General features: G+C 37.0%; 12 protein-coding genes across 17 annotated transcripts; 7 read left to right on the top strand and 5 right to left on the bottom strand.

Annotated features, from left to right (window-relative positions):
• Positions 1-320: 320 nt before the first annotated feature.
• LOC104823005 (MLP-like protein 34) lies at positions 321-3,671 on the top strand. The gene is made up of 4 exons (XM_010554403.1): positions 321-534; positions 637-908; positions 2,809-3,013; positions 3,118-3,671. The coding sequence occupies exons 1-4, from the start codon at positions 336-338 to the stop codon at positions 3,393-3,395; spliced, it is 954 nt and encodes a 317-aa protein (XP_010552705.1). The 5' UTR covers positions 321-335; the 3' UTR covers positions 3,396-3,671.
• Positions 3,672-5,069: 1,398 nt separating this feature from the next.
• Positions 5,070-6,237, bottom strand: LOC104823004 (protein C2-DOMAIN ABA-RELATED 7). The gene is made up of 4 exons (XM_010554401.1): positions 5,968-6,237; positions 5,801-5,896; positions 5,544-5,716; positions 5,070-5,462 (listed from the first exon to the last, which is right to left on the bottom strand). The coding sequence occupies exons 1-4, from the start codon at positions 6,076-6,078 to the stop codon at positions 5,258-5,260; spliced, it is 585 nt and encodes a 194-aa protein (XP_010552703.1). The 5' UTR covers positions 6,079-6,237; the 3' UTR covers positions 5,070-5,257.
• Positions 6,238-6,440: 203 nt separating this feature from the next.
• On the bottom strand, positions 6,441-8,198 carry LOC104823003 (protein C2-DOMAIN ABA-RELATED 9). 2 transcript variants are annotated; one of them, XM_010554400.1, is made up of 4 exons: positions 7,887-8,198; positions 7,427-7,522; positions 6,907-7,210; positions 6,441-6,826 (listed from the first exon to the last, which is right to left on the bottom strand). In XM_010554400.1, exons 1-4 carry the CDS (start codon positions 7,998-8,000, stop codon positions 6,783-6,785), a joined length of 558 nt encoding a protein of 185 aa, XP_010552702.1. In that variant the 5' UTR covers positions 8,001-8,198; the 3' UTR covers positions 6,441-6,782. The 2 variants fall into 2 exon arrangements, with proteins under 2 accessions (XP_010552702.1, XP_019059140.1); XM_019203595.1 differs by lacking the exon at positions 7,887-8,198 and adding an exon at positions 7,603-7,841.
• Positions 8,199-9,587: 1,389 nt separating this feature from the next.
• Positions 9,588-10,584, top strand: LOC104823002 (uncharacterized protein At4g22758). The gene is made up of 2 exons (XM_010554399.2): positions 9,588-10,100; positions 10,218-10,584. Exons 1-2 carry the CDS (start codon positions 9,866-9,868, stop codon positions 10,409-10,411), a joined length of 429 nt encoding a protein of 142 aa, XP_010552701.1. The 5' UTR covers positions 9,588-9,865; the 3' UTR covers positions 10,412-10,584.
• A 7,183-nt stretch (positions 10,585-17,767) lies between these two features.
• Positions 17,768-21,302, top strand: LOC104823001. Its single transcript, XM_010554398.2, has 10 exons — positions 17,768-18,392; positions 18,495-18,632; positions 19,095-19,283; positions 19,515-19,652; positions 19,765-19,883; positions 19,959-20,091; positions 20,170-20,299; positions 20,370-20,449; positions 20,550-20,684; positions 20,765-21,302. The coding sequence occupies exons 1-10, from the start codon at positions 17,904-17,906 to the stop codon at positions 21,026-21,028; spliced, it is 1,815 nt and encodes a 604-aa protein (XP_010552700.1). The 5' UTR covers positions 17,768-17,903; the 3' UTR covers positions 21,029-21,302.
• Positions 21,303-21,384: 82 nt separating this feature from the next.
• LOC104823000 (NAD(P)H-quinone oxidoreductase subunit L, chloroplastic) lies at positions 21,385-22,508 on the bottom strand. 2 transcript variants are annotated; one of them, XM_010554396.2, is made up of 5 exons: positions 22,289-22,502; positions 22,106-22,198; positions 21,886-21,993; positions 21,701-21,795; positions 21,385-21,626 (listed from the first exon to the last, which is right to left on the bottom strand). In XM_010554396.2, the coding sequence occupies exons 1-5, from the start codon at positions 22,418-22,420 to the stop codon at positions 21,479-21,481; spliced, it is 576 nt and encodes a 191-aa protein (XP_010552698.1). In that variant the 5' UTR covers positions 22,421-22,502; the 3' UTR covers positions 21,385-21,478. The 2 variants fall into 2 exon arrangements, with proteins under 2 accessions (XP_010552698.1, XP_010552699.1); XM_010554397.2 differs by lacking the exon at positions 22,106-22,198 and having other exon boundaries at positions 22,289-22,508.
• A 2,103-nt stretch (positions 22,509-24,611) lies between these two features.
• Positions 24,612-28,531, top strand: LOC104822999 (myosin-binding protein 2). Of its 2 annotated transcripts, none has more exons than XM_010554395.2 (4): positions 24,612-25,818; positions 25,917-26,063; positions 26,374-27,640; positions 27,750-28,531. In XM_010554395.2, exons 1-3 carry the CDS (start codon positions 24,723-24,725, stop codon positions 27,612-27,614), a joined length of 2,484 nt encoding a protein of 827 aa, XP_010552697.1. In that variant the 5' UTR covers positions 24,612-24,722; the 3' UTR covers positions 27,615-27,640; positions 27,750-28,531. The 2 variants fall into 2 exon arrangements, with proteins under 2 accessions (XP_010552697.1, XP_010552696.1); XM_010554394.2 differs by having other exon boundaries at positions 24,613-25,818; positions 27,745-28,531.
• Positions 28,532-29,008: 477 nt separating this feature from the next.
• Positions 29,009-32,453, top strand: LOC104822998 (putative receptor-like protein kinase At4g00960). Of its 3 annotated transcripts, none has more exons than XM_010554392.2 (6): positions 29,009-29,391; positions 29,480-29,619; positions 29,812-30,022; positions 31,061-31,295; positions 31,619-31,769; positions 31,859-32,453. In XM_010554392.2, the coding sequence occupies exons 1-6, from the start codon at positions 29,340-29,342 to the stop codon at positions 32,153-32,155; spliced, it is 1,086 nt and encodes a 361-aa protein (XP_010552694.1). In that variant the 5' UTR covers positions 29,009-29,339; the 3' UTR covers positions 32,156-32,453. The 3 variants fall into 3 exon arrangements, with proteins under 3 accessions (XP_010552694.1, XP_010552692.1, XP_010552693.1); XM_010554390.2 differs by having other exon boundaries at positions 29,015-29,391; positions 31,851-32,453; XM_010554391.2 differs by having other exon boundaries at positions 29,016-29,391; positions 29,483-29,619; positions 31,851-32,453.
• Positions 32,454-32,701: 248 nt separating this feature from the next.
• LOC104822997 (probable phosphoglucomutase, cytoplasmic 1) lies at positions 32,702-38,226 on the top strand. The gene is made up of 18 exons (XM_010554389.1): positions 32,702-32,927; positions 33,985-34,066; positions 34,191-34,246; positions 34,780-34,893; positions 35,026-35,088; positions 35,234-35,353; positions 35,449-35,549; positions 35,694-35,753; positions 35,857-35,956; positions 36,035-36,192; positions 36,282-36,377; positions 36,503-36,566; positions 36,651-36,732; positions 36,814-36,992; positions 37,080-37,156; positions 37,252-37,384; positions 37,604-37,720; positions 37,838-38,226. Exons 1-18 carry the CDS (start codon positions 32,847-32,849, stop codon positions 37,907-37,909), a joined length of 1,755 nt encoding a protein of 584 aa, XP_010552691.1. The 5' UTR covers positions 32,702-32,846; the 3' UTR covers positions 37,910-38,226.
• Positions 38,227-39,981: 1,755 nt separating this feature from the next.
• Positions 39,982-42,018, top strand: LOC104822996 (probable pectinesterase/pectinesterase inhibitor 6). Its single transcript, XM_010554388.2, has 2 exons — positions 39,982-41,046; positions 41,144-42,018. Exons 1-2 carry the CDS (start codon positions 40,092-40,094, stop codon positions 41,818-41,820), a joined length of 1,632 nt encoding a protein of 543 aa, XP_010552690.1. The 5' UTR covers positions 39,982-40,091; the 3' UTR covers positions 41,821-42,018.
• A 3,235-nt stretch (positions 42,019-45,253) lies between these two features.
• Positions 45,254-46,045, bottom strand: LOC104822995 (21 kDa protein). Its single transcript, XM_010554387.2, has one exon. The coding sequence runs from the start codon at positions 45,998-46,000 to the stop codon at positions 45,398-45,400; it is 603 nt and encodes a 200-aa protein (XP_010552689.1). The 5' UTR covers positions 46,001-46,045; the 3' UTR covers positions 45,254-45,397.
• A 910-nt stretch (positions 46,046-46,955) lies between these two features.
• On the bottom strand, positions 46,956-47,558 carry LOC104823089. The gene has a single exon (XM_010554513.1). It carries the CDS (start codon positions 47,556-47,558, stop codon positions 46,956-46,958), a length of 603 nt encoding a protein of 200 aa, XP_010552815.1.
• Between the last annotated feature and the right edge of the window lie 19,420 nt (positions 47,559-66,978).

Below are 66,978 nucleotides of genomic sequence, written 5' to 3'. Positions count from 1 at the left end.
GCTGGTCTTATATAAAGGGGGGACGCACTCATCATCATCATCATTATTAACTTTTGATAAAAACATCAAAAGCCATTGAAATGAAAGATACTTGGAGAGGAAAATAAGATAAAGAATCACAATATGGAGAGGAAGAAGAAGAGATGTTGAAGAAAGGATAAACGTTTTCTATTGTGTTCATTGATCCAAATAACATAATGCTCCTTAAATACAATAGGAGAAGACACCCTTAAAAACCCTAACCAAACTAAACCAAAATAAACCAAACCATCAAACCAAACCATTCTAATAATCATCATCAACACACAAGCAATATAGCAATAGTAGAGAAAGAGATGGGGTTGCCATTGCCAATGAGATGGAAGGTGGAGACAGAGGTAGAGATCAAAGCTTCGGCGGAGAAGTTCCACCACATGTTCGCAGGGAGGCCGCATCATGTGTCCAACGCCACTCCTCACAACATTCAGAGCTGTGACCTTCATGAGGGCGAGTGGGGCAAAGTCGGCTCTATCATCTTCTGGAAATATGTTCATGGTATCATTCCTTTTCTTCCCTTTTTTTTTGTGTGTATATATATATATACACACTTGATGAAGCCATTGGGGTGTGTGTGTGTATATATATCATGAACTGCAGATGGGCAGGAGAGAGTGGCGAAAGATGTGATAGAGGCCGTGGACCCAGACAAAAACATGATAAGATTCAGGGTTATAGATGGAGATGTACTGAAAGAGTACAAGACATTCCTAATGACAATCCATGTGACCCCAAAGGAGGGAGGGGAGGGGAGTGTGGTGCATTGGCTCTTGGAATACGAGAAACTCGACGACAAAGTGGCTCACCCCGAGACTCTTGTTCAGTTATGTGCTGAAATCTCCAAGGATATCGACAAACATCTCTTGTCCGAGGCCTAGATGCCTTCCTTATACATATAATTAAGCTTCCTACCCATTACATAAGTTGTGATCAACCAATAAGAGCTAGCTGCTAATTCACCAAAAAAAAAAGCTGCTATACATATGTGGTAGCTATGTGTGTATCGTCTTCTGCGCTGTTTGTTATGTAATTGTACCTGTGATGGAACCAAGACTTTCATGTGCTACCTTCGTTTGAGTATTTCATTTTTAAATATTTACGTAATCCATAGAAATCACATTTCATTTCATCGTACGGTTTTTGTTGATGGATGGCGGCATGGTGCTGTACCATATATTACAAAAAGTCACATCTAAGGCTCCATACCCAAGTCCAACATGTAAGAAATAAATCATTATTTTTTTTATTTAAAAACAAATTAAATTGATAAATTTTATATTTAAGTTTTTTATTTAATTATTTTATAAATTTAGTTAATATTTTTTTATCAAATCAAATAACAATAAAATTTTTATTACAACTATTTTAAAAATATATATATTAAAATCATACCATCTTTGGTAATTTAAATCAAACCACAACTATAATCAACTATTCATTTCTACTCGCAATTATCCGCAATCGTTACCAACAAAAACTTATCAACCAATCATTACCAATCGTCCACAATCGCCAAGAAACGCATTGAAAACGTCGTCACTCGCAACCGCAACAGTATGTTTAATCGTTTATTTGGGTTAATTTGGTTAAGTCATTACACACATGGTTTAATGAATTAAAACCTATTTAACCGATAAAATGATCATAACCCAAAAAACAATCCAAATACAATAATAATTGGGTTGGATTGGTTTAACCCATCTAACACAATCCAATTTGATATTCATAAGTGAATCTCACCAAAGATATTGAGTCTAATATTAGAAACAAAGTATTCCATCTTTCATCAGACCAGTTGCTGTTTATTACTGAATCTGCTTCCTATAACAACGCCATGTGCTAAATTAGTTAATTATATGAATAAAATCTTGAATGAATTTTTCCTCTTTAATTGAAGTTCTTATATGGTAAAATGAGCAAAAGCAACCCAAATCAACTCATCTGGTAAAATGTCATGAGTAATGAAAAATGGGGCGGCAAATAGTGTCATGTATGCATATAATTGTGTCCAACCACCAAATTCAACTTGGCGGAAATGTTATAAATCATATCATGTGGGGACAACACATTGATTATAGGGGTTTCTATTGAATGTAAGACTAAACACGCTATTTTTAGTTTTTCTTCATTTCTTGTTATAAAAAAAAATGAAATAAGGGGTTCTCTTTTACGGACGAAGTGCAATCAATCCTTGGATATAAATTATTAGATGATATATGCCATAATGAATGTTAGGTGAGGGTGTGGAAATTGTAGGTGTAATGATAACTCAATGTCGTTGGATATAATAAATTTGTGATATATATGGGCGGTGTCGACCCATACCAGCTAACTTCACGCATATATACGTAAATAAATCAATCAAGGTGGGGGACGTCAACGTCGTCAGGGGATCCGTTAAACTACCAACTAAAGTTGTAAAATGTCTTCCATTTACGAAAATGTGTGATATAAAAATGTATTATTGTGTACAAAATGACAAAAAACACATACGATATCGATTATAGTTTTTGGTCGCTGATGATGAACCTAAACCACTAACAAGAAAATGCATTTTGAGTCGATAAGTTTACAAAGAAGAAGGAAAGGCGTGAAATGCGTGATTGAAGAGAGAAGAGATATTGAATCAGAGGGGCATGGCAATTAGGGACACGTCTGACAATGACATGCATGAACAGAGAGCTTCTTCACTACCTCTCTTGTCTATAAAAGGGGGGTCGATGGGCTCGTCATCATCATAATAAACACACAAGCAATATAGCAGCAGTGGAGAAAGAGAAAGAGATGGGGTTGCCAATGAGATGGAAGGTGGAGACGGAGGTGGAGATCAAAGCTTCGGCGGAGAAGTTCCACCACATGTTCGTAGGGAGGCCGCACCATGTGTCCAACGCCACTCCTCACAACGTCCAGGGCTGTGAGCTTCATGAGGGCGAGTGGGGCAAAGTCGGCTCTATCGTCTTCTGGAAATATGTTCATGGTCTCGTTCCTTTTCCTCCCTCTTTTTTTTTTTGTGTGTGTATATATACGCAGTAACAAAGTTGATGAAGCCAATCGTGTGTGTGTGTATATTATGAACTGCAGATGGGGAGCAGAAAGTGGCGAAAGAGGTGATAGAGGCGGTGGACCCAGACAAAAACATGATATCGTTCAGGGTTATAGATGGAGATATAATGAAAGAGTACAAGACGTTCCTCATCACGATCTACGTGACCCCAAAGGAGGGAGGGGAGGGGAGCGTGGCGCATTGGCACTTGGAGTACGAGAAACTGGACGACAAAGTGGCTCACCCCGAGACTCTTGTCCAGTTCTGCGCCGATGTCTCCAAGGATATCGACCAGCACCTCCTGTCCGGGGCCTAGATCGATGCATATGCCTCAGTTCCCTCCCGTCCATTACATATAAGTCGTGATGAAACTATTCAATAAGAGCTACTATACAGATGTGGTAGCCCTCTCTCTTTATGATATAGACATATATGTGTGTATATGTAATTTCTCCGTGGTTTGTTACGCAAGTGTGGCTGTTGTTATGTAATTGTGCCTGCGATGGGAACCGAGGCTTTTATGTGCTACCGTTTCATCTTTACTTATTTATGTAAAATATCCATAGAAATATCACATTTCATATTACAAATCCTCCCAAGAGTATAGAGATGGTCGCAATGGGCGAGTTTACGTGGTTTTACCCTAAACCCAACGAGTATGTTTGGATTGTTTTTATGGGACATTTTAATTCAATCAGTATCTACTAATTAAATGGAGAAGCTCACTCATTTTATTAAAACCCGATATGATTATACTTCGGTTCCATTCATAACTAAATAACACAACATTACCGAATTTGTACGATTTTTTTTTTAAATTGCAAGAAAAAAAATCAAACCCAAAAGGAATATAAAAATAATCACAAAAACAAATTTTTTTTTTTTAAAACATGAACGGTTTGTCAATAAAAACCGAATTACATTAATAGTTGCATTGACTCTTATTTTGGATTAGAAACTGAATTGAAGTGAATTTTTTATTATAAAAAATCGGGCGGATATAGTTTTTCTAAAATTAAAATAACCGAATCCAAACATAGTCGATTCGAATTTAAACTTTATTCAATGTAAAAAATCGAATTGGTGTCATTTCATTAAAATAAAAAATCTCAGTCCAAACCAAACATAAAAATGATCGAAAAAAAACCAAAAATTTCTTTCGAAAATAAATAGTTATCAGTAACAATCGAACCCAAATAAAAATTGAACTAAACACGATCCAATATAAAAGCTAAATAAGTATAGTTTTTATACAGTCAAAATAATCGAATAAAAACATGAGTGAATGGATATTGATTTATATATTTTTTGTAATATAGTTTTGATTTAACTGAATTATATATTGTAAAATATCACTAATAGATGAAATGTTGGTCTAATTGGGTTAAATAGACGTGACTGAATTTTATGGGTTTCAACCCCTATAGTTTTTAACTTATAATCCAAATGGAATGGCCTACTTGAATAAATTGGGTTAACCATTTTGACCTATCTACCCTTGACATGCGGTCCACGAATTTTGAATTGTTTCTCCAGAAGGCTTCATCAAACAATCAAGAATCGGGCATCTTATCTTTTCTCGTATCTTACACAAAGAAGTTGAATTTCTTCCACCACCAGTGCTGAAATTTATGCATTTCAAGGGTATTCGAAATTTTAGGATTATCGAACCCGAATTCGAATTTTTCGCAAAATAATATATCTAAAATAGAATTCGTTGTCTCTAGATACACCCAAAAATTGAGTATCCGAACGCAAAATTTTAAAACAAATTTTAACAAAAATATGAACTATAACTAAGATATATAAAAATTATGATATGTTTACAAATATAAAATTTAAAATATGATAAATAAAAACACATGAAAAAGATATAAAAAAATTATAGATGGAGAGGTTTGATCACCTTAGATTTAGATTTTTATATAATACAATTAAAATATAGGGATAAATTTGTAGAGATGCAACAACAAAAGAAAATACATCAAGAGACGAATAAAGTCAAGCATGAATTGATGGGGAACATAACATTCCCCTTATATTCCAAGAAACGTTTCGGGGAATATGAAGCTCTACCCTTATTTGGAGAAAAGTGTCACACTGAAGCTAATTAAGTAGTGAAAGCAACATTATTTTATCTGTTGTTGGTATTATTGTTACGGAGACAATTAGAGGATGTCAGGCATAACCATCTTTGGAATGAAGAGAAAGGAGCTGAGAAGACCTGGCCGCCGTGTGAAAGCCGCTGGCGAACCTGCCGCGGCAGAAGCCCTTGCAGCCCCCCGCGTTCACCCATTCCAGCTTCAACTCCACTTCCCCGCTCTCCACGTTCCTCAACCTCACCTTCATTTCTTGTGTTATCTTCCCGCTCCCCGACACCATTCTGCTCGAATGTTTTCTCCATCATTCTCATCTTATCACGCATATTTTACTAGAAGGAAAGGAAAAGGAAACGGGTGCTTACATGACGCTGGGCTTAGACAAGCAGTTGTGTGGGTTAGGAGGGAGAGACATGACGTGAGATCCAACCGGGGGTTCAGGAGGAGCAGTTCTCACAGCTTCTAGGAATGGCTTTATGTCTACCACCGCTTCGCCCATCTCATCATCCCCCGTGAATGCGTCCTTATCATACACTTTCTACACCCACAAACCATGACCCAACAGTCTACACTTTTTAATTGAAAAAAGTGTTTGGTTTACGTATATCAAATACCGACTCACCAGGAACACTGGCGTGTTAGGATCTGTGACAGACAGCAGTAAATCCTGGTTCCACTCGGGGTAGCGATTTTGAAGGATGGTTCGAGTCTTGAGGCTCTGAAAGCATGCAGTTTGTGTCACTGGACACAGACAGACAAGAAACACAAATGAGAGAGAAGAAGAGAAACCTGTTGACCCATCTTGACAACCGCATAAGGATCGCTTGAGAAGAGATCTCGACGTGCCAGATTTATCCCTCTCTTCACACTTATCTTCAGATACCCCAACACCTCCTCCATTTCTTCACCTTCCCTTTGTTTTTTTTTTCAAAGAGTAGACTGAAGCGCGGGAGAGTAGTTGTTACTTGTTTAGGGCGGTCTACAACTCATACCCCCCAAAAACAACAAAACTTGTCATGGAGGGGGACACAGAACAAAAAGATTCTTTCAGACCGCTTTACTTGGTGTCTTTACGTCGTTGGGTTCTCTCTGCGTAAATCCCACGAACCCCCTTTTCCATCTGATCTTATTCGATCCTGTGAAAACGACCCCCTTCTTATCCCATTCTTCATCTCTTACTTTTCTCTCTTCTTCCTTTGAAAATCAAAAGGGCTCCTAAAGATTGCAACTTTCTGTTGGATTATGAAAGCGCTCATCCAAAAGATTGCAACTTCCGGTTTTACTGAAAAAGGATCCTTTTTGGGGCCATTAGCATGATCACATGACATAATTCGCATTCCAAGCCTCTTTTTTGGTCCGTTATATTGTATTAAGGGTTACAGAGATGAGGTACATGTAGATTACAGGGTTTGGCTATATTCCAGAGTTACATCTGAGGCCAAAGCAAGGGCCGCCTATTAGTCAATCTTAAAGACAACTTCTCCTCGTATGACGTCGGATGATGAAGCAGCAAAGGGAATAGCGTAAAGAACCACACTCCAGTCAGCCATAGAGTAGAAAGGACAGGGCATGTGATTATCGTCACGGCCCCTGGAAGCGTCCTTCTAGTCCAGCCGTTTCGTCGGCATCCATGGGGTCTTCTTGGAACCTAGTTCACAGAGGAGAAGAATAAAAATGATTTGTGTTTTGAACAACTCAAGGTCTAACAAGTAAAAAACCCATTAGTACCTTCGCGAGCAAGACCCTTGCATCCAGGGCCGTCAATCCACTCGAGCATGATCTCTACCTCGCCACACTCCACATTCTTGAGTCGTAGAATCATGTCCTGTGTTATCTTACCATTGTTCCACAAGATGCTGCTCTCTTCAGCCAAGCAGTTAGCCCTGCTCGGGCGAACCCTCTTGATCGCACATCCGTTGGGGAGCTTCTGGAAATCAATTCCCATCTGCATGGCCTCAAGGTACGGCTGGATGTCTATGTCTGCATCCCCCATTTTGTCATCCCCCGAGAATCTGTCTTTATCATACACTGTCTGCGTACACACACAAGTTTCGATTTAGTGAACCTCCTGTACTATTTGTTTCTTCATATCCAACAACCAGCTGCAGACAATAACATTCTGTGACAACATAAACCACCAATTCCTAAACAATACAACAGCAAGATTCCAACATCGATCTTGTCATCCAGATTCAAGCCATTTAAGTTTCAATAACACAATATAAAACAAACCTGTGATCAAACTTACCAGATGGATAGGATCGTTCATATCCTTGACAGAAAGCGTCAAATGTTCATTCCACACCGGATTACAGTCATTGTTGACCACACGCGTCTTCAGTTTCTGAAAGGACAATATGTATAACACGACGTCAGAAGATAAGAAAATTCAAAAACAGAAAACTACTGAATACAAGATACAACCACCACCACACCACCGGGGATGGAAACCCATAGATAAAAAAAGAAGAAACTAGTATATATAATATATTCATTTTTTATATTGGTAATTTCAGGCAATGCGGATAGGTAATCTTCCAAGTGGGAACAAGAACAAAAGAGAGAAAGTTGGAAGTCTCTCTGCTGCATGGTGGTCCTGAGAGGGCAGGGCATGATCAGAATCGTCACGTGGGTAAAATCCCAGAAGCCCTTGTCGGTTATGGATCCGATTTACTCTCGTAAATAGTAAAAGAAGAGAGAGAGGAGACCTGTTGGCGCAATGTGAGAACAACGTAAGGGTCGCTGGTGGTGGCATCGCGTATCGCCAGATTAATCCCTCTTTTGAGGTGTACCCTCATAATCCCTAGCGGCTTATCCTCCATCTCTTGTTAATCCCCAACGCTACCAACAAATCTCTTCTTTTTCTTTTAATTAAACGATGCCCCAGAAGAAAATCTGACAACAATCACAGGACCCCCTCTGCCCGAATTTACCCTGTTTTACAGAACGAACGCCCGATTTCATCGCCACTCCCCTTCCTCTAAATAGGGTTCGTCTCCCTTTTTAAACTTCTGTTAACACCCATTTGTAGTAAATGAAAGCCTTAGTACACGTGGACACTTTTAAACTTAGATGAAGGGAGTTTTTAGGGGAGCGTGTTCATTCCGTGTCCTAAACAAAGCCGTAACTCTTCTTCTTTTTACATTCCCCTCGTATTGAGTATATATCATCAAAATTTTAATTTAAAAACGTATTTATCCATAACAACATAAAAAGATATCATAAAATTGTCACATTTTACCCATTTACAAAAGATTATCAATAGTATTCATGAAAAACATCACAAATCACCATATTTCAATTGTTTATAATTTCGGCATTTTTTTTTCTCTAAAATCTAAACCCATCTCATGCCAATAAACAGTCAGATATTTGAGTTTTGAATATCCGAACTGTTGGTTAAAATTAAACGAAGTATCGAAAATTTGGGTATTCAGATAAACTCGGAATATGCCGCTCTTCTCGGGGTGAGCTGTCACGCATCTTGGCTTGGTTGCTGTTGCTGTTGTTGTTTCGATCTCACAGAATCCTAGATTGATTTGGTTACGAGATTAGCGCTGCGTTTAACCCTACCTTTTTGTCTTTATGGAAGATTATATTCAGATTTGGTCGTTCTATACACTGAATCAACGGGATGTGTGTAAAGGCATACCTGCATCCAATTAAAAAAACGTGCAATCTTATGCAGAATATCGAATTTTAAAAATGTATTATATTATTATTAACCATTGTTAATCTGAGATGGTTTGGTATTTTATTGGAAAACTATTAAAATTGGACCACGAGCTTGCATTCTTATTTAGAATGTAGCTGCCGATGTTGTCAATAAAAAGGAAGTTAGTTAATATATTCAGAGGAGAGAATCTCGTAATTCAACTGTCACAAAACTTTCAAATTTAAATACTGAATTTTTCTTTCTTATTTTAACTTTTATTTCTATTTATTTAAATATAATATATAGTCTAACTTGGTATGCCACGTCACCATGTATGTCATTGATCCACTGTGTAGAATTTGTTAAAATATTAATAGTTCATGAAAGTTTGGTCATATTTTATATTTTTATAAATAGTAAAACTTAGTATTTAATCTGGAAGTTTTAATATGATTAGATTTTTTTTTTAATGAGATTCTTCTGCATTCATTGTGATGGGCAAAATAGGAATATGCGAAGAGAGGAAAGCCGCTGTCAACATGTGCCAATTAAAGAATTTTAGATGCATACGTCTTATTATGCAATGTTTTTGCCAGCCCTTCCCTTCCTTCTTCTGCTTCATCTTAAAAAAGGGGAAAAAAATACGCACAGAAGGAAACAAAACATAGACGAAATTCCCAAAAAGCCCTAACCCTAACCCTAACAAAGCGTCGGCCTTTAGATTTTCTTTTAAATAACCGTCACCCCCATCCCCTCCCTATTCACATCGCTATTCTCCTCTTGCTCTCTCTCTCTCTCTCTCTTTTGCCGGTAACGGTTCGTCGGAATTGATCTCCGGTGGCGTTTGTGAATGGTGGAAGCAATCTCGAGCGGCGGTAATCATACGCTCTCCCTTTCGACCACAAGGGCGAGCTTCTTCATCCCTGCGTCCTCTTCCTCTGTTTTCGCCTTCGGATCTTGCAAGGAAGGCTGGTACTTCCGCTGCCTCGGCCTCGACCCCTGAATCCCCTTTCCCTTTTGATTCTCTGAAAGATGTTGCTGTACAACAAGCATAAGAAGAACCACACCTCCAAGGGGAACCGCATCCTCATCAGCGTCACCGTTCTCGGCAGTGCTGGTCCGATCCGGTTCGTTGCCTACGAGGGCGATCTCGTCGCCTCCATCATCGACACCGCTCTCAAATGCTATGCTCGCGAGGGTCGCCTCCCCATTCTCGGCTCCGATTTCAACGATTTCCTTCTCTATTGCCCCGTCGCTGGTCCCGAAGGTATTCCCATAATCAAATACCCTACTTTGCTTACCTATTTCTTTTCTTCCCCGATAATGCCCAAATCCTGATTTGAATTATCTCTGATCCGGGTTCGCGTTTGTCTTTGTGTGGCAGCTCTTAGACCATGGAACACAATTGGGTCGCTGGGGGCACGCAATTTCATGCTGTGTAGGAAGCCAGAGGAGAAGAAGCTTGGCGATGGCGGTGATAGAAGGCCGAATTCCACCATTAACGGAGGCAGAAAGGGAGGTGGGAGCTGGAAGACGTGGATCAACAAGTCTTTCAGCTTGAAAATCCCCAGCCATTAGATTCATGGAATACCCGAGATGGGCTGTGTTTGAAATTTGCTTGTTTCGTTTGTTTCTCCATTTAAGCTGTCGATTGTTTTGGTCAGGCTGCGGACTGTGCAGGCGCTGAGGCCTTTTTTCTTTCATGAATTTCTCAATCTTCGGAATAAAAGTCGTATTCATCGTTGGTTTTACTGTTGGTCAATTGAAGAATCAAGTGATATTCATTCAATGTAGACTAGAATGCGATGGAAAGAATGCAACTTTTGGATGGGGGGCATGAGAAGTGTTTTGTAAGATATTTTTCAAGTACAAGTTGTATACGTTTTCAGAAGAAAGTTGTTCGAGTGGATGTCATCATGGCTTTTGCCCCAATCCAAAGCAAATATTATCCCCGAAATTAATATCAAGAATGGCCGAAGCTGGGGGCAACATGATGTGTGTTCGGTGAGGTTGTAGAAGGGAATTCCGAATTGAAAACATTGCATTCACATGCAGGTGGCGTTGATTTCAAGCGTCATACCGTATGTGGATACAAACTCACTGATTAGGGCCCATCCCATTGGAAAACGAACCCCCAGTTGATGCGTGATGTGATGTCCCTCGCGCGCGGCTCTTCCAACCCCCGGGGGGTCATTCAAGTGGGAAGTTATAACACAAGGTACGCTTAGAAAGATGATGCCGTACCAACTCTGTACTGATGCCGTGCGTTGCTTCTCCTCCTCCCCGATATTTCTTCCATGAAACGACAGAATCATTTTCTGGACTGCTCGATCCTTCTCCACTCAGCATTTGGCCGCTTCTTCAGGATCTCACTGTTGAATCATATCTTTTCCTATATCATATTATATGATCCCTTCACACCCACACGGCCCTTAGCCTTTTTACTCCAACTTCACTTTGATGGGCTTTCCTCTCCCTACTTTAGGCCTCGCCCAACTCCTGGGCTTTTCATTTGGAACCATAATTATATATATATATATATATGGAACATAATATTCAATTTCGATATTTTTATATGATTGTTGGACTTAACGTTGTAATCATCTTGCCTTGTGTGAAGCATGCATAGGGTCACTTGGCCATCTTCCATATGATTTCTTATATATATATATATATATATATATATATATATATAAATATATATATCTATATCATATCAAGTAGCCATGACCCATGAGAATCTTTATTCTTATTATAACCGAACACATAATATCTCGAAGTTGTTTTAGGGTTTACTCAAAAGTCATCATGCGGAGGATTTCATGTGAATTGGGATTGAATGGAAGCTACTGATATCTATGGTTTCATAAAATAAATCGAAATTATAATCCCAAACTTATTTTTGTCTAAATAGTATCTCTTCTATAAAAGTCAAGATGATAAACCTAAATTAAGAAATTAGAATGAGCAGCGGGTCTTCTTTTTGGAAATACAACGAAATCCAGATCTGAACAAGGATTGTTGGATAATAGTGAAGATTTTGATGGAGAGATTTGATATTGATCAGAGAAGCAAAGTCCAAACCTTATTCCTACAGGTTTGAACCAGACACGATAGAATTAGGGGAGAGTTTGATTTAGACAAAAAACTCTTTGTTCCCTTGATTTTCTGTACATCACGTTCTCTTACATATATGCAGCATATTAACTTGAAGTTAAGGTAAGTAAATAAATCAACAACTGTGAATAAGCAGATTTCCTAAATACAGAGGAAAGTTTCCTGATCTGATAGGATTCGATCTTGTATCTTGGAATGTCTTGGTTTGTTTCCTTTTCTTCATATTCGGATGTGGTCCTTGATAGATGCAGAACACGTCATGGTTCTCGTATCTGGAAGTTCTTGTTCTGTCTTTGTGTCTTCAACAGGTTCTTGGTCACTCTTCATGTCTTCAACATTCCCCCTCAAGATTGGCCGGGGATAGTCGACGAGGCCAATCTTGGAGAGACACTTGCTTAGGACATATGAGCTAGTTGCCTTGGTTAACACGTCAGCTAGTTGATCTTGGCTCCGAGTGTATTTTGGTGATATTAGTCCTTGAGTTATTTTCTCCCGGATGAAGTGACAATCCACTTCTATATGCTTCGTCCTCTCGTGGAATACTGAATTCGCCGCTATGTGCAGTGCTGCTTGATTGTCGCAATGCAAAGTTGTTGGAGCGTCCAGCTTGATTCCGAGGTCATCGAGCAGTTGACGCAGCCACATGATTTCGCTTGTAGTATTCGCCATTGCACGGTATTCGGCTTCCGCGCTTGATCGAGCTACCACGGTTTGCTTCTTGCTTTTCCATGTGACTAAGTTTCCTCCGACGAATGTGCAATATCCAGTGGTTGATTTCCGATCCGTTCTGTCGCCTGCCCAGTCTGCATCACAGTAAGCTACGATCTCGGTGTGTTGATTCTTTGTCATCCAGACTCCTTTGTTTGGTGTGCCCTTAATGTATTTAAGTATCCGAGTCACCATTAACCAGTGTGTAGTTGTAGGCGCATGCATCCATTGACTGACCTGATGCACAGCAAAACTTAAGTCAGGACGTGTAATTGTTAAGTAGATTAACTTACCGACAACGCGACGATATTGTTCTGCATCTTCCAGTGATTCCCCCTCGCGTTGATCCTTAAAATGTTCTTCAAGAGGTGTTCTGACTGGTTTGGAAGCAAGCATTCCCGTGTCCTGCAATAAATCCAGAGTATACTTCCTTTGGGATAAGAATAAAGAGTTAGTATTGGTTGTTACTTCGATGCCAAGAAAGTATTTTAAGGGGCCTAAGTCTTTGATGTCGAACACTGTCGTCAAGTATGTCTTTGTATCACGAATACCGGTAGAGTCATTTCCTGCAATTATAATGTCATCAACGTAGACAAGCAGAAGAACAATGCCAGCGGAAGTACGAAGAATGAAAAGTGAGTGATCAGAGTTACTCCGGATGAAGCCACGAGCCGTGATGGCAAGAGAGAGCTTATGATACCAAGCTCGGGGTGATTGCTTGAGGCCATAAATGGATTTGAGCAATCGACATACTTGACCCGATTGAAGGTTACGATGATATCCCGGTGGTGGTGCCATATAAATTTCTTCTTCAAGATCACCTTGAAGAAAAACATTCTTCACATCCATCTGCCATAACTCCCAATTTAAGTTAATAGCTAAAGAGAGAATGACACGAATAGAAGATAACTTAGCTACGGGGGCAAAAGTTTCTGTATAATCCTCGCCGTAAGTCTGAGTGTAGCCCTTGGCCACGAGGCGAGCTTTATATTGTTCAATTTCGCCGGTGCTTAGATATTTTATTTTATAGATCCACTTGCACCCCACCACTCGTTTGTCTGGTGGTAATGTTGTAATAGTCCAGGTACCATTCCGTTCGAGAGCATCGATCTCGTCTTGCATGGCTTGCTGCCAGACCGGAATATCCTTGGCCTGCAGAAAAGATCGAGGCTCCGATTCCTGCATGAGAGTGCTCAGAAAATTCTGATCAGTGGTCGAAAAACATGAAAGATCAGAAAAATATTCAATCGGATGCATCACTGTGTGATGACTTTTTGGATTTTGACCACCAAGGACCCAAGTGGCGGGGCTCAGCCGAACCGAGGGTTGTCGAGGGCGAGAACTTCTCCGGATAATCTCGGTCAAGGCAGGGGAGGAATCTGAGATGTGAGGCAAGTTTACTGGTTGTACAGATTCAGTGTGAGGAATCATGATGGCTGGGCTGTCGTCTTCATTAGCAGGTTCCCCCTCGGTTGGTATGCTAGAAGAGACAGAGGGAGAATCCTCATCAACCAGAGCAGCAGGATGTAGGGAGTTGTTCGGCAAGGCGTCCTCATCAGCAGCATTCGGCAGAGCGGCAACCTGCAAGGGAGAATCACGAGAACCAGAGGAGGGCGAACGAACCTGTGTTGGCTGAGAATCAGCAGGTCGAACAATCAGTACAGGGGTCGATTGATCCCCATGAGAGTTCCGATTCGAAGCCTGCAGGTTACTTATATTTTGTATAGATGTGAGATATTGTAAAAGATATTCATTGGAGTCTATACCTCTGTGAATCATGTTTTCCAAGGCAGACCAATCCTGTTTATCGAAGTAGCTTACTTCTTCGACAAATTTCACATCGCGGGAGGTATGAACACGATTACGTTGTGGATCATAACAAATATAACCTTTTGTGTCGGTAGGGTAGCCCAAGAACACGCAACGAATACTCCTAGGATCGAGCTTATCCCTGTCTGTTTCGTGAACACGGACAAAGGAAACGCAACCAAAAACTTTTAAGTGATCGAGTGTGGGTTTGCGCTGAAATAGTACCTCATAGGGTGACTGATCGTTGAGCACTTGGGTAGGCAGCCGATTGATTAAGTAACAGGCGGTTTTAACGGCATCGCACCAGTATCGCTTCGGGACATGGCGGTGAAACAACAACGTGCGGGCAACTTCCATGAGGTGTCGGTTTTTCCGCTCGGCAACCCCATTTTGTTGCGGTGTTTTCGGACAAGAGCGTTGATGTATAATCCCGTTTTGTAGAAGGTATTGGCGGAAGGCACCACTGAGATATTCTCCGCCATTATCTGTACGGATGGACTTAATCGTAGTGCCGAATTGATTAGTAACATAGGCAACAAAGTTTTGGAAAGCCTGAAAAACGTCACTCTTCTTCTGCAAAGGTGTTAGCCAAGTAAACTTCGACTTTTCATCAATAAACGTAACAAAATATTTGAAATTATCCCGGGAAAAACACAGGGCAGTCCATACATCGGAGTGGACCAGATCAAAGACATTGTCATAAATTGTGGAAGAAACGGGGAAAACAGATCGAACATGTTTACCAAGCGTACAAGCCTCACAAATTGAACGAACAGGTTTATAACTTGGAACAAGTAAATGGAGCACTTTCGAATGGGGATGACCCAAGCGATCATGCCAAATATCCGAAGTAGTAGAATGAAAACTAGAAACAGGGTCTTCAAGATAAAACAGATTGCCTTTTTGGTGTCCTTTGCCAATGATCTCAAGCGTGCTAATATCCTGAAATTCAACGATGTTAGGACGGAAAATAACACAGCAGGAGATCTGATCAAGAAGTTTCGAAATGGAGAGTAAGTTTGCTTTAAACTCAGGAACGTAAAGGCCGAACAGCTGGCGACCAAATAAAGTAAATGACCCATGTCCCGTTAATGGGAACAGTGTGGCCGTTAGCAACTGAAACCACTCCACTACATGGTTTAACAGAATCAAACCATTGAGCATCTGCAAACATGTGAGTGGAGGCTCCAGAATCAATAAGAACAGGGGAAAGAGCAGAAAGTTTACCACTTTCTTTGGTGTTCATTGCCAGCAAGAATTGCTTAAATCCCTTCAGTTCGTCCGGAGTGAACGTGATCGAAGTGTCACCCGGCATTACAGTAGCAGTGGCGGTCATGGCAGAAGGCCGAGAGCTGGGATTGTCACGATATCGAGCAGGCTTCAAATGGGGGTTTAAAACCCAGCATCTGTCTTTGGAGTGGTCATTCCGTTTGCAGTGATCGCAAAAAATTGGTTTGCGATCTTTCTGGTGAAAGGAGGCAGATGTCGGCTTTTTGGAGTAATGGGCAAGCTCCGGAGGATGAGTGAATAGGTTCCGACCTCCTTCTTCTCGCTTAATCATCATGCAAACCTCATCGAAACTTGGTAATTTTGATTGGCGCAGCATATGATACACCAAATCATTAAAAGATACATCAAGTGTGAGAGGAAGGGAGAAGACCTTATCTTCTTCCGCGCGTTCTCTGGATGTTAGGAGATCAGTTGTGGGTGGGCGAATCTCCTCGAGCTCGGCCCAGAGAGCACAGAAATCTCCTTGAAGTTTGTTAAATGCTTGTCCATTCTGCTGTAAATTGAATAATTTCTTCTTGATCTCAAAAACACGGCTAATATTGGAGAGATTACCATAAACACTCTTGAGGGAATCCCACAGAGCTTTGGCAGTGTCGTTGGCTATGAATGATTGGAGGATGGTCGAATCGAGGGAGGCCTGTAGAATAACCAGAGCTTGGCTGTCGGATTGTTTCCAAGCCGCTTGCTTTGTTTCCTCCATCTTGTTCTGTGCTGTAACAAGAGTAAGGTCGTCGCCTTCTGCAGCAACTCGTAATGGTTTCGGAGTTCTGGTGGACATGACATGATCCCACAGACCCTTGCTATGAAGGGCAGCCGTTGCCGCCTTTGTCCAATAAAAATAATTGTCTCCATTGAGAAGTATTGGGATGAGTTTACCTCCTTGTTCCATGTCGTTTTTTCGGGAAGTGCAGATCCGAATTTCACGAGGATGCCACAACCGAGAGACTTGGAGAACATATATCAAGACGTGGAGAATCAGAGACCGATGAGCTCTGATACCATGAAGATTTTGATGGAGAGATTTGATATTGATCAGAGAAGCAAAGTCCAAACCTTATTCCTACAGGTTTGAACCAGACACGATAGAATTAGGGGAGAGTTTGGTTTAGACAAAAAACTCTTTGTTCCCTTGATTTTCTGTACATCACGTTCTCTTACATATATGCAGCATATTAACTTGAAGTTAAGGTAAGTAAATAAATCAACAACTGTGAATAAGCAGATTTCCTAAATACAGAGGAAAGTTTCCTGATCTGATAGGATTCGATCTTGTATCTTGGAATGTCTTGGTTTGTTTCCTTTTCTTCATATTCGGATGTGGTCCTTGATAGATGCAGAACACGTCATGGTTCTCGTATCTGGAAGTTCTTGTTCTGTCTTTGTGTCTTCAACAGGTTCTTGGTCACTCTTCATGTCTTCAACAAATAGTTTGTATTAATATTTATTAGGATAATTTTTTAATAAATAATTAAACTTCATTAGCGAGTTTTGGGCACCAAAATTAGGTAAATAATTAAAATGATTTTTTAGTTTTAAAATTACAATTGCTTATATTAATATTTTAATGTAATTCATAATAAAACTATATTTAAATATTTAAATATTTTTATAATGAAATTTATTATTTTATATCGGCTCCCGAAAATGTTTGAGATGCCCGCGGAGATTATGAACCAAATTTAGAAAAAAAATTTATGCAGTTCATTTTGTTATATATTTGAATGTGGCACTTACAATTTATTTCAAAAAAAAATTGTTTTCTATATTTACAGAAATAAGAATTTATGAAATGTTAAAATTTTTCAAGTAATTTTCTTATATGTATACATGTGGCACTTGCAATTTCTTTCAAAAAATGTTGTTTTATGAAAAGTTTAATTTTTTTTTATTATTTTAAATAAAGAACGTCAAAACCTAATCCACGGACCACGGTGCATTTCAACACGTTGTAAACCAAAAGAGAGGACTGAGAGGTCCTTTTGTTCTCAGCCCCTTTAACCTATATACGTATCTCCTCGGTCTTGTCCTCTACTCCTCTACTCCCTTTCTCCTCCCCTTTTTTATTTTTGTAATTTTCTTTTCCGGAGAAAAAAATATCAAAAGAGAAAAAAAAAAGGTGAAAAATTTAGAAAAGCAAAGGAACAGAATGGATCCGATGGAATCCGTGGACAGCAATGGCGTCGAGACCACCGTCGTTAACTCTCATGGAGACCACGGATGGCAGAAGGTGGTCTACCCGAAGCGCCAGCGGAAGCAGAAGCCGGCGGATCAGGCGGCCAATGCAGCCTCCGCCAAGCCCCTCCCCAATGGAACCTTAGCTAATGGGGACAACGTCTTTCGCTCCCTCGAGCAGCAGGCTGAGGAGCGGCGCCGCCGGATCTTCACCGCCCAATTGGCCGCCGATGCGGCCGACGGCTCTCTTACAGCGAGATCCAAACGATCCGACGCTTACGGCGATGATGACTACGATTACGATGACAGCGACGCTGAGATCGCCGCTGGGAAGGAGAATCTGAAGGCGGACGAAACTAAGAAGCCGAAGCCCAAGAAGGAGAAGAAGCCTAAAGTCACTTTGGCCGAAGCCGCCGCCAAGATTGTCCCTGCCGATCTTGCAGCTTTCCTCTTCGAAGCCTCGGTATGGGCTTGAGTATAAATTTCGTTTCGATCCGTCCATTGAGTCGAATTATGATATATGAAGACCAATCAAGATCACTGGTTTTTGTTTATTGCCGTACAGGAATCGTATGCCGCTCAGCCGGAGATTCAGCTGATGAGATTTGCCGATTACTTTGGGAGAGCACTCTCAGGAGTAACATCTGCCCAGTTCCCGTGGGTCAAAATGCTCAAGGAGTCTCCCGTATCCAAGTTTACTGATGTGAGCAATTCCTCTTTCCATTTCTCAGGTCGTAATTTTATACTGTCTTCCCCAGACTTGTCCCATTCATCGGTCCAGCTATCTGTTTAGTTTGCTAGTTTGGTATTGGGCGAATGAATTGTTTTCTGGCTTTGAATTTGTACCTCTGATTTAATTTGCTGGACCTGGAAGTCGTGGATTGTCGTTGCTTATATTTTCACCTAAATGCTTTTACCGATTTCAGTAAAAGGGGAAGTGGAAGTCTCTTCCTTTCTCGTTCCCAACTATCTTCCCCCCTCCTTGTAGTTTTTGGCCAAATTTGCAGACTTGAAAAAGTTCCAGACAGATGATGAACTTTGATTGTGTTTTGTCTTGGTTTACTCTATATTTTCTCCTGCCGTTACTCAGGGGCACATACCTTTACATGATACACGTTTATGTTTTACTTTTTTTTGTTTCTGTGACATGGGTTGATATGGACAGATCCCACTGTCTCATATTCCTGAAGCTGTCTACAAAACATCAGTCGATTGGATCAATCAGCGCCCCCTTGAAGCCCTTGGTTCCTTTGTATTGTGGGCTTTCGACTGTATTCTTGCTGACTTGGCAGGACAACAACCCAGCACCAAGGGCGCTAAGAAGGGTGTACAGCAGACTTCTTCAAAATCTCAGGTAAAAGATTAGTTGATTGTACCATTTACTTTGCCAAGTGATCTGGATCTGTTTCGGTCTTGTTTCATCGTTGTAAAATTCCTTCCTTTTTGTACTAGATATCTTTCCATACTCTATTCTTAGAACTTTGCATGTAGTTTTTTATCGCTTTTCATTGTCTATCTGACTGAATGTCTCATCAATTACCTCTTTACTATTTGTTTCTTTCTTTCTTTCTTTCTTAATGCATAGGTTGCGATATTTGTGGCATTAGCAATGGTATTGCGTAGGAAGCCTGATGCGTTGATTAATGTATTGCCAACTCTGAGGGAGAATCCAAAGTATCGGGGGCATGATAAGCTTCCAGTTATAGTTTGGATGATGGCTCAGGTGTGTGTGAAAGTTGTTTATTTATGTGGATGAAGATCAAGATTACAAAAACTGATGCTTCCTGTGAAATATATCCTGAAATTCATATGCTTTTAACTAAAATTTTGTGAAGGCCTCCCAAGGTGATCTATCTGTAGGCTTGTACTCGTGGGCACACAACTTGTTACCAGTCGTCAGTAGCAAGAGCTGCAATCCTCAGTCCAGGGATCTGATTCTGCAGCTGGTTGAGAGGTGGGTGAAATATTTCAGGTGTGATCTCCTGTGCGTGATGATCATCTAATTGTGCAATTTTGTATTTTCTTTCAGAATTTTGTCAAACCCGAAATCCCGGACAATTCTAGTAAATGGTGCTGTCAGAAAGGGGGAACGTCTGATCCCACCTCCTTCATTTGAGATCCTAGTGCTCCTTACATTCCCTTCGTCATCTACAAGAGTGAAGGTAATATTGTGACTTTGAGACAGTACCTTGATGCATGTGGGTCAATTTTAATCACTAGTACTATGGTGTGATAAGCAGGCTACAGAGAGGTTTGAGGCTATATATCCCCTGCTTAAGGAGGTGGCTCTTGCTGGTGCTCCTGGGAGCAAGGCAATGAAACAGGTCACACAGCAAATATTCACCTTTGCTCTGAAAGCAGCTGGGGAAGGTACTCAACCGTTGTATCTCGATATCCTCGTGGAAATGTCTATTAAAATTTGTAATGTGCTGTGTTACAGGGAATGCTGAGCTATCCAAGGAAGCGGCTGCTCTTGCTATCTGGTCTCTGACTCAAAACGTTAATTGCTTCAAGCACTGGGTAAGCTGCCACTGTCTTTTTCCAATTATTTAGTTCGCCGCGCCATTCACTCACTCAAGTTCACTTACTAGTGGTTCTGCTGTGCAATGTGCATTAACAGGACAATCTCTATCATGACAACCTGGAAGCCAGTGTTGCTATTCTTAGAAGGTTGATCGATGAATGGGAGAAACATTCCCCCAATCTGACCCCAGCTGATACTCTCAAACAAACTATAAAGAACTTCAGGCAGAAGGTCTGTTACTAATATTTTCCCTTTCCTGTCCATTCACTGCGATTTCATTCTCACCTGTGATGTTTGTGATAAACCATCAGAATGAGAAAGCCCTTGCTGATGGAGGAGCTGACTCGGCTCACCAGTCCCTCTACAAAGATGCGGACAAGTGCTGCAAGGTGATTTCTGGAAGGCTATCCCGTGGCAATTGCTGTCTCAAAGCTACGGCCTTTTTCGTCGTTGCAGTGGCGGCTGCAGCTGCTCTGTCATCCAACACAGAGGCTACAGCCGAGCTGAAGAATCTGGTGGAGTCCTGGGATCTGAAGAAACTCACCGGGTCATTTGCCGCAGTGTCGTGGAACTAAGAGGAAACCGGATGATGATGAAGTAGTAGAGGTAACTTTGGGTATCATTGGGGTTAGAGAACACGCAAGCCTTTTTAGCATCAAGTGTTGAAAAGTTTTGAAAGCTGACCAAAAGTTGGGGAGTGAGGTTTCATCTTTTATAATCACACAGTCGTGGGAGATCACAGAGAAGGGATTATGAGACTGTTGCTAATTTTCTCGAGGATAATGGCGGTTTCTTTAATCTTTATTTTTTCTCGTTCCCGAGGATAATAAAATCTTTATCTGTGGATGATACCCTTTTTCCTTTTCTATTGTTGGTGTGTGGTGGCAAATTTGGCTCCAGGCGGTGTGAGGCCGAACGTGGAAATGGGGGGTATTTGCATCAGTTTGATTTGATTCGCATGAAATCGAGAAGTTTGGTATACAATGTGAAAACAGAGGGATTATTAAGGAAGAGGGGTCGGGGGGTCAGGCGTAGTCGTCGGGATCGGCGAAAGGGTACTTGAGAAAAAAGGACTTGACCTTGGAGGGGTCTTTGGGGCGTTCCCATGGATACTTGAGGGATGGGTCTCTCGGGAACTTTCTGAAGTTGAGGAAGGGCGCCCATACCAGCAGCCTGCACCCAATTCCATAATATCATATATATGTGTTGTTATGGGATGTGGATGAATGGTGGTTTTGGTCACTCACCCAGGGAAGAACATGAAGACGAACATGAACTGGAAGTACATCTCCACGAACTTCCTTCTGTACCATCTTACCCTTAACCAATTCATTATTATCGGCTGTGTATATATATAGAAAAGAGACATACGTGAGATGAGCCGAAGAAATGATAGTAACTAGTTAGGGGGGGAGGAAGGGAGGGGACTGACCGGCATAATGAGGAAGTACCAAACGGTGACGAGGCCCAAGTCGATGACAGTCCTCGTGAACTCAGGCTCGTTGTTGACTCCTGTTACCGCCCACCCTGGCTCCTCTAACTGACCAATCATTCACTTTTGTGATTCACCATGTTTTCATCGGATGTGTTTTCTATTCTTTTTTTTTTTTAAAAAAGACGATAACTTGGTACAATCCATGAATGCGTACTACCGTGGCAAAGACAGCTCCGATCTGAGCTGCCAACATGGCCGCCTTCTTTGTACCCAAGAACTCGTCGGCCTTCCCTTTCATCTTATCAATATTCTATCGTATACACAGAAAAAGGCCCACCTCTTTTACCTGAGGAATAATGGGGGAAAAAACGGTGGCTCTTGCGAGTGATTTGGGATTTACCTGAAGGAGAAGATGGGATGTAGAGATGGGTTTGTTGTGAGAAGCGACGCAGAGAGGAGCCGTGGGACGGCGAGGTCCCGACCATGGAGTTGTGACCACCGCATTCCCCAGCGAGCAGCAGCACCCTCTCATCTCTCTCTCTCTCTCTCTCTCTGTGTGTTTTTGAGGCTCCCTTATCTCTTGAGAATGGTTCTAACCAGAGGAGGTCATGCTCCCTCCTACCACTTCAGGACAAACTGGTTTGTCTTTTCTTTTGAGTTCGCTTTAACAGATAAATCTATCAACCTGCGTTTTTTCCCTCCCACATTCCACGTGGCACACCTCTCTCCCTGTAACTTCCCTTTCCTATTCTTCAATTGCGGTAACAAACCAATTGGTGCTCGTGTTTTAATTACCAGTATCTAGGGGTGAAGCCTGTTGATACCCGACATTTGGTCGTGTCTTAATCACGAGTTTTTACGAAATGGGTCCTTGGGGTGAGTAAAAATTTATCTCCGTTTGAAAATTTTAGTGGTAAAAGAATATGTAAAACATATTCTTATTTTGGGATCAAACCAAAATTTGAAGAGGACGTTAACATTTTTTTTAGGAGATGTAATTGTGAGAAAGGTTCAGTAGACTTTCGAATTATATAAAAAAAAAAATGAACGAATTTCCAAACAATATATAGCAATATTAAAAAAACTCTCAAAATCACCGTTGTGCCATTCCTCTAATAAAAAAAAAAAGAAAGGCTTAAAAGGCTGAACACCCTTCGATTTGATTAGATTCTTAATCTCGAGAATGATTCCATTCGCTGCCGGCGATAATGTGTGTAATGATTATTAACATCAGCCCCCGCTCCTCTCCTCCCCTCCATCCCATTTTCTTAATATATACATAATAATATAAACAGCCGTGGTTTATAAGTTAGTAGCGCCGTTTTCTTAGGCATGACCAGTGTTGGGACACCGAAATCTGGATACAAAACAATAAATATAAGATCTGAGATCCGTATATTCATTCATTCAACCCCTCCAAAATTAATTATTGTTTTATACACTCTGTGTATGAGCCACACCCACATGACACTTGCACTTGCTGATGATTATGCTGTCTTCATTATTCGTATCCATACATTGTAAACTGATTTGTTTCCAAGGAAAGTCCAATTTTCGATGGCTCATTATTATGTCAACAGCCTTGTATTCTTATTTATAACAACGTCACATCGTCATTGTTAATCGTTCCGTCTAATTATTAATGATTTAAAAAATTGTGGCATATAATCTTAGACCAGTCTCTTTTATTACATTATTTGGCCCTCCCTCTCGAATTCTCGACAACCTATGTTTCTTCCGAGTTCACGTTGTTCACATAGCTCGTTGTTTATCACACAATATATTAAATAATTAAAGGAAAATCCACCGTAAATTTATCACCCCTTTTCCCTTTCCTTACGAGTTTTTTTTGGTCAAACGAATAAAAGAAATAAAGTGGCACGATGAAATAAATTAAACATAAAGCAAAAGAAAAATTTGTTCACCACTTTCGTAACCCGACTTCAATTCATAGAACTAGTAAAGGAATTCGTTGTCTCCTATTTTACCACTATCAAATAAAACTAAGAATATAATTTGTTTTCCAGAAAAAGTCAGAGATAATATCCATCAAATTTTTGTATCATTAGCGAATTTTTATAGAATCCTAGAAAATAACAGAAATTGGAGAAATGTAACACGTAAAATTTAAAAAATTGTGATTAAAATCAAAATCAAAACGTATTTTCCAGTAATTTATCGGGATTAAAAACTATAGGAAAGAACATTGGGGCCTATGATGGGCCCAACCCATATTGGTATCCCAAGGTAAAGGCGGGGTAGGGGGCCTAAAAAGCCACGTGTCCAGGTCCCTTTGATTTTATTTAATTGGGAAAAAGAAATATAAAATTAAAATGAACAGAATGATTGCGTCACGAGCATTCTTTAATCACCAAAGATCATTAACTTAATTAATTCCAATTTATTCTGTCCAAAGTAAAGTATTAGCATTTCATATAAATAAATGAGGTATATATCGATATTAGAAAATAACAGATGAGGAGGAATCATTCTTTCTTGTTATATAATTAACTGGAAACAATAAATTATTATTTTCAATTGCGTCTCGATATTGAGTTGTGTTCACTAAAACATCATTATCCAAAATGATCACTTATAATTAATTGTTCATCCGTTTCACATTACTAAATCTTTTTATTTTGTCATCATAAAAAATAGAGAACACGTTCTTTTTCATTTTCAAATGTAAGGATGGGACCCACCCCGGGCCTGGCTGCCATTGTAAGACCATTCCCATTCGTCTCCTCCTCCCTCTAAATCTTTCCCAAATCCTACTTCCTCCCTACTTTTACATTCTCTCTCTAAATATCGCCGGAAAAGAAGCAGTGTTGTAAATGGCGACCAACAAGTTCGCCACTCTGATACACCGGAAAACCAACAGATTCACGCTCCTTCTCGTCTACGCTTTCCTCGAGTGGACTCTCATCTTCTTCATCCTCCTCAACTCTCTCTTCTCTTTTCTCATCCTCAGATTCGCCGATTTCTTCGGCCTCCAGCGCCCATGTCTCTTCTGCTCCACCCTCGACCGTTTCTTCCACTCCTCCGCCAGTTCTCTTTCTTACCGAGATCTCTTGTGTCACGATCATTCTCTTCAGGTTTCCAGAATCCGCTTCTGTCCCACTCATCGGAGGTTCGCGGAATCCGGGGACTTCTGCGAGGACTGCTCCTCCTCTACTGACTTACCCGAGGATTTGATCGAGCGTTGTCCTTGTTGCGGAGCTAGCGTCGAGAACAGAGCTTCGCAGCCTTGTCCTCTGATCGATCCCGATTCGGGAATTTTAGGTTTTAGCGATGATGGGAAACCGATTGGAGAAGAAATTCCCGTCGGAGTCGAGATTCCTGTTGAACAAATCCGATCCGATTTCGTTTGCACAGAAGATAGCGTACGATATAGCGATTCCCTGGAACGAGGCTTTACGAGGGAGGAAGAATCAAAGGAGAAGCTTCCTTCTGAGGACGAAAAGATGAAAGAAGACGAAAACAGTGGCAATCCAACTGTTCACCAAGCTACCGGCGAAAAAGACGAAGTTAACGATGGTGGTGATGAAAATGACGGCGAGGAAGAATTCTCGCGTTTCATTTCCAGTTTTGACTGTAATAAGGAACCTAGTTCAGTAAAGGAAGAAGAAAACGAAGCAGATTTGGTTATGGAGGTCGATATTGCCCAGAAAACGAGCGTGGCAGAATTGTCTACGGATAAACCCACTGAAGCCTCGCAGAAACACCTCGAGTTCTACATCGATGGCCAGGACTGTCATTTGATTCCGGTCGAATTCTTCAGACCAGGCGAGGAAGTTCGAGAAATTTCGGACATCAACGGTGATGTTATTCTCGATTTTGATGCCGAGGTTAATTTCTCGGTGGAGAACGGAGGATTCTCAGAGTTGAGAATCGCATTTGCTCCGCAGGATGAATCGAAGCCGGAGGATGGTGAGGCAGCTCGAGCTGCTTTTGCTTTGCTTTGCTTTGCTTGAACAAAATTTTCATCGTCGTCAAGGTTTTGGTCTGAGTTGTTGGTTGTATTGCAGATTCTTTAGCAGAAGATTTAGTGCAAATGGAGAATGACGAAGAAGCTGATGGAGAGGTTTCAATAGGCACAGAGATTCCTGATCACGAACAAATGGATGAAGCTCCCTCCCACGAAATCACTCCTGATGACGACGAAGACGATTGTGGTAATTTTTTTTATAAAAAATGCAGTAAATTAAGAAATTTCAAAGATCAAAGTTTCAAATAAACATTCTAGCAAACAATCTCGCTTTATTTGTTTTATGAAATTAAATAAAAAAACAAATGTCCTTTGGAATATGCATATGAAGAGATCCCTCGTGATGTCACTCGAGTGGAAGAGCAATCATAATCCTCTGACACTTTTTTTTTTCTATTTCTAGTATTCATACTAAAATAAAGAGGCATGAATTTTTCGTTCGGGTACTTCATTGCCAGTCGTGTGGGACTGACTGGGTATAAATGTCTATGATCCAGAGCAAGCGGAAGAAACGTTAGAGTTCAGGACAGTGGCATTCGAAACCAAAAGGCCCCTCATTAACGTCGGCATTCGGCTCGACGAAGAGAGCCATACGGAGACTCGTGGCTCAGCCGACATCCTCCACAGCCCACGGCACCCACAGTTTCACCTTGATCAAAGAGAATCGGGAGCTGAAGACTCTCTGGACGCTGAGAATGAGTCTCCCAACGGAAACTTGACCATCGAGAAGCTGAAGTCGGTATTATGGGAAGAGAGAAAGGCCCTCAATGCCTTATATGCTGAGCTGGAGGAAGAGAGAAACGCATCTGCGATTGCAGCTAATGAAACGATGGCTATGATAAATAGGTTGCAGGAAGAAAAGGCAGCAATGCAGATGGAGGCGTTGCAGTACCAGAGGATGATGGAGGAGCAATCTGAGTATGATCAAGAAGCACTGCAGCTCATGAACGAGCTCATGGTTAAACGTGAGAAGGAGAAAGGAGAGCTTGAAAAGGAGCTTGAATTGTTCAGAAAAAGAGTGGAGGAGTTCGAATCAAATGAAAAGATGGGGATGTTGAGGAGGAGGGGGAGGAGAGATTTATCAGTTGATTCATATAAAAATGGTGATTTATGCGAGAATGGCGGACACGATAACGACAGAACAGATGAGAACGGCGATTCAGATGACCGATATGGAGTTATTGAGATCGAGAGCACACCAGCTGATGCAGTGCTTTGTCTTGAGGAATGTTCGGTTGATTTTGAGAGAGAGAGGCTTTCAATTCTCGGGCGGCTGAAAGTTCTAGAAGAGAAACTCTCTACTCTGAATGACGAAGAGGATGATGGGGACGAGATTTTCGAGGATGTTAAATTAGTTGAAAATGGCCATGTCGGGGAAAACATGCACTTCCATACCAAGGAGGTGAATGGGAAGCACAAGGTTCTCAAGTCAAAGAGGTTACTACCGCTATTTGACGCGGTAGAGGCAGAGATGGAAAATGGGTTATCTAACGGAAACCACCATGAGAACGGGGTTGATCAGTCAGAGAATGGTGGGATTGCCATTGATGAGGAAATTGACGAGCTGTATGAGAGGCTGGAAGCTCTAGAAGCAGACAGAGAATTCGTGAGGCACTGTGTTGGGTCGTTAAGAAAAGGGGATAAAGGGGTTTATCTCCTCCAACAAATTCTGCAGCATCTCCGTGATCTGAGGAATGTGGAGCTTCAAGAGAGAAGTTCAGGAGACATGGTTCTATGATGAGCTGACACTGAACAATTGGACAGGTAAATGCTGTTTTTTCCCCTTTCCCCGTGTGTTCATGAGTGTGAATAGACGATTTCACACCAGAAATTCCAGTTTTATATTATATGCCGTCCTTGTTTGACAGTTCAGCGATTAGCCTGTGTGGCTTGACAGCGAAGAAACGAGGTCTGGAGCAAGAGACGCCAGAAGAAAAAAAAGGTCACGGCGCAGACAGAATATGGTCGGGAGGGAAGGCAGTTTGAAGCTAATGGTAGGTATGGTGAGAATGTCTGGACACAAAAGTCTGAAGGAGGGATCTTTTGTCTTCTTCTTGCCTTTTTTGTTTTTGAATAAAAATAAGTGGAGGGTCTGAGAGTATCATTTCATCCTTTTTCTTCCCGGGGGGAGGAGTGAAAAAAGGTGGAATGATGAGAGTGAGTGAATGAATGTGCGAGTGTAGTCAGAGGTGTGAGCGAAGCCAAAGATTATATATATATATATATATATATATATATATATATATATATATATATATTGATGTTGAGGCATAGCTGGAAAAGGATCCAGCATTTGAGATTCCAGCTGCCAAGGTACATATAATATACACATATGCATATGGTAGTACATTTAGGAACCTCTTGTCTTTGTCTTGGGGGTAATTCTTTTTTTTTTATTATAAAAAGTTTAGACTTGAAGAGGCCGAAGAAGAAGGAAGGGGTAAGTAACCTCAGGTCTTCAATTTTGATTGCTCTTGTTGTTCTTGTTGTTGGGTTCGACCACTGCAATCGTGTGGGGTTTGGTTATGGAAATATGTTTTTTTTTTTTTTGTACAATTGCTCTGTATGCCTGTTTTACTCCAATCTGTTCTTTATTATAGATTGCTATTGTTATATCATTTGCTCATTTTAGATTATAGCATGGACTTTCCTCTCCACTGCGTGCAAACAATTCTTTAATGTCATTTAACCGAAAGCAACATAAGAAATGAGTATACTGTAGATCCAGATCTAGTTTCAATATTCACGATTATATATAACCTCTTTATATAGTCAATTTGGATGCCATATTTATAACTCAGCCAACAAATCCCAAACTCTGCTCATCACCCGTCATCCAGTATGGTTAATACCGGCCGTGTAGTCACCTGCACTACATGCAAGTAGTTTATTACTACTATTTGATAGTCTTATCAAGAAATATACTTGGTTTATAGCTATGACTATCTGTCTAGAAAACGAGGGAAGAGAAGCATCCTATAATATTACCCGTTGAAAATATGGGGGACTTGAAATAAATAAAAGTTGATGTAAGCAGCAAAACAAGGATGAGACTTTGACTTCGATCCTCGTGGTAGTATTAGTGTGTTATTATATTCACACGGTGGCTCATATTGACTTTCTCTCGCGCATGTTTTCCCGTCATTGTTTTGTTTAAACAAGACGCCTTTTCTCTTGCTCGCCAATTTTACGTTTCCACCGTTCTTACCTCAGAGACGTGGCTCGACCAAACCGAATCGAACGCTGGCGATTTAATTTAAAGTTGCCAAATTTCCACTTCCCCATTTGACTTTTGTTCCTGGGTTTCCATCTCCCTTCCTCCCGATTTCCAAGGGTGTTTGCTCGTAATGTCATCCAGAGGCTGATTAGGCTGCCGAAATCTCACTTCTTTACTTGAATCTTGTCCGGGCTTTTCTTTATTTTTGCCGATTTCCATGGGAGTGTCTCTGAGAATTCTATATCCATGAATTTCATCCAAGGTCTCATCAAACCCTTCAAGCGCGGCTCTAGCAGAGGTAAAGAAGTTTAATTCTCTCAAATTTTATGCAGAATCTTAGGGTTTTGAGTTCTTCTGACGTTTTTTGTGCGATGGGTGGACGCTAGAAGGTGTCGGAGAAGACGATCTCGAGCGAATTGCCGCTCTGGAGCAGAAGGTGTTCCCATTTCAGGTCTTGGTCTCTGCTACGAAGAATTTCCACCCCAACCACAAACTCGGCGAAGGTGGATTTGGACCAGTCTACAAGGTAGCTCTGCCCTGCCCTTTTTAGCTGACTAATGAGGAAGAACACGGGTTCTTGTTCGGTTTTCCAGAAACCTCGTTTTCATGTTTCTTTTCTTTAGCTCGTGGTTTGCGCTCAAAAAGTATTGTTTCCTTGCTTTCCCATTTTACATTTGTTAGCTTGGCTGGCTGGTGAGTGAGAATTGCGTTTGTATAGGGAAGGCTATCTGATGGGAGGGAGATAGCTGTGAAGAAGTTATCTCAGTCCTCGAGACAGGGAAAAAACGAGTTTGTGAATGAAGCCAAGTTACTTGCCAAGGTTCAGCATCGCAATGTCGTGAATCTTGTGGGTTATTGTACCCACGGAGACGATAAACTCTTGGTCTACGAGTACGTCTCAAATGAGAGCCTCGACAAGGTTCTATTCAGTAAGTTGCTGAGCTCTCAGTTCTCGATGGTTTTGTCTAGTTTAATCATCAGTTCCATTGTTTGATTTGCTTCTGATTAAGCAAGTGCTAGACTTTGGATTGAGATTGGTTTGCACATTCATCAGGTTGCTTTGTAATGCTCTCTGGGGCCTGATGAGTTCAATCTATTGGTTCCTTTGGGATTTATTGGTAGGCATCAATCCTTTTAGTTCTTCATGGTCAACCTAGTTATCGTCCATTGAGGAGCCTATCCTCTTTTTTTTTTTTTTTGTTAATACCTTAGTCAGGTGAGAAGATCAAGCTTCTCAAAGCTTTAACTAATCTATTGCGTTCTTCTCCAGCTTTTCTATTTGTCCTTCAAATCGAACCATCTTTCTCGTTGGTTTTCCTTTTTGTTTTAACTGATATGATATTGCGGCGTGAGTGTTCTCCTTTTAATTCTAAGGTAGTGGTGGGTGACGGTTTTGGCGCAATCATAACCTGAATCTGTCGCCAGTCTGAGCCTAAGTTGTTCATCGTATTCACCCGAACCGTCAGGATGGTGTAAAATAGTTACACATACTCTTTTTTTTGGTCAAAAGCATACTCTTCCATATGAGGAAACCTCATTTCAGAAAGGACCAGTTCTAGCAAAACTTATTTTCCTAGAACTTTCATTTTGGCCACCTACAAGGCTTGTGAACCTGTGCCCATCAAAGCTGACCAAGAAATATTCTTACCTTTAAGACTTGCTTTCGATTTTTTCTATTTTCTGCTTCTTGTTTGAGCATCAAACCCTGTGACAGGGGCAGCTACCAAGAATTTGACTTAACTTTTCTTAAGCAAACAGCACTACAGACAGTCGTTGGTCTGACAACAAGCTTTCTATCTCTTGTTGGGTTAATTTCGTATGCTTACTGATAGTTTGGTAGAAAACTTCTCTGAGAAAGCCTCATAAATTCTTATAGTCAAAGATAGGTTATTTTTTGTGAACAAAGCGAACCGGTTTGGCACATAAATGTATTTACACTGCTCTTGCTCCGTGTGTTTTCTATGCAGAATCCAACAGAAGAGCAGAGCTAGACTGGAAGCATAGGCTTGAGATCATAACTGGTGTTGCTCGTGGACTGCTTTATCTTCACGAAGATGCACCCAACTGCATCATCCACAGAGACATCAAGGCTGGCAATATTCTGCTTGATGATAAATGGGTTCCAAAGATTGCAGATTTTGGGATGGCCCGGCTCTTCCCTGAAGACAGAACACATGTCAACACTCGTGTGGCTGGCACCAAGTAAGTTCCCTATGGTTATCTGCCCTTAAAAGCTTATGGTGTTTGTCCTTTGAAAGTACCCTTCCAATAGCACCAATTGTCCTGTTTAAGGTATTCATGTCAGCTCACACAAAAGCTGACTAACCTTTTTTCCCCCCTTTTCTGTAAAGAAATGACGTCGGTGCAAATGGGCACCTCTGCATTTATGGACATCGAGCAGCTTCTGTGGAATGTACTGATTTGATTGAATTTGAACTGTAGTTGTCACAAATTGCAGCCTTTAGTTTGTGGATGTTTATTGGGTTGGAATGAAAAGCTAACTGCATTTGTGGATGGAAACACAGTGGGTATATGGCGCCGGAGTATGTGATGCATGGGGTGCTATCAGTGAAGGCGGACATATTCAGCTTTGGGGTTTTGGTACTGGAGCTGATCAGCGGACAGAAGAACTCCAGTTTTAGTTTGAGGCACCCGGATCAGACATTGCTTGAATGGGTAAGGCCGCAATCCGATCTTGTCCAGACTCCAGTTAATAAAAAGCCTTGCAAAAGATATTTGTTTAATGATTGGGAGCAGTCGTATAGGCTGTACAAGAAAGGAAGGAGCATGGAGATGGTGGATCCTGCCATGGCAGCATCGGTGGATGCAGACCAACTCCAACTATGCGTTCAGATTGGTCTGCTGTGTGCACAGGGCGATCCCCTTCAACGGCCCAACATGAGACGCATTGCTATGATCCTCTCAAGGAGAGCAGGTCATCTGGAAGAACCCTCACGGCCAGTCGTCCTCAACCGGCGGTCCCATCACCACCAGACGGCTGGAACGTCCTCTGCATCCACCACCACCACCCGTTCAAGTTTGGATTCTTCTTTCGGATCTAATTCCAACACAAACACAAACACAGTCACGGCGGGCAGAGGTACTCCCACTTGGTCTCCCTCTCCTCACACCGTTAGCTCCGACTCTCGTGGGAAACGCCCTCTCTGGAGTTATTGATCCACTTTTATACCGACGTATATGTGTGCTAGTTTGTAAATTAGCAGAAGGCTAGTGATTATATATATTGTTTCATTTTATTAAATCTTGGAGGATTCGTCGTCTCGAGAAAAGAAAAAGATTTATTTGTTCGTTGCATAACAACATGAACCCTATTTGTTATTTTGTCGTGTTTTTGAACCCTTGTGCGTGTCAGTAGCATGGTTGTGGAGTCGTGAGAGTATCTCCCTGACAGCGACCTCCAACCATTAAAATGTTTTCTAAACGCCAACCAATCAGCATTCCCATAGAAGAATATTCCATTGCTTTCATGGGATATTATTAGCATGAAAACAATATTAATGAACAACTTCCACACTGGTTTGGGGGTTCTGAATTTGGGCCGCAGTTTCATCTTAACCCAACCAAAATAAATTAACCAACGGCCGAGACGGAGCCACACGCGTCACCCTCTCGTTTGGCCTCTCCCACCACCATCCATTCCGTCTCTCTCTCGTTCTCTTTATCAACGCTCACTCTCCCTCTTCCTCTTCCTCTTCTCGAGTCCCATCGTCCTATTCCCCGACAACTACAGACATGGTTTCCTTCGAGGTCTCCCGCGTTCCCACCTCTCCCTTCGATGGCCAGAAACCGGGCACCTCTGGCCTCCGCAAGAAGGTTTTTCCATTCCCTTCTTTTTCTTCTCTTTTTGTCCATCTGGATCCGATTCCATCTTCCTCTGTCGGATCTTTGGCCAGATCCATCATGCATAGCTGCTGTCTTTTGTTTTTCCTCTTTCGCCGATCCGATCTCTCTGTTTGTTTGGTTGGTTTTTGTTTAAAATATGTTTGATCTTCCGGACCGATTCTCATGCGAGCTCAATCATGTGCTTTGACTCGATTTACGCATTGATCCGTGTTTAGACAGACGAACGATAAACGAAATTGTGAAAACCATTCTCCTCATTTTCCTCTTTAGATGTTGGAGTCTTGACATGTTATTCTCGCTTCGGGAAATTGTTTTGCCGGCTCGTATGGTAGATTTGGACATATGTTTCGGACGCTGAATGTACGAACGCCACATTCATATAATAGATAGATCTACTCACTTCTTCACCATCTGAATGGATGTGGCGCCATAGTGATGGCATGGCCTAGTGCCTTTTTATATAACAGCTTTGTGTCTTTTTTTTTCCCTCTTTCAATGGATGGCACTCTTCAGGCTTGCGGGATCTGTTATACCTATGTGGAGTGCTGTTAAGTCACGATGCGATCTTGTTATTTTGGCTAGTTTTGGGTTCTGGTCATTGTGGTCAGAGAGAGTACGCGATTGATCACTTACTCTTATAGATCCAGGCTCCATTTTATATAAGAACTGTAATCATGAAACTAGAGAAAGCTCAGTAATCAATTTGATATTTATTCTGTATAACAATTTTCGGTAAAACCATTTACCGTGGGGTCTGAGGTCGCGGGTTCGAATCCATCTTTCTACATTAAAATGTAGGGGTAAGGTGGCTTAGTATATTCCCTTCCCAGTATCCCTACTAGATGGGGATACGAACTGTAATCATGAAACTAGAGAAAGCTCAGTAATCAATTTGATATTTATTCTGTATAACAATTTTCGGGACGGACTCTATCGTTACCTTCCTCCTACTTGGTAGGAAATTACTGCGCCGACAAATTGAATCTCTTTAATCATTGATCAATTCTATCGTGGTGTGACTTGACAGGTAAAAGTGTTCATGCAACCCCATTACCTGCAAAATTTTGTCCAGGCTACATTCATTGCTCTTACTCCAGAGAATGTCAAAGGTAGGATTTCTCATAACCAACTTGGTTGACTGTTGCTCGTGTGGTGGACATTTCTTAATTTAACTGTGCCGGGCAGACATCTGCACTGTTCCATATAAGCCTGAGTACTTCTTTACATGTGCAGGTGCAACACTTGTCGTTTCTGGTGATGGTCGTTATTTCTCAAAGGACGCTATTCAGGTATGTCGTCTGAATTTGTGTGAATCAAGTGCTGTGTGCCTTCCTTAGCATAAGAATATGAATTCAATACTCCCGCAATTACTCTTTACATGACTCATCTGCTTGCATTACTTTTCAAGGAATTCCGTGAATCATGCACGCATTATAATTACATTGCTATATTTGCTCGTGAATGCTAAATGATCGAATCTGCTAGCAATTAGAAAAATCTGCAAAAAAGTTAATTAACCTTTTGATTGACAAATCTTGCTACTATTTCATGCCTCATTTTCGTGTTTTTTTCTGGTTTTACCTCTACATCAGAACAACAAAGAGAACTAGAGTTTTAAACAAATTTGTTCCATTTGTCTTTGACTATAATCCTTCCTTCTTTTTCTTTCGGATTGTTTGGTAGTTTCTCAATTAATTTTATCGACCTGTTGTTACATAAAGAACCGTTTCTTTCTTTCTTGCTAAAAAGAATCTGTTTTTCTTCATTCCGGATAAAGATGGTTTTTGAGCCGCATAAACTATACTATTTGCTTTCGTGACAGATCATAATTAAGATGGCAGCTGCTAATGGTGCAAGACGTGTATGGGTTGGTCAGAATGGATTGCTATCAACCCCAGCCGTATCAGCTGTGATACGTGAAAGAGTGGGCGCTGATGTGAGATATCTTTCCTTGCGCACATGCTTTGTGTGATTATTGGATTTCTTCTCTTGGTTACTGTACAAGGTCACGCAATGAGCACAAAAAGCAATTATGATCATAAGAATCTAATCAGGTCTCCTATTTCAGGGATCCAAAGCAACGGGAGCATTTATATTAACAGCAAGTCACAATCCTGGTGGCCCTACTGAGGTCAACTCTGTTCTTGAATCACGTTCTGTCGCTGTCTGTTTTTTTCAAACTTAATTGTTCTGTTAGTACCATGTTTGGTTCTTCTTTCAATCTCGTGTGTTTAGCTCTACAAGACTAAAACTTCATCTCATGCTTTCTGCTTCAGGACTTCGGAATTAAATACAATATGGGAAATGGTGGACCTGCTCCTGAGTCAATCACCGATAAGATCTACGAGAATACAAAAACAATCAACGAGTACCTTATAGCTGAAGATCTACCCAATGTAATTAACACATTCTGAATGATCCTCTCATTTTCCCATCTTCTGTGTTTTAGTTAGTCATAGCCTTTTTTGGTCTTCATGATTGAATGCGATAGGTCGATATTTCTGTTGTTGGTCTAACCAGCTTTGAGGGACCAGAAGGGAAATTTGATGTTGATGTTTTTGATTCTGCGGATGACTATGTGAATCTAATGAAGTAAGTCTCTCTCTGCTCATTGCATTTAAGAGAATGCATCATAGTATGGATCCCTCTGTGGTCTAACCAACTTTGAGAATGCAGCAGGCTCTGCCTCCCCCTCTGTGGTCCATGTGAAAATCTAACTTTTTCTCATCTTTTCAGGTCAATATTTGACTTTGACTCTATCCGGAAACTGCTTTCGTCTCCAAAATTTACATTCTGGTATGGAACTTACTATTGTTCTCGACCTTTCATTTACTTTTAAGTACTTTTTGTTACATATCACCTATCTTTTGAATGTCTTATTTCATTTTGGTCTATGAAGCTACGATGCATTACATGGAGTTGCTGGAGCTTATGCACACCGCATCTTTGTAGAGGAACTTGGTGCTCAAGAAAGTTCATTATTGAATTGCACACCAAAGGTATCGTTTTTGTCTATCAGGGAATAATATTCTTGAATCCGTGAAACTCTTCATTTATGATGATGCAACATTGTACAGGAAGACTTTGGAGGAGGGCATCCGGATCCCAATCTGACCTATGCTAAGGAGCTCGTGGAACGCATGGGATTGGGTAAATCTGATACTGGAGTTGAGCCTCCGGAGTTTGGTGCTGCTGCTGACGGTGATGCGGATCGTAACATGATCCTTGGAAAAAGGTAGCTTATAATTGTTGTTTTACGAGAGAGCACGGGCATGAAATAGGTACACAGGATCATTTTCACCCAAAAAATGTTTTTCTTCTTAGGTTCTTCGTTACCCCTTCGGATTCTGTTGCCATAATCGCTGCCAATGCTGTTGGGGCCATACCATACTTCAGCTCTGGTTTAAAAGGTGTTGCAAGGTATATATATTTTTAGTTGTTTTGATCATAAATTCAAAATGCTGGACCTGAATGTTACACTGCTTTGGGAAATTAGTATTATCTTCTCTTCTCATTAAAATCTCGGTTTTCATTTCTTATTTTAGGAGCATGCCGACCTCAGCTGCCCTTGATGTTGTTGCCAAAAGCTTGAACTTGAAATTCTTTGAGGTACTTATATGGCCATAGAACTGCTCTCTAGCTTCTCTTCCTTGCATTATCATAACTCATTTCTTTAGTACAATTATATACCAGGTTCCGACAGGTTGGAAATTTTTTGGTAATCTGATGGATGCCGGGATGTGCTCGGTCTGTGGTGAAGAAAGTTTCGGAACTGGTTAGCGTCTATTGTTAGAATCTCCCGTTTGTTAAAAATATAATTCAGTGCCTACCGGATTCTCAAAGAATTTTTTCACAGGATCGGATCATATCCGTGAGAAAGATGGGATCTGGGCTGTTCTTGCTTGGCTCTCCATCCTTGCTCACAGAAACAAGGAAAACCTTGGCGGAGACTCAAAGCTAGTATCAGTTGAAGATATCGTCCGGCAGCACTGGGCTACCTATGGCCGACACTATTACACTCGATACGACTATGAGGTAACATTCGTTAACTTTCATTATCAAGTTGTGTACTGCACTAAAGAACAGTAAAGACCCTTACCAATTTCAAATATGTATCCGAAGAATGTGGACGCAGCTGCAGCTAAGGAACTCATGGCATACTTGGTCAAATTGCAATCATCTCTCCCTGAAGTCCACGAGTACGCCCTCTTCTGCTTACTCAAGTCCTTTCCTTTTTTAGTGACAACTTATCAGTCAGTCTTCTTACTCTTTGATTTTCTATTTCTTTATTCAGAATTGTGAAGGGAATTCGTTCAGATGTGGCAAATGTCTCCCAAGCTGATGAATTTGAATACAAGGATCCAGTTGATGGTTCCATCTCAAAGCACCAGGGCATCCGCTACTTGTTCGAGGATGGATCACGGCTTGTAAGATATCGTTTTTTTCCGCATGAGGTTCTTTTGAAATTGTAGATTGAGCAAAGTGATATAAACAAAGTCCATGCATTACTGAGCCCCTATCAGTTGGCAGACATAGGATCATAACTCTAGGGCTATTCTTGATCTTCAAAACCATTGAAAGTGTCATATCTTGATATATATACAAAACAAACTAATCCCTCTGGTTGTACCGAAAACTGTCTGAAGGTTTTCCGTCTATCCGGAACCGGGTCGGAAGGAGCAACCATCCGACTCTACATTGAACAGTACGAGAAGGATGCCTCAAAAATTGGCCGAGATTCGCAGGAAGCTCTCGCTCCACTGGTCAGACTCACCTTGAAAGTTTTAAATACAGAATGTCTCCTCTTATTTGTATCCTGGTTTAGTAAATAAAAAAGGTGATCGTCAATCTCTGAATTGGTGTTGCTTTGGATCGGACAGGTGGATGTGGCTCTGAAGCTTTCGAAGATGCAGGAGTTCACCGGACGATCAGCCCCCACCGTCATTACATAGAACAGTATTTGAGACAGATGCCCAAACTGAGTTATCTCTCTCGCTCTCTCTAAGTACTTTCCTGTTCCGACTTCCCTACTTCTAAATAATAATAGCTTCAGAGAGAGACAGCAGTTTCGACTGCTTCAACAGTTTCCTGAGTTGTCAGGTTTCACTTGTGTGGTTTCCGAGGCTTTCTTCTTATTTTCCTCTTCTTATCATATGTGTCGAGTTTTTGTCATGTCTGTAAGGGAAGTCGTCTTTTGAGTTTGTTTATGTGTTATGCGGTTGCTAAGATGGTGTTAGCCTACCGAGAAGAGTTATAACTTATATATTCAGTAGCATGTGCAAACGCAGGGTGCAGTAAGATTGTCTCGTAGTTATAATGCCGAAAAAAGACAGCCCAGAAGTTAGGAACAGCAGCAGCCTTGGTGTGGAAAAGAACGTACATCCAACTTTTAGAGCGTCTGATAAAACGTCACTGTCAACTCGTGTTTCAGATGTTTGGCCACCACCACCTACGATGACCGGTAAACTAAGTAGGGTTTGGGCTGTAAAAGGCTCTAATCAGGTCGCCACTAGCCAACTTCCTTGTCCTCAAGGTTCCACTGCTGCCTACTATCTCACCTTTTTCTTTTTTCCCATTCAAAAGATGTTCAATGTGTGTTGCATGTAAAATCCAATCTTGAGAAACTCCCAGCCGTCACTACTAAAAGGCTTCGTTTATGAAACATAAGAATAAAATTAAGAATTAATAGGAGCACCTCCACCTAGCCGAACCAGAATCATATTCATATGTAACTGGGGACAATAGTTTAATTAAGAGACATTTAATATATAAATGGGTCCGCCCTTGCCTTCACCTTGACCTAGAGATGTTAGTGGAGCCGTAATTCTCCGGCCGACTTCCATTTGAGGAAACCCCCCCCCACACAAGTAAATTTCCTCGTCACCATAAAAGCATTACCCTCTATTCCTTTTTAAGTATATGATTTTGCGATTCTTCTTCTAGTGTGTGTGATAAGTGTTATCCGTTTCACAATACATGTCGTTTTAAATTTTTTCACAGTTTTTAAGGAAATATTAAAAAAATCACATATACCTTTATTAAATTATATTCTCATTAATAATTTATGCAGTTGGGTATTTATAATTAAGGATAAAATTAGAAATTTTCTTAAAAAATCACTTGGAAAATCTAAAACGACATCTATTAAGAAACAAAAAATATTTACCCAAACGACAACTAATGAGAAAAGAAACGAGTATAATATTTTTGTCGCATTGCGTATGACACGATGGATAGGTTTAGTCAAGCTGTTGTCGTTGTTATGAACCCAAACCCATTAATTAAAAAAGGGTAAAGAAAGTTTTTTTCTTTACAGGAAAGAGAGATTATTGCTTTAGACCACACGAAACTCTTGTGAACCTCTGGCTCCGATTTTGATGTCTACTTAACTCTTTCTCTCGGGGGACGGTTGGTGGATTTCACATCAGGACTTGCCCTCGGGACATGACACCTACGGCTCTCTACCGGAAGTTTTGGCGCCTCCCAGACATTACACAGTTTGCATCTGCTCTTACCATCACACTTAGCTAACCTATCCGAGAGATTCTCCGTAATTTTTAAAATGAAAGACTTAAGACCCGGGTGATGATTTTCCAATGTATGTGTACATGTTGCGAATAAATAATCACCAGTTTGTATATGTGCTGGAAAGAAACATCATTATTTTGTTGCTATTTTGATTTAACAAAAAAACATTTGTTAAACTAATTGTCTTGATTCTAATTTATTTCGTCACATGTATTAGTTTCTATGAAATGTTATTACATTTTTTCCAGGTGATGAACATACACATATGTTTAGTTAAAAATGGACATGTTTTCTTTGTAAACCATCAAATGCTCTCATAGATAGTCTCCATCATTCACCCAATTTTTTTTTTTAAAATCACACGTTATTTCCTGCATTCTTACGTGTGAATGTGTGTCCGATAAAGGAAGATGTATTAATTGTGCATGTCTAATATATCATCCTTACGATTTTTGATTCTTTACCCACCTCTCTCTCTATATATATATATACATGTGTCATCAACTGTACATATATCAGCAATCTCCCTCCCCTCTCTGTCTTTAACATTAATCTCCAATATTCAAAGAAAGAAATCGTTCGATTTCTTGTATCTACAATAACCATATGGATCAGAAGCTCATACGGTTTTTGCTCATCCAATATTTTACAATAAGCGTATACTTGGAATTTACGTCACACTGCCACGCCCACATGACAACTTCATGCAAACAAACCCCATATCCAGAGGTGTGCGAACACTACGTGGGCCCACCTCCTCAAACCCTAGACGGAACCGATGGGCTCACTTTCCACGACCTCTCGATCAAGTCTACCATTGACCTGACCAAGCAGCTTCACCGGCTCGTCTCCGACTCCAAACGACGTCGCTTCCTCAGCAAGTGTGCCACGTCAGCCTTGTTCGACTGCTTGGAGCTCTACCGGGACACCTTGCTCCAACTCAATCGCTCCACGAATCGTCATTTCCCGTCTTCTATGGACATCCAAACTTCGTTAAGCGCAGCTATTGCAAACCAAGAAACCTGCAAAAACGGATTCTTTGATTTTAATTTGACGTCTTACTCTACGTATTTTCCGTTAGAAATGCATCGTAACCTGTCAAAGTCACTGAGCAACTCCTTAGCCGTCACCAAAGCTGCAGCTGACGAGTCCTCCGCCGCTGCCTTCACTGAGTTCAACAAACAAGGCCACTTCGGTGGCAGCGGCCGCAGATTATTACTCTCGGGCGAAAAATTTCCGTTGTGGGTTTCATATTCTGATCGGAAGCTACTGGAAAGTTTGGAAACAACGGCCAAAGCCGATCTTGTGGTGGCTAAGGATGGATCCGGTCACTACACGAGTGTCTCGAAGGCTGTTGAGGCGGCGATGAGGCTCCATCGTCAAGAAAAAAGCGGGAACAGGTTTGTGATATACGTGAAAGCCGGTATTTACAATGAAAACATAGAGATAAAGAGATCAATGAAGAACCTGATGGTTGTCGGCGACGGTATCGATTCTACCGTCATCACAGGCAATAGGAATGTTAGAGATGGCACGACGACGTTTCAGTCTGCAACTTTTGGTACGTTTAAATTAGTATTCTAAAATCAGATTATAAGGCCAATAAGCTAAGTAACATAAAAAAGCGAAAGAAATCACATGTGTTCATTTGGGTGCAGCTGTTACCGGAGAAGGATTCATCGGGAGAGATATAACATTCGAGAACACGGCGGGTCCGACTAAACACCAGGCGGTGGCGCTCCGTTCAGGCTCTGACTTCTCTGTATTCTATAGATGCTCTTTCAAAGGGTATCAGGATACACTTTACATCCACTCCAACCGCCAGTTCTACCGCAACTGCGACATCTACGGCACTATCGATTTTATATTTGGGGACGCAGCCGCAGTCCTCCAGAGGTGCAACATATTCGTTCGACGTCCCATGAGCGGCCAGAAGAACACAGTCACTGCCCATGCCCGCAAGGACCCAAACGAGAACACGGGGATTGTCATCCACGACTCCATAGTCACTGCAGCGGAGGATGGGACGGCTGAGACATACCTGGGGCGGCCGTGGAGGATGTACTCAAGGACTGTCTTCATGAAGTGCTTCCTCGGTGGTGTGGTGAGTCCGGTGGGGTGGTTGGAATGGAGCGGAGACTTTGCTCTCTCCACTCTCTATTACGGAGAGTACATGAACTCCGGCCCCGGAGCTAACATCTCCGACAGAGTGAAGTGGCCTGGATTCCAAGTCTTGATGACGGCGTCCGAGGCCTCCAAATTCACGGTGGGTAATTTCTTGGCCGGGAACTCTTGGATTCCAGCCGCCGGAGTGCCGTTCGACTACGGCCTTTGACCTCACGCCGCTGTCCTTCGCGTTTCTTTTTTTTTTATTTGTTTGTGCGTATTACTTAAGACACTTTGTACTATGTTGCAAGTTTTTTTTTTTACCATTAGAGAAATATTAAATCAAATTTAGTAAAAATATATATGTTGGGATTCTATTCTAATCATTGGACTGAATGTAGAAAAAATAAAAATCTTGGTTTTGGTTTACGATAGGGAAAATCCAGTATTTTCCTGTCAGAAAAATAACTACGTGATGAATATGAAGAATTGTAAACAGTAGGACAATTATATGGTTATATTGGCAAAATATTGTAACCGACTAATATCAAGTGTTGTCTTGTATCAATATCCTTTTTCTATAAATAAAATGTAATTTTATTAGAAAAAAGTAAATATCATTTTTGTGATCGTTTTTCCATGCTAAGCAAATTGGCTGGAGAGAGCAGTGGTGAGTTGTCCATCCCGTCGGTCCACTCTCGGTTTTGTCATGTCATGCGGGTATGGGCGTTGAACCAACCGACGAGACTTGCTGTGCCAACACTCATAACTAACGATATGGACTTTGCTATATGAATGGGCTCAATCCAAAGCCTAAACCCAATATGCTGTACCCATTAGAAATCAAATATTTTGTTTCAAAAGCGACTTTTTTATATCGAACATATATAAATATAATTGATTTAGGATGTTAAGGTGGCTTTTCTTTGACCACATTGAAAAAAAAAAATTACAATCGACGATAATCAGTAAAAATTGTTGGTTTCAAACTAATTGATTGTTGTTTCTCTCCCCCTCTTGGCAGCTAAAGGGAATGAATGTTTGGGTATATTGATATCGTTTTTAATTTTTTTTTTTTGTATCTCTTAAAATTAAAGGCTATATATATTTTAATCTGTGGTCATCCAAACTTGGCATAAGTGGTTTTGTTATTAAAAAAAAAAAACAAGATGAATTTTAAATTTTGCTGAGGACACGTGTCGGAATAAGAGCCATAACAGCGAGAAAATGGGCCCATGGATTGCGATGAGAAGCAGAAGACCGACCGAAGTTTCAGTGGCTCGTGAACCCTTTTTTTTATCATTTAAATTATTTAATAATGGGTTTGTTTGAAGTCATCGAGATGATGAGCCATTTGTGGTTTCAGCACAAATCCCCGCTTTTCTGTCATTTGTCCTTTTCCCCCCCACACCCTTAACATATAAACCACCCATCGTCGTCTGTGATCTTTTTTTCTTTTACTTTAATTACTTGCATATATATATATATATATAGGAAAAATCACAAATAAAAACTTGTACCCTTCGACAAAAAAATATTATATTCTTTTATTATAAAAAACTCTATACTTATATTTATTCGTCGAAATATACTTGTACTCTTCAAATATCAGATAAAAAAATTTTATAATTTTTTTATTACCAAATAGACTCTATACTTATATTTATTCATCAAAATATACTTGTATTTTATAAATTCTATCAAATAAGTCCATAAACGTAAACACAAAAAAAAATACCGTAAAAAATATGTCCAAACTTAACTCAACCGATATATATCTGAACCGAATCGAATCGGTTAAAATAATATATTAGATTGGATATGAATATTTGAAATCTGAAATAACCAAATTCGAAATAACCGAATTCGAAATAACTGTAAAATAAATAAATCGATTTCGAATTAACTGTAACCGAATATAACCATTTATCTACCTATATATCATCAATTAATATCCAATATATTCTAAATTTAATTAGAAAAATTAATATAATGATACTGGATTCACTCAAATTTAAAATATTCATATCCAATCTGGTATATTATTTTAATCGATTCGATTCGGTTCGGGTATATATCGGTTGGGTTAGGTTCAGACGGATTTGTTATCGTATTTTTTTTTGCGTTTACATTTATGAGCTTATTTGCTAAAATTTATAAAGTATAGCTATATTTCTGCGAATAAATATAAGTATAGAGTTTACTTGATTATAAAAAAAAATATAGGATTCTTTTATCTGACATTTTGAAGAGTACATGTATATTTCGACAGATAAATATAATTATAGGATTTTTTTATATTAAAAAAATATAGGATTTTTTTGTCTGACATACAATGTAGAATTTTTTGGGCGATTTTCCCAAATTTTTAATATGACTATTTTGTAAGGTGGAAAATTTTCACCCATTTTTTTTACGAGAATGTAATGATCGACATTCTAAAACACCACAGACGATTGTGGCATCCTGCAAACAAACAAAAACAGCTGTTGCATATTATTGTAATATGTTAGAGATGAATTATTATATCATAACTTAACGTTGTATTCAGTAAGATGCACGTGAAACTCAAAGATGTAAATACTATATCGCGCGGGGTTTATTTATTTTTGTAAGAGTAGGAATTGTAACGATAAAATTGTGCAAACAGAAATATATATATATATATATATATATATATGATGTCGTGTCGTTATAAACAAATCAAATGGGTCGTCAATTCAATTCAAAGTGTCACGGGTCGTTGTTTCCCAGTTTAAGTTTTAGTCTGCTTCTCGTGTCCTCTCTCCTAACTTTGTCTTCATCGGACCATTTCTGTTAGTTCGCAATCATTTTTCTCCCAATATTTGTTTCAGTTTAACTAATAATGAAAACCGTAGATTATATATTTGTGCATATGATAATTTTCATGATGTGATAGCACATGATATTGCTACATGGAAATTAAATTGCATATGATTGATTATTAATTGACGCTTCGCTCCAATCTTTCCCAAATATTGGAGAACTTCAACCAGAATATACGAAATCAGCCTTGTCAATACCTTTTCGTTGTCCTACAATAAGAGAAGATATATATTATATATATATATATATAATTTAACATTGCCTAATCTCATCTAAACCAGAAGATTATCTTCTTTTTTACTGCTGGGAGAAGCCCAGGTTTTTAACTACCTGTAGTATATTTTTTTTAATTTATTAATACAAGTGGGAGCTAACTTACAATTCAGAAGCAGCAAAGAATATTTGCTCGAATTCTTGGTTTCTAGAAAAATCATATGAGCATATGGTTGGTATACCAAACATGATATAGTTCATATTCCCCGCTCTTAGGTGTAAGTATACAGGTTTTGAGTATGGGGAGGTAAGTATCTATATATGCGGTTCTATATGCACATGTGGTGCAGCTGATCATGGAATTCAAAATATTCTCGGCCATGAACATAAAAAAAATCCCAAGTGGTAGTGGAATTACAGGCTTAGCTTACACCGCATGCATGTCATATGCATCTATGGCGATTGAAGTTTCTTATTATCAATGTAACTATTACTTATTATCGCATCGAAATCGTTTTGTGTTGTCAAATTGTCGCAAAACAAACCCCCATATTTTAATGATATAACTTAAAACACAAAAAATAAAGTAAATGAAAGCAACAAGAGAAAAATCAAAATTTTTATTATAGCCAATAACAAAAGAAATCTTCATCTTACTATTTTCATGCACGGGCGCGTAATAAACACAAAACCTTTAAACAAACCAAACAAAAAAAAAAGAAGAGGAAGGAAACGCGTTGTAGGGATCAATGAGTTGCCTTATCAGCGTAGTGGTTAACCAACGCGAGAGCATTGCTGGTGAGCTTCTTGACGTCATCCACACGCCCGCAGACGTCAACCTTGTCAGGGTCGTCGGCGACGTCTTCGAAGGCGTCGGAACAGGTATCCTCGTCGGTGAGAGCGGCGCTGAGCCACGTCTGCACATTGCTCATCTGGAACCTGAACGATTCCACCGACCCCGTCCACGTCTCCAGTTCCCTCATCTGCCTCATCGAACCCTTCATCTCCTCCGCCGCGTCCTTCAGGTTCTCGAAGCAGTCCCGGAGCACGGCGGCGGCGCGTGAATCGTCGGCGGGGCGCGTGATGTTGGCTAAGTAGGAGGCGAGGTCGCGAGCCTTGTTGAGAGTGACGGAGATGGCGGCACGGGCGAGGCGGGCAGGGTCCTTCTGGAGGGATCCGGAGAAGGCGGAGAGAGAGGCCAAGCAGACGTCGGGGTATAAGGTGGCGTCGCAGCTCGTACGGATGAATTCTGAGTCGTCAGATGAGTTTGAAGGGGAATCGACGGCCAGGATTGGTTGAAGGGTGAGGAGTAATGTGGCTGAGAAGACGAGTACACGGAGAGGTTTCATGGTGTTTGTCAGTTGGATTCTTGATTGAGGCCAAGTCTGGCCGGGGGCTCAGCGCATATATATAAATATACAAAGAGGAAGAGCATATGATATTACCAAAATGACCCCGCCTCTCGAGTCTGGGTAAATTTGATGAAAATAATAGTATTTATTTAGTGTTGGAAAACGCATAAAATAATAAATGAATTTATAAGAGCATTCATAATCATAAGAACGATTGGGCGGAGACTCAATCTCATCATTGTTATTTTGTATAGAATCTTCTGATGTTCAAACTATTGCATCGAAAATTTTTTTGATAAAAGCATCGATTTTCTTTTGTATATGCCTTTAAAATAAAAGTGAAAACAGACACAAATTAACATTAAATTAGAGCTGTATAATAATAAATGTACGTTACAAAGCTTACTAGATCTTGAATTATATATACATATACTTTACTCAAAATATAAGATATTCATGTATTCTATAATTCTGGCACGATTGATTATTGAATTTTTTGAAAAATAATGAATTTAATATAGAATTATTGGATCTAATATTTTTAAAAATATATTCATTAATTTGTATTGAATTTTAAATTTGATAACATTTGATTAATATTATTAATTGCAAAATAATTTATAAAATTCAAATTCAACGCCATTAGATTTAATTATATTTTCCATTAAAATCATTTATTCCAAATTTAAAACCCAAAAATCAGTTTTACATTATAACGGTTGATTTGAAATTGATAAAAATTTATATTTTAAATAAAATCTATCTACTTAGATTGTATCTACTGATTTTAAGTTTTTCAAAAAGTATGTTTTAAATATAATTTATTTTTTCAACATATTTAATTCATATCTGACAGTAAATTAAAATCCACTAATTTTATTTGGGATTAAAAGTTAAGACAATAATTTTTTAGGAAAATTACTTAAAACAAAGCGACGAATCTATGTGTATTTTAAGGGCCCATGTAATTATAGAGTAAACGACCGGAAACACCGAAGTAGTGTATGAGATCAGTGAGGTGAGCGACGATGTCAGCCTTGGTCGGACTGTCGGGCGTCGGGAACTCGTCAAAGATGTCATCTAAGTCGGTCGCGCTGTATACGAACTGCATCTGCAATGCTTGGACAGATTCTTTGAACTGTTCATCCGGCACATTCGGCTTCGGCACCAGCTTTTTTATGGTATCCACCGTGTCCTTCAGATCATCCATGGTGTTTTCCACCGTCGTCTTCCCTGCTCCCAACAGATACCCCAGCTTCTTGTCCGATCCCGGTGGAATCTGGACCTTCTTCAAGTATTCCAATGTCTCCTGCGTTTTTGCCACCGATAGTTCTACGCTTTTGACGCACATTTTTCCCAGGTCGCCTCGGAAGCTTCCTGCGAATGGCATCAATATCTTAACGCATTCATCGGGGAATAAGTTTTTCTTGCAGACACTGCGGACGGCCTCTTCGTCGCTGGCCGCCGTCAGGTCACGTGATGCGACGGTGAGGTTCGGCAGGAGAATTACCACGACCAAAAACATGGTCATGGCGAAGGCATTCTTGAGATTCATGATCGACTTCTCTTGTTGTTTACTGTTTTAGTTTGATTTGCGAGAGGAGGAGAAAAAGAATGCGATGGGTGAGACGAAAGGCTCTTCCTTTCTCCATTGCATATATATGCTCGCGAAAAGGGTTGAGTTTACAATAACACCCATGTTTTGTAATGGAAAGTGAATCATTAGGATATCTCAATCATGAGAGATCTGTCTATATATGGAAATATATCAATGTTATTTTGGAAAAGTTGCATTGATTTGGTGGTTTTTTTAATAGAAAAAATCCAAAAAAAAATATCTCTAATTTATCATATAAAATACCCAAATAAAAATTTAACATATATATTCCCTAATTTCTAATTAAATTGCTCCCAAATCAATACATTGTATACAAACTGCATTTGGTTTAATAAATAAGGAATTATTATTTTTATTTATTAATGCAAGTTGTCGGAGCTAACTTACAATTCAGAATCAGCAAAGAATATATGCTCGAATTCTTGGTTTGTGGGAAAATCATGTGAGCGTGTGGTTGGGGTATGTAATTTATATTCCCCTCTCTTAGTCTTTGTGGTCAGGCCCAACTTTCACCTTTGGCCCAAACTCAATCTTTTTGTAAGTCCAAACCCTATTCATGATTAGAGAAAACCTAATCACCTCTTCACGTGCGAAAGAGTTCTTCCGTCTTTATCTTTCTTCTTCCTTCAAGATTCCCTCTCGGTTTAGTCCCTCCGTCGTAACATCTCGGCAGGAACTTTGCCATAGGATATATGCACTGTGGTGCAGCTGATCATGGAATTAAAATATTCTTGGCCATGAACATAAAAAAAATCCCAAGTGGCAGTGGAATTACAGGCTTACACCGCATGCATATCATATGCATATATGGCGATTGAAGTTTCTTATTATCAATGTAACTATTACTTATTATCGCATCGAAGTCATTTGCAGCTTTTCCAGTGGACTATTACTGTATAAGAATGTTTGTCCATACGATAAAAAGATGCTTGGGTATGATTAGTTTCGAAGTGGGAAATTAATTAGGATTATTTTTGTTTATGTTACAAATATTGCATTTGGAAGAGCATGGCGATGAGGCTACATGACTCAATTTCCAACCTACTAGACACGCCTTGTTTTGTTTCGTCAAATTGTCGCTAAACAAACCCCCATATTTTAATTATATAACTTAAACACAAAAAATAAAATAAGTGAAAGCAACAAAAGAAAATTCAAAATTTTTATTATAGCCAATAAAAAAAGCAATCTTCATCTTACTATTTTCATGCATGCGCGCGTAATATACACAAAAACCTTTGTAGGGATCAATGAGTTGCCTTATCAGCGTAGTGGTTAACCTGTGGAATTTGTGTATTTGTGAGTGTTTGGAACTGAATATCCAATTAAGAAACAAAAGAAATCAAAATAGGAACAAGAGTAAGAATAAAATGTTCAAGAAGTTTTTTGTGAAAAAAGGGGACTTCGTCCCTTGTTCGTATTATTACTTTCGTTATTACTTACATACATATTAAAGTATTTTGTATACAAAAACAAAGGAAAGTTATAATAAAAAAATGGAAAAATCGAAAAATTTGTCTAAAATTTTAATCGGTTCGATTTGGTTCGGGTATATATCGGTCCGAACAAATTTTTTTCCGTATTTTTTGGGCGTCTGCGATTAGGGTTTTATTTACTAGAATTTATAAAGTACATGATTTTTTCAACGAATAAGTTATAAATATAGGGTTTTTTTGGTAATACAAAAAGTACATAATTTTTTTATCTAACATTTCAAGAGTACAAGATTTTTTTTTTTGTAAATAAGTTATAAGTATAGGATTTTTTTGTAATAAAAAAAGTACAGAGATTTTGTGTATAACATTTTATTTTAAGAGTACAAAGTTTTTTCGGCGGATAAGTTATAAGTATAGGATTTTTTTGGCGCTAAGAAAAGTATAAGATTTTTTTGCTAATATTTCAAGAGTATAGAGTTTTTTCGGCGAATAAATATAAGTACATGATTTTTTTTAGTAATAAAAAAAGTATAGAGTTTTTTTAGCAGTACAGATTTTTTTGGTGATTTTTTTTTAAAAAAAAATGCTGAAAATAAGGTATTACTGCAACGGCTACTATTGTTTTGGAAAGAAGTATTGCTTGCTCTTGATTTGTAGAATCCGCACATGATCTACTCTCCATTTAAGGCAATGTCTTCAACGGAAATGTGTCATGTAGATTTGGACTTTCTAACATTTCCATAACCTTTGGGAAATCTTAATAATTATTAAAATAAAATGAATATTTTTTAAAAAATGGAACCCTCACAAATTGTACATTGTGATGCAAATTTTAGTGTGACATTTTGAATCTGAGAGTGTTTAAAACGTTTGACTAACAAAATATACATAATATTTTCAAATACTTTGTACATAAATTATTTTAATTTAATATACAATCATATATGTAAAGGAGAATCACATGACAAACCTTTACCTTTTTTATTTATCTCAATTATAGTCCATCAAATGACCAAATATTCATTTAATTTTAATAATTTAAAATATTTTTAATAATATGTATATATGTATGTATATATATTGAAATTTTTCTTATTTTTTATTTTTTAATTATTATGATTATTATTTTATTTGAAATTATTTTTAATAATTTCTAGATGGAAAAATCATGTTGATGACATGGATGATCGGCTAAAAGAAACTTTTACGGCATCAGATTCACATTTGTTCTTGTGACAAGTATTTTTCATGGTGGGGATTTTTCACAAAATTATAAAGTAAAAGAATATTTTTTTGATAGACTATAAGGTGTATTTGAATATAAATAAGTTATAAACGTTCAATGTCATCACTAAATAAATCTATAATTTAAGAAAATATAATAACAAATTTAAGGATATAAATTGTCATTACAATATTTGAAGTAATAGATATTTGGAATTACATGATTGACTTATAATACAATAAGTTTGTATAATTTTTTTATAATTTTAAAAATTTGTCCAACATGCTGTTTTTTCTTTCTCTAAAAAGATACTGCGTTTAGAATAAAATATAAAATTTAAAACCACTGGAAAACTAAGATGAGGCAATCTTCAAAATGAAGGTGATTCCTTGTGTTGCCTACGATTATGCCTCCGCTCATGAAGAAGACTTGTTACCAAGTCCATCGGAACTTTACGCATCACGTGACGCGCCACTGGGAACGGTGGCGACTTCATCTTCATCACCATTCACCACAGAGTAAGTCTCGTAGCCCCTCGATGCCGCCACGATGCCGCCTCCGGCGACACCATTACGTCGATATTTATGGAGGCGGGATCTAATGGAAGGATATGACATAATATACCGAGACTAGTGGGTATCCTTCACTAGCACATGGTCAAGAAACTGGTAGTGCTCCACAGCCAGCTGCTGAAACGATTGGTTATGCGGGTTATGCCCATCAACCACACAGTGTACCGGTTGCGTATACCACTCATCCACACCAAGGAAGTGTGGAGTATAATGGGCAAACATATGCAGCAGCAATGGGTTACACTCATCAGCAACCATATGGAAGTGCAACTGGATATACTCCACAGATCTATGGAAGTGCAACCGGATATACTCAACAACAATATGTTGCAGCGTACGGGTATGCTCCACAAACCCACCAATCTGAAGCTGTTGAAACCTCTCAACAAACGGCTGAGCCACAATCTGCTTTACCGGGGTCATCTGGAACGGCTGATTGGAATCCAAACCAGCCATATTCCGGAACAGCTGATTGGAGTGCTGTGTATCAGCCTTACTACCCTTACACAGCAGATTCCACCACCACCACTAATCCTATAACCAAACATGTTGAACAAGGCTGTGCATTTTAGGAATCTGTCTTGGCATAGACAGTATTCCAGAGGAAGAGGAGAATCTGATCGCGCTGTTTTTCTACCTGTTGGAAGCATGGACTCAAACTGTTGGAGGCTACTGACCATGCAACGAGGGCCAAGTTCCTAAGAATGGAGTCTCCTGCTTGTCTGCTGTAAGTTTATGTGTTAATTATACTCAGCTTTTAATTATGTCTTGAATATCGTCCTATATTTCTTTTGCTCTTTTTTTTTCCCGACGACGGTGTTCATCACCATCAACCCTAGCCGACATGCTATCTTTTTCTTTTCTTTTTCGACGACGTTCGTTTATCGCCGTCAATCCTAGTTGTTGTGAGATCTTTAAACCTAGATTTTATCTCCTTTCGATTGGAAAACTCCAATCTTCGATCCGCGTATTTGCATCACTTTTTTTTTTCTCCAACGGCTTCTCACGCATTATGCGTCACGCTTTTTGCGTCTTTACTTTTTCTTCTTTTTTCGGTCTAGCCATCGCAATTTTTTTAGCTGCCGACCTCATTGTCGTGCAACCCAACTCGCGCATACGCGTCGCACATTTGTGCCATATCAGTCTCTGAGATTACCGTTTCATTCAAGAATTGGTGCCAGATGGCGACTTCGGATGACTCATATGATATCTCAAGATCAACTTGCAGATGCACTCACCAAATCTCTTCCGCGCGCACGCTTCGATCATTTTCAGATCAAGATTGGACTCGCTCACGAGCCTCATCTTGCGGGGGGCATAGTGGAAGGATATGACATAATATCTCCAGCGATATTATTCTCAAATCACATCCCTAATTTTATGCTTTATTGTTGTCTAGAATATTGACTATTCATTGTTTAATCGTTGATTATATATGCCTATATATTCATGTATTATTATTAATAAGAATACAAGAAAAACATTTCTCTTATAGGATCCGTCAGCAACTTCGATTTTCACTTGTTCATTTTCCAAGCTCACTATACTCACAGAAAGAAGAGCATGCTTTCATAATTTTTTTCTTTGGTGATACGTAAGGGAACTCTCTGCCTGATGGTGACGTTGAGTTGAACTCGTCGTTCTGTTGTTTTGTTGCTCGTCGGCGGCAGCGATTTCATCGAATTCAGGTATGCGGTTGTAACCAGAAAGCAAGATCAGCGACGAAATCAAGGGCTCGTTGTCATTGTAGACTCTCCACGCCTTGTTCTTGGCTTGCCAGGCCCTGGACTTGGCTTCGGGTAATTTACAAAATCTCTGGAATATCGTCGTCTTCATTGGCAAGCATCCTTCCATTTGAAGTTAAACAAATACAAAGGACCCTGTATCTTGTTTTAGGTACATCATGAATAATACTTTAACGCATTCTCCGGATAGACATAAATTATGTCGAGAAAAAAAAAACGATCATTTGAGATCTCAAATGCCATACGTAGTCAATGAGATGAAAATACAAGGAAGATGGTAGGTTTATATTGATTGTAAATGTGTGTGAAGTGCACATTGCAAGTTCTTTCATGGTATTTGTCTTTCAAATATTGAACAACTTTCAAAGCTTTGGTTGTATCCTGAATGTTTGAATATACATCTTCTCCTTTGTGTCTAAGATAGGGATTCAATAATGCATGACCAAAAGAAACCTACAAAAGCAAACACAGAAGTTTATGTATGTGAGGTAGGGAAAAAAATTTATGTACGTGTGTTCTAACGCGAAGAACGCAATAGCTCAATCAGATCGCAAATAAGTGAAACATGCTTAAACCGGATTGCACGTTTACAACTCTTTCTTCAGGCTTTCTAAATCCAAACGCAATAGCCGATATCAATCTCATTTATTCTAATAGCATATTAGTGGGAATACTAACGGATTTCTTACCGTTTCATTTTCCACTCTTCGACCTCATTTATCCGCTATTTTCTTCGCGCGATGCGTGAGTTATTATTATTTTTATATTAAATATATTTTTATTAAATTTATTGATATGAATGTTATTGAAAAATGATATATGATATGATATGAGAATGTGGAATAAAAACGATTCATTGTTACTATAGAATATTTAAATATTATTTTTTATTAGAAATTTAGAAATTCATATACATTCGTAATTAAATATATAGTATACTTGAATTTTATTTCGTTTCATATTGTTTTGAGGAAATTAGTTTTACTATTTTATGTAATAAAATATTCTCTATAATTTGTAATTTATATTAGTAAATTAATTAAACAAATAAGATATTCAATAAAAATATTTTTTTTATAATTAACAATTTTATAATTAAAATGCACTTAAAAATATCTATGAAAGTGAGTACAAAAGGAATAAAGTGCATTTTAAAATATTCTTTATATCGGAGATGTTATGACTATGAAGTTGTTGAATTAAAATAAATGGTTTTTTCATTAATTATATTTTTACGAATATAATGTAGAGTTATGTGGAAAAGTAAATATAAATTTGGTATTTATATTTTTTAGGGGTGAGTAGTTCGGGAATCGGTTCGGGTTCGGGATGAGAATGCATTGGTTGGGTTTTTTCAATTTTACAAAAATAGATACCATCGGTTTCTATATAACATTCGGTTCACTTCCAGTTTTTATTAAAAAAATAGATTTCTTTTTGAAAAAATTATTTTTTTGAAAATTTTGAAATTCGGTTAGTTTCGTTTTGATTCTAGAAAAATTGATTTTCTAAACTTTGTACCGTTCGGGATGAGAATGCATTGGTTGGGTTTTTTCAATTTTACAAAAATAGATACCATCGGTTTCTATATAACATTCGGTTCACTTCCAGTTTTTATTAAAAAAATAGATTTCTTTTTGAAAAAATTATTTTTTTGAAAATTTTGAAATTCGGTTAGTTTCGTTTTGATTCTAGAAAAATTGATTTTCTAAACTTTGTACCGTTGGGGAATTAAGAACGGTTTGGATCGGAAAAAATATCGTATTTTTCGGTTCAATTCTGAAGAACCGAATCGAAACGTCCACTCCTAATATTTTTTTATTTAGTTCTTTAAATCAATATTGATATTCAAAATTAATATCATTCTAACTTTTGAATCATGATAAACTATATTTTATATTTTGGTAAACTTAAAAGTCATTCATTATTGTTTTATAAAATTTATTGATATGAATTTTATAAAAAATGATAAACTTATTTATTTAATACATTGAAATATATCGATAAAATTAAATTACTATATAAATATCATTACACATTATATTATTATATTGTCAGATTAAAGAATACGCAAATATATTCTCCGATTCAAAAGTTTTTTCCCCAAATGAATACTTAAAAAAAATGACGTCATCATACCGTTAGTTTAGTGAAAATTGGCATTGTCGTTTCACCAGTATACACATAGGTTACCATATCAAATATTTTGATATCGATTTAGATATGAACCCGATTTAATATTTAACTAATTTAATTGAACCCAATCCGGTTGATTGAAAACAAATAACCCTACTTTTTTTCACTTTACTGTTTCTCATTTGAGCTAAACATATTTCGGTCAAACTTTCTGATTTGTTCTGTTGATTTTCTACGATGATACATTCCGTCGCAGCTAGTTAAATCTCCAACCTCGTTTTCCAATTCCACTGTCGAAGAAGTTTCCTCTCGAAGACGTTTATTCTCCGAAGAACTCTGTTTATGAGTAATCTTTCAAATTCATCGAAGACATAATTAGATTTTCTTTAAAAAAAGTCGGGTTTTTTTAAAATTCATTTATGTGAAATTCAGTTTTCTAAAATAATACCGTTCAAGAATTTAAAACGATTTTGATCAAAAAATACCATATTTTTTGGTTCGATTATGAAGAACCATATCAAAACGCTCACCCCTAATATTTTTTTCATTTAGTTTTGTAAATCAATATTGGTATCCAAAATTAATGTCATTCTAACTTTTGAATCTTGATAATCTATATTTTATAATTTTTTAAGCTTAAAAGTTATTAAGTATTTTTTTATAAAATTTATTGTTATGAATTTCGTAAAAAATGATAAACTTATTTATTTAAATATATTTAAATTTAAATATATTGATAAAATTAAATTATTGTACACTTATCACTATACATTATACTATTATATTGTCAGATTAAAGAATACTAAAATATATTTCCCGATACAAATTTTTTTTGCCAAATGAATACTTAAAAAAATGACGTCATCATATCGTTAGTGTAGTCTGACTTGGCATTGTCGTTTCGCCACGTTAGTGTACACATAGATTGCCATGTTAAATATTTTGCAATCGATTTAGATATGAACCCGATTTAACATTTAACTAATTTAATTGAACCCGATCCGGTTGACATTGATTGAAAACAAATAACCCTATTTTTTTTTTCACTTTTTTGTTTCTCATTTGAGCCAAACATATTTCGGTCAAACTTTCTGATTTGTTCCGATGATTTTCTACGATGATACATTCCGTCGCACCTAGTTCCATCTCCAACCTCGTTTTCCGATTCCACTGTCAAAGAAGTTTCCTCTCGAAGACGTTTATTCCCTGAAGAACTCTGTTTATGAGTAATCTTTCAAATTCATCGAAGATATAATTAGATTTTTTTTAAAAAAAGTCGAGTTTTTTTAAAATTCATTTATGTGAAATTCGGTTTTCTAAAATAATACCGTTCAATAATTTAGTAAGCTTAAAAGTTATTAGTTATTTTTTTATAAAATTTATTGATATGAATTTCGTAAAAAATGAAAAACTTATTTATTTAAATACATTTAAATATATTGATAAAATTAAATTATTGTACACTTATCACTATACATTATACTATTATATTGTCAGATTAAAGAATACTAAAATATATTTTCCGATACAAAATTTTTTTGCCAAATGAATACTTAAAAAAATGACGTCATCATATCGTTAGTTTAGTCTGACTTGGCATTGTCGTTTCGCCACGTTAGTGTACACATAGATTGCCATGTTAAATATTTTGCAATCGATTTAGATACGAACCCGATTTAACATTTAACCAATTTAATTGAACACAATCCGATTAACATTGACCAATTTAAAATAAATAACCCTACTTTTTTTTTACTTTACTCTTTCTCATTTGATCGCAAATATGTTTCGGTCAAACTTTATTATTTCTTCTGATGATTTCTTATGACGATACACTCCGTCGCAGCTAGCTACATCTCCGGCCTTGTTTTCCGATTCCACTGTCAAAAAAATTCTCTCTCGAAGAGGTCTATTTTCCGAAGAACCTTGTCTACGAGTAATCTTTTAAATTCATTGAAAACATAATCAGATATATTTTCTCTAATTTTTTTTTCAGGATTTTTTAAAATTCGGTTTCGAAAAATTCGATTTTCTAAAAATAATATCGTTCGGCAATTTAGAACGGTTCGGATCGGAAAAAATATCGTATTTTCACTTTCAACTCTCACACACTCATTTTGATTTAAATCTTTTTTAGATATATTATACATTTGTTATATCTTTTTTTTTATTAGTTTAAAACAAATGAAGATGAAAATATAGTGAAGGTTGAAATTTTTTAAGATTTTTGGAGATTTTGTGGTTTAAGATTTGGATTAATCATTTTATAAGATTAATATTAATATTATGATGCAAGTTAGAGTTTTTAAATATCTTTTTGTAAATAGTTTTTTTAAATGTTAATGTTCATTCATAACCGATGGTTATGATTTCTTTATAACCGAAATAACCGCATCTATAATCAAACAAATTTATAAATACAAAATAATGTTGTTGATTAATTTCATCGTCCTAATTTTTCTATAAAAAAAGTTATATCAAAATTCATAATTCCTAACAACATTTCAATGTACAATAATAAAATAAAATATTTACATAACTTTATATACAAACTAAACTTATAAATATCTCATCACTGGCGTGAATAAAACTTGTCGATTTATAAATTTTATTGATATAAATATTATAAAAACTGATATATAATATTTATTTATCACAATTGATAGTTCAAGATTGGAAAAAACTAAAACAAAAGAAAGTATCAAAGGAAAACTCTTAACCAAACACACACATATATATATACAAAATTTCTATTTTTATAGGACGTTAAACGGTATTAATATTTTCTATTTTTTTTCAATTGATACATTTATATGATTGATACATTATTATATTTTTATCATATATATTTGACACATAGAAAAAAAAAATTATATATAAAATATAAAAATTAAATACATACATGTATACATATATGCATACAAATACATTCATATACACATATATAAATATAAAAAAATAAAATAGTAAAAATAAAATAAATACTAATATATACACATACATGTATACATATATACATACATCGATACGAGTATATATACATACAAAAACATTCCTATACACATATATACATATATGTATATATACATATATACACACAAATAAAAAAATAAAATAGAAAATAGAAAATATAAAATACCTACCTAGCTATGTATACATGCATGCATATGTACATATATTTATACATATATATTCATACACAAATATAAACACATATATATATATATACACACATAAAAAAAAATTAGAATATGGACGTTTTAAAAATAAGTAATATATTTCGATATTTTTTGGTACATTAGAAAGTACAGCATCGTTAGTGGGGTCATGAATATGGTGATTAGAAATTATAGCAATGTTACATCAATTTACAACAACGTTATTATGGACGAATTTGAAAGTAAAAATAAATAATATGGAATATAGAAAAGACAATAATACTAATTAGAAAAGATCAGTAAACATGGTCATGGACTAATAAATAACACGTTTTTTTTAATAATATGAAAGTTTTAATAATAAACGGTTATATGGATAATGATGTGAAAGATGGTTTTTTTTTATTTTATGTGTCAGCTTTTTATTTATATATATTGATTAATCTTTATAAAATATTTAAATAATAATAATAAAAAATAAGTAGAAATTTATAATTCATATATATATACACGTTTATACATACAGATAGATATATATACATATACAAAATACAACATATATAAATACATATGTACATAAATATATATTTACATACAACATATGTATATATATACACATATACATATAGAGAGAACACATCCGGATCATCCGATGATATGATGCGTGAGCCACCTATCCAAATCACATATCTATCTAGACCGCCACATCTCCAAGCTTGACTGCAGAAATCATGAAGAATATATCTGCAATCAATCTCACCTGCAATATTCTCACCATCAATCATGTATGTGCGGATATCATCATCGCTTACAATTTCCACAGAAAGCTAACCATAATAATACATTGTGATTATGTTTTTTCATGTAATTATTCTCCTTCAGAGGAGTTTTCACACTTTCCACGATATTCAGCAACACCGTTATATTACCACACTGGAATACACATTTAAATATTTATTGAAGAAGAAAATAACAAAATTCTAATACACCTTCTTTTTTATAAAAGAGACCATCTCTTCGCCACAAGAGCGCACCCACCGTCAATCTGAAGTCCTCCATGTATCGTCATACCTGTTGAACTCGATTTTCCTTCGCGGAAGCCATAGCCAGAATGAGAACGAATACCCTCTGGGCATAGCCGGTGATCTCTCTTCAATCAAACATCATTGGTTGGTGAGAGATGGATTCACCCAAAACTCCGCCAGTTACGACTTTATAGTTTCGAAAGTGACTGCCCATTTATTCTAAGTTGCCTAAGAATTGGTAGTTGAAATGGGTTGTCTATCCACAATATATGCTTCAGTGGATGAACCGCCCGTAGGTCGTGGCTCTTGCGTGGGATCCATACCTTTGATTAGAGCACAACGAAACTCCGGGACAGGACAGAAAAGATATAAGTTATTAAACCCATAAGCAAACAAACTTGCACAATGAAACTCTGGATGAAAACTACAAAGAGAAGAAGAGAGAATTTCGTACATGTTTCGAAAGATCCAGCAATGAAGAAGATAAGAGGACGAAAAAAGGGATTTAGTCTTTTAGACGGCGAACAAATAGATTATGGGTGCACATTGGAATACACTACTTTTTAGAATGGTTTTGGAGTGAGCGAAATGAATCGCACATCCACGTATCATACATATATATTCAGTAAAATCCTAATTTAATTGTCATAAATTACTAATTTTATCTTTCACATATTTACATACATAATAAATTTACGTTACAATTCTCATATTTGTTGAGCGATGTAAAGTTTTTCCTTCGATAAAATAATATAAATGTGGTTATTAAATACTAATGAATAAATGAATACGGCGTTCGAGTTGGCCATATTACCATTTGTGTTACTTTTTTTACTCATTAAATAATAAATATAAGCATGTAAGTATGTACGGTATTTTTTGTTTGTTTTAATATTTCTATTATTTATATTATAAATAACTTTTTCTTTTTTTAATTACTCCATCATTTTTTATTATATCAAATAAAATAAAATCTCAATAATATACACAAATTAAAACCAAAATTTCTTTAATTTAAACTTTTTTTATTTTTTACAATATTTTTTATTTTGATATTTTCCATTTTAATATCCATCACTTAAAAATTTGTATGTGATGTTTTATTTTGTTATTTTTGTCAAGATTAATTCATCAAGGTAACAAACAAATTTGAGATATAATATATAAAACTAATGATAGATCACCTTAATATATGTATGCCTATTATGTATATAATCACACATAATATACATACATATGTATATATAAATAAAGAGGAATATCATAGATCAATGACAATTTAAGAACTTGCCACATAGATGATGATATGGATCCTAGGTGATTTCACCATACGCCTTTAAACTCTCCCGAGAAACAAAAATCCATTTGTTGGAGCATTAGCAGTGTAATGGGAGTGAGCTGTTTCTTGAGAAAGAGGGTGGAGAAAGGAGGATGTGAAAGGCTTTTTAATCGAGGGAGAGATATAAATCTGGAAGAAAATCGAATCGTCATGGCCATCGGAACTGGAAATATCATCATGGCCTTCGGAACGGGAAGCGTCATGGACCATGGTCATGCAATTTCTATAATCTCCTGTTGCCACGTGGATTTACGCAGTTCTTAGTGCCAGGTTTCATTATTGGCACTTTTAATATGAATATTAGTAAATGTAAATAATAAATGTAATGAGTGGTGGGCAAATTTATAAATGACGGTCTGATGACTTTTCAATAACTTATAAAATAAAATATTTATTAATATCAGCTAATCTCATAACATTTTTCATTTATTTATCATTTAAATACATTTATAAATTTTTCTCCTTATAACTTATAACGGATAAATGATATATTGCCATTATTTGAACCCAAAAATAATGACCACCAAGATAATGGAGTGATACGTTTTTTTTATTGTCCAATTTAATTTCTTTTAACTTTTTATTCAACTAAATATTTAATTAGATTGTTAAATATAATCCAAAATTATTAATGTTCTTCATAAAATATTATCATTTTAATTACCATGATCTATACATAAATAAAGATATTTGTTATATATTGATTATAATAATATATTTATTTTATAAATAAATAAATTTAATTTAATATAACGATGCATTTTATTACAAATATTTATATTTTATTAATTTTTCTTATAAATGTATTCATAATGTCTTTATTTTTAAAAGTTTTTTATTTAATTTTTAAAATTTTATTTTGGACTAATCATTTTTATATTTTAAAAATTTCTCAATTAATTCTATCATAATGTCTCATAACCAATCAAAATTTGAGAAACTTCTATGTAGGATGCCGTGGCTTCACCACAATCCTTTAAACTCCTTTATTAATATATATAGATTTTGATGACATAATAAATTGATAAAATTTCATTTTTTGTTTCCCACCACCACTCGAAGACATTCATAGGTTACGTAAAATATTACTAATTAATACTCTTGACCATCCACCGTTTTTTACTTTTTTGTTTTCAAGGTAATGAATAGTTTGGGCACTTAATTTTTTTATTTTTTATTCTATACATATTAGTATATTGTTTTCTATCGTAATAATTATGGTGAAGTAATAAATATTATTGTCCGTTTTTTTTATGGGTGGGTTAATGAATACTCTTTAACCCATTTTTTGTCAAATGTTTTTTCTAGTTTTTAATTATAACAATCATTGATAAATATTTCCTCAAAATATTATCATTTTAATTATCATAGTTAACATATAAAATAAAGATGAACTGTTTTATTTTTTAAAATTGATAATAAGATATTGATATTTTTTTAATCTTTAAACATATTTTAATTTTAACCCATTTTTATGAATATTAATTAAGATATAATTTAAAAATTGGAAGATATACATGCCAAATTTTTAATTGGGGATTTTTTATGTTAAATTTTGACGAATTGGGGACTATGTTTTGGAATTTACCTTTTTATATATACGAAATAAATTAATAAGACCGTTTTTACTTTTATTATCATTATTATTGTTATTATTACTAGATTTGATATATTTTTTCATTTTATAAATTTTTCTTTTCGACCGAAATAAATAACTCGATCCGGGGAAAGAGGGGTATATTTTATATTTGTGCATCAAACTTGGGGCATCGATGCATATTACGGGCTGTACTAAACGTGGGCTAATCACCCATTTCACGAGTCGCATGTCTGGGGCTTACATCATCATTCTGTCAAACGACCACGTATTTTTTTTTCAAATTACTATACAATACTTTGTTGTATGACCAATAAAGATTTTCCTCCTTTCTCTCTTTTTTACATATATATTTTGTTCGTTCGTTTGTTTAATTAAGTTTACACATCGCAAACTATTATATACGCTACGAATTGAGCCCGGGGGTCAATTCTATTAAATTGATGATATTACAAAAATACCTTTAAATGTTATTATAGACTTCAAGCCATGTATTTGGAATTCTAGGATTTTAAAAAAAAATCTAAAAAAACATAGAAAATACATTGTTATCCTTAAAAAAAGAACACGTGTCAAAATCTTAATGAAGAAAGATAAAAAAAAGGAAGGAAACTATTATTATCAATAAAAAAGGACACGTGCTAACATCTGAATCAATAGAAAAAAAAAGTTTAGAAATAAGATTTTTTTTTTTAAATCTCCGGTTTTTTATTCGTTTTCTTCTGCAATTTTTTTTTGGTAAATTTTCTTCTACAATTTCTCTCTAATGTTATCATTTATTTGGTGATTTTTTATACGATTTTCTTTTTACAAAATCGTCTTCGCTTCAAAATAGTTTTGCCTTCATCGTTCTCGATGACTATTTGCATATTCATTTGAATTCACCAAGAAAGGTGGACATTTTTTAAAATCTTGTGTGTGCATTTGGATAAATAATAAAATAAGACAAAACAAGTTAAATGGATCATATTATTCAAGTTATATGGATAAAAAAATTATGATTTCAGTTAGAAGGTGAAAAACAATATTTTTCACAGAAGATGAGTAATATGTAAGCTAAATAGTCACATTAGTCGCACTTGAATGGTATAACCAATTTGACTAGTCTGATAAATATAGTTAAATTGGTGACATTCGTCAAGTGCACATACCAGTGAAATGGTTGTACGATTACACTAATCAAAGTGGTCATGAAGTTAAGTGGTTATACTAGATACACACTGATCGTATTTGAACGGTGTAACCAGTTCAACTAATCTGATAAAAGTGGTTAAACTGGTCGCGAATTTATTATTTCCACACTATAAACATGTTAATAAACAATCAATATAACAATTTTTAAAAGTAAAAAATAATCGTAACTCTCTAAATTTAACACCTTATTTTTTTACAATGCATGTTCTCTCAAAAGAAACCCCAAAGTTCTAGTACATTTTTTGTAACACATTAGATTAAGGTAGAAATTTTCCAATATGATTTACGAATAACAAAAACACGTTAGATACGCCATAATAAGCCTTATATATATACCACGTTGAACCTTCAAATTTAATTTACACTATCATTTTACCAGTTTGACTCGTCGCACCATCATACTTCTCGCATCGTCAAACTAGTCAAACTCGTCGCACCCTCACGAATTTCGTGAATTTATCATTTTCACACTATATACATATTAATAAACAGTCCATATAACAATTTTCAATAGTAAAAAATATTTGCAACTCTTAAAATTTAGCACCTTATTTTTTTACAATACATGTTCTCGTAAAAGAAAATTCAATGTTCTAGTACACTTTTTGTAAAACATTAGCTTAGAGTAGATTTTATTATTTTCCAATATGATTTACGAATAACAAAAACACGTTAGATACGCCATAATAAACCCTATAAACCACATTGAATCTTCAAAATTTAATTTAGACTATCATTTGATCAGTTTGACTCATCGCATCGTCATACTCGTCGCACCGTCAAACTAGTCAAACTCGTCACACCCTCACAAGTTTCGCGAATTTATCATTTTCACACTATAAAAATATTGGTAAACAGTCCATATAACAATTTTCACAAGTAAAAAATATTCGCAACTCTCTAAATTCAACACCTTATTTTTTTTTACAATGCATGTTCTCCTAAAAGAAACCCCAAAGTTCTAGTACACTTTTTGTAATACATTAGGTTATGGTAGATTATATTATTTTCCGATATGATTTACGAATAACAAAAACACGTTAGATACGCCATAATAAGCCCTATATACCCATTACAAAAAATAGACCATTAGCAACGAAATTAACAACGAAATGCATTTCGTTGTAAAGTTAGCAACGAAATTGCAACGTTTTTTTAACGAAAACGATTTTGCAATGCTTTAGCAATAAAAAATTTCGTTGCAAATTTGCAACGTAATTTTTTGTTGCAAAGCATTGCAAAAATCGTTGCAAAATTTTTTTATTACAATTAGCAACGCTTTGAAACGTCATGATTTCGTTGCTAATTTGCAACGAAATCCTTCGTTGCAAAGCGTTGCAAAATCGTTGATAAATCGTTGTAATTTTTTTTTGCAATTAGCAAAGCTTTGCAACGCAATAATTTCGTTGCTAATTTGCAACGTAATATTTGCGTTGCAAAGCATTGCAAAATCGTTGCAAAATTATTTCTTTAAAATAAACAACGATTAGCAACGGATTTTCTTTTGCAACGCAATAATTTCGTTGTAAAATTATTATTTAATAATTAATATGATTTGACCGTAAAAAAAATAAATATAAATTTGCAACGAAATTGCGTTGCAAATCCAATTAGCAACGAAATCGCGTTGCAAGTTTAAAATATATTTGTGGCTACGATGAATTACGGTTTTCACGCCTTTTGCAATGCAATTGCGTTGCAAGTTTGCAACGAAATTGCGTTGCAAACGTTTTGTATATATTGACGCGAATTTCTTTTATAAACACTTCCAAACACAATCTAACAATCACTTCTCTCTCTAAAAATCCTCTAAAATCTCTCTTTATCCCAAATCTTAAAAATACTTTTAAAATTATATTAATATTTATTTTATTTTTAATTTTATATTTATAATAATTAATATTATTTTTTAAATATTTATTCTTATAAATTTAATTCACAATTCATTAAAAAATCTAAAAATCCTACAAATCTATATTTTTATTATCTTTATTTAATATTTATATTTATTTATTTATTACTTTTTATAATTATTTATTTATAATTTTTAAAATTCATAATTTTAATAGTTTTTTAATTTTTATATTATTTTTAGCAACGAAATTATGTAGCAAAAATAACAACGAAATTGCGATGCTAAATTAGCAAGAATTTTTTCCATTACAAAAACGTTGCAAATATTAGCAACGCTTTGCAACGAAAATATTGCGTTGCAATTAACAACGAAAATATTTCGTTGCAAAGCGTTACAATTTGCAACTCTACATTATTTTGCAACGATGAGTTTGCAACGAAAATAATTTCGTTGCAAACTGTAATTTGCAACGAAATTTGACTGTTTGCAACGAAAAAATTGCGTTGCTAAATCCCTGTTTTTTAGTGACCACGTTGAATCTTTAAAATTTAATTCACACTATCATTTGACCAGTTTGACTCGTCGCATCGTCATACTCGTCGCACCGTCAAACTAATCAAACTCGTCGCACCCTCACGAATTTCGTGAATTTATCATTTTCACACTATATACATATTAATAAATAGTCCATATACCAATTTTCATTAGTAAAAAATATTCGCAACTCTTTAAATTTAGCACCTTATTTTTTTTACAATGCATGTTCTCTAAAAAGAAAATTCAATATTGTAATACACTTTTTGTAACACATTAGCTTAGGGTAGATTATATTATTTTCTAATATGATTTACGAATAACAAAAACACGTTAGATACGCCATAATAAATCCTATATACCATGTTGAACCTTCAAAATTTAATTTAGACCATTATTTGACCGTTTGACTCGTTGCACCGTCAAACTCGTCGCATCGTTAAATTAGTCAAACTCATCACACCCTCACGAATTTCGCGAATTTATCATTTCCGCACTATATACATGTTAATAAACAGTCCATATAACAATTTTCATTAGTAAAAAATATTCGCAACTCTCTATATTTAGCACCTTATTTTTTTTACAATGTATGTTGTCCCAAAAGAAACTTCAATGTTCTAGTACACTTTTTGTAACACATTAGTTTAGGGTAGATTATATTATTTTCTAATATGATTTACGAATAACAAAAACACGTTAGATACGCCATAATAAGTCCTATATACCATGTTGAACCTTCAAAATTTAATTTAGACCATTATTTGACCCGTTTGACTCGTTGCACCGTCAAACTCGTCGCATCGTCAAATTAGTCAAACTCATCACACCCTCACGAATTTCGCGAATTTATCATTTCCGCACTATATACATGTTAATAAACAGTCCATATAACAATTTTCATTAGTAAAAAATATTCGCAACTCTCTATATTTAGCACCTTATTTTTTTTACAATGCATGTTGTCCCAAAAGAAACTTCAATGTTCTAGTACACTTTTTGTAACACATTAGATTAGGGTAGATTATATTATTTTCTAATATGATTTATGAATAACAAAAACACGTTAGATACGCTATAATAAGCCATATATACCACGTTGAACCTTCAAAATTTAATTTAGACCATAATTTGATCCATTTGACTCGTCGCACCGTCAAACTCGTCGCATCATCAAACTAGTCAAACTCGTCACACCATCACGAGTTTTATGAATGTATCATTTCCGCACTCTGAACATGTTAATATTATCAGTTTGACTGTGTGAATCATAGTAATGTTGATTTAACTCATTTATGTCTATATAATACGATATGTTACTCATATATGTTCCATTTTATTCATTTATATTATATGGATCAAATTTAAAGATAAAAACGTAGTAAACCCTAAATGTCCAAAATAGATATCATATCTTGGAAGAAAAATTTGTCTATTATCAAAATTTTTGTTTAATAGATGAAAATTTTGGAGATTTAACTTATTTTTTATAATTAATTTACCAAGAAATCATATGGAAGAGAGAAGATTCAAAGAGAAAG

Source organism: Tarenaya hassleriana, unplaced genomic scaffold, assembly GCF_000463585.1.
Source record: "Tarenaya hassleriana unplaced genomic scaffold, ASM46358v1 Cleome39, whole genome shotgun sequence".
Lineage (NCBI taxonomy): Eukaryota > Viridiplantae > Streptophyta > Magnoliopsida > Brassicales > Cleomaceae > Tarenaya > Tarenaya hassleriana.
Note: the sequence above shows the minus strand (reverse complement) of the source record. Positions and strands in the feature narration are given on the sequence as shown.

Excerpts from the sequence above, each read along its gene's own strand:
- LOC104823003 (XM_019203595.1), bottom strand. The coding sequence starts at position 7,791 with ATGCCCTGCCCTCTCAGGACCACCATGCAGCAGAGAGACTTCCAACTT. Across the intron at positions 7,211-7,426 it reads TGAACGATCCTATCCATCTG|ACAGTGTATGATAAAGACAG; the intron begins GTAAGTTTGATC and ends GTGTGTACGCAG. Across the intron at positions 6,827-6,906 it reads CAAGGGTCTTGCTCGCGAAG|GTTCCAAGAAGACCCCATGG; the intron begins GTACTAATGGGT and ends TCTGTGAACTAG.
- LOC104823089 (XM_010554513.1), bottom strand. The coding sequence starts at position 47,558 with ATGAATCTCAAGAATGCCTTCGCCATGACCATGTTTTTGGTCGTGGTA.
- LOC104822995 (XM_010554387.2), bottom strand. The coding sequence starts at position 46,000 with ATGAAACCTCTCCGTGTACTCGTCTTCTCAGCCACATTACTCCTCACC.
- LOC104823001 (XM_010554398.2), top strand. The coding sequence starts at position 17,904 with ATGGATCCGATGGAATCCGTGGACAGCAATGGCGTCGAGACCACCGTC. Across the intron at positions 18,633-19,094 it reads CCGTATCCAAGTTTACTGAT|ATCCCACTGTCTCATATTCC; the intron begins GTGAGCAATTCC and ends TGATATGGACAG. Across the intron at positions 19,284-19,514 it reads AGACTTCTTCAAAATCTCAG|GTTGCGATATTTGTGGCATT; the intron begins GTAAAAGATTAG and ends CTTAATGCATAG.
- LOC104822997 (XM_010554389.1), top strand. The coding sequence starts at position 32,847 with ATGGTTTCCTTCGAGGTCTCCCGCGTTCCCACCTCTCCCTTCGATGGC. Across the intron at positions 32,928-33,984 it reads CCTCTGGCCTCCGCAAGAAG|GTAAAAGTGTTCATGCAACC; the intron begins GTTTTTCCATTC and ends GTGACTTGACAG. Across the intron at positions 35,754-35,856 it reads TCTCCAAAATTTACATTCTG|CTACGATGCATTACATGGAG; the intron begins GTATGGAACTTA and ends TGGTCTATGAAG.
- LOC104823005 (XM_010554403.1), top strand. The coding sequence starts at position 336 with ATGGGGTTGCCATTGCCAATGAGATGGAAGGTGGAGACAGAGGTAGAG. Across the intron at positions 535-636 it reads CTTCTGGAAATATGTTCATG|ATGGGCAGGAGAGAGTGGCG; the intron begins GTATCATTCCTT and ends CATGAACTGCAG. Across the intron at positions 909-2,808 it reads ACAAACATCTCTTGTCCGAG|AAAGAGAAAGAGATGGGGTT; the intron begins GCCTAGATGCCT and ends GCAGCAGTGGAG.
- LOC104823002 (XM_010554399.2), top strand. The coding sequence starts at position 9,866 with ATGTTGCTGTACAACAAGCATAAGAAGAACCACACCTCCAAGGGGAAC. Across the intron at positions 10,101-10,217 it reads CCCCGTCGCTGGTCCCGAAG|CTCTTAGACCATGGAACACA; the intron begins GTATTCCCATAA and ends TTTGTGTGGCAG.
- LOC104822998 (XM_010554390.2), top strand. The coding sequence starts at position 29,340 with ATGAATTTCATCCAAGGTCTCATCAAACCCTTCAAGCGCGGCTCTAGC. Across the intron at positions 29,392-29,479 it reads CAAGCGCGGCTCTAGCAGAG|AAGGTGTCGGAGAAGACGAT; the intron begins GTAAAGAAGTTT and ends GGTGGACGCTAG. Across the intron at positions 29,620-29,811 it reads GATTTGGACCAGTCTACAAG|GGAAGGCTATCTGATGGGAG; the intron begins GTAGCTCTGCCC and ends GCGTTTGTATAG.
- LOC104822999 (XM_010554395.2), top strand. The coding sequence starts at position 24,723 with ATGGCGACCAACAAGTTCGCCACTCTGATACACCGGAAAACCAACAGA. Across the intron at positions 25,819-25,916 it reads TGAATCGAAGCCGGAGGATG|ATTCTTTAGCAGAAGATTTA; the intron begins GTGAGGCAGCTC and ends GTTGTATTGCAG. Across the intron at positions 26,064-26,373 it reads TGACGACGAAGACGATTGTG|AGCAAGCGGAAGAAACGTTA; the intron begins GTAATTTTTTTT and ends TCTATGATCCAG.
- LOC104822996 (XM_010554388.2), top strand. The coding sequence starts at position 40,092 with ATGGATCAGAAGCTCATACGGTTTTTGCTCATCCAATATTTTACAATA. Across the intron at positions 41,047-41,143 it reads GTTTCAGTCTGCAACTTTTG|CTGTTACCGGAGAAGGATTC; the intron begins GTACGTTTAAAT and ends ATTTGGGTGCAG.
- LOC104823000 (XM_010554396.2), bottom strand. The coding sequence starts at position 22,420 with ATGAGAGGGTGCTGCTGCTCGCTGGGGAATGCGGTGGTCACAACTCCA. Across the intron at positions 21,994-22,105 it reads TCGGAGCTGTCTTTGCCACG|TTAGAGGAGCCAGGGTGGGC; the intron begins GTAGTACGCATT and ends ATGATTGGTCAG. Across the intron at positions 21,796-21,885 it reads GGTACTTCCTCATTATGCCG|CCGATAATAATGAATTGGTT; the intron begins GTCAGTCCCCTC and ends ATATATACACAG.
- LOC104823004 (XM_010554401.1), bottom strand. The coding sequence starts at position 6,078 with ATGGAGGAGGTGTTGGGGTATCTGAAGATAAGTGTGAAGAGAGGGATA. Across the intron at positions 5,897-5,967 it reads TTGTCAAGATGGGTCAACAG|AGCCTCAAGACTCGAACCAT; the intron begins GTTTCTCTTCTT and ends GCATGCTTTCAG. Across the intron at positions 5,717-5,800 it reads CTAACACGCCAGTGTTCCTG|AAAGTGTATGATAAGGACGC; the intron begins GTGAGTCGGTAT and ends TTGTGGGTGTAG.